Genomic DNA, 71,152 nt, shown 5'->3' with positions numbered 1-71,152 from the left:
TCACAGAGGCTCCCTTTTCCTCTCTGTAGTTCCGCTAACTTCATCTGCACTCAGCCCAGATCCAGGAAGTACCAAGGCCTATCAGGGGCACGGATGAAATCTCCATCTGTCTCTCTCTCTCTCTCTCCTGGCTCCTTCTCACTGGAACTTGGAGGACACAATCTGAGTAACCTGTTGCTTGCCCAGATTGCTCTCACGTCTTCCTTCACACCTGTCAGCTTACAGCCTGAGACTCTGCACAGCCTCCCAAGTCATGACACTGCCGCTGCATCTCCTTCAAAGGCACGTGTGAGCCCCTGTTCCCTATGAAGGAAATGCTGCTTCTCCCTCTTACACTGACTGCCACCACCTCTCCAGTAGCTCTCATGAATGTATGAATTCCCCACAACTCTGTTTTTATGTGCAAAGCACAAATGGCATTTTACTGCTCAGATTCATTTTCCGCAAAGGGATGGGCTGGAAATCAAAGATCCCTCCTTCCCTACAAAAGCTACATTCTGCTCTTTGTGCATTTATTGTCCCTCAGAAGAAAGGCCTCCTCCTCAGGGTCTTCTCACTATTCGGGCCCTTGAAGGCCTGGGTAACTGACGCCTGTGTCAGGGAACTTCCATCCCATGCACCTGTTTTGTCTTCCACAGAGCTGCAGACAAAAACCAAGGTGACAGTGCTCCAGGGAGACATTCTGGATGCCCAGTGCCTGAAGAGAGCCTGCCAGGGCATCTCTGTTGTCATCCACACCGCTGCTGTCATTGATGTCTCAGGTGTCATTCCCAGACAGACCATCTTAGATGTCAATGTGAAAGGTACAGTCCCTGAGGAAAATATGGAGTGGGTGGGAAAATTATAACAACAACAACAACAACAGCAACACACACACACACACACACACACACACACACACACACACACACACACACACACACACTAACCAGGCAGGTGGGACCCCTACTTTGGAACATCAACTGTGCCTGCTCACCTCTTTAATTTTTCATTTATTTTTATTTTACGCCTGCATTCATGACTGTGTCCTGTTGGCATGCTGGGTGCCAGCATCCCTGGACCTTGAGTTACAAATGGTTACAGGCAGCCTTGTGGGTGCTTTGTCGTGTCTCCTGCCCATGGAAGGAACATTGTCAAGGCCTCAAACACAGTCAGGGAGTGAGGACCCCTTCTCCTTCACATCGGTGCAGCTGGATTCCAAGCCCAGAGCCTTCACTTCTATTCCTCACTTTCCCCCTTCCAGGTCAGATCCAGACCTGACAGGTGTTGGCCAGCACAGTGTATGTTAGCTTAGTTCTGTGAGCGTCCACCTGCCCACCCGAAGGAAAGCATCCCCTGCGGAGAGCTCAGCAAAGCCCTTCCTCAGAAGCCAGCGAGGGGATCCAGAGTGACCAAGGACTCGTGTCTTTTCTTATTTCTCATGTCTCTAACACTGGCTTCTCAGCCAGCCCACTGTGGATCTCTTCTGGAGGGGAGTAGGTATTCTCCCCCTTTTTGCTCCTTTTTTCTGTGGGCCTTTCTGCATTATGGCTTTTTAATATAAATTAGGATGAAACAGGTAAGTTCATATGGGATTCCTATTTATAGGTAATAGCCTCACTCTGACCTTCCAGGACCAATCTTTCTATCGCCACTATACCCCCTGCAAAGTCTCTACATAGGTTCCATTTCCGTATTAATTTACTCTCATATATTTCCATCCATCCCCCTGGCCTCCACATCCTCCATCCTCCTCACACATACTTCTTCCTTTCCCATCTACTTCTCCTGCTTCCTTTCAGAAAAGGGCAGGCCTCCCAGAGACATCAACCGAACATGGCATATCAAGTTGCAGTAAGACTAGGTACCTCTCCTCGTATTAAGGCTGGACAATGGCAGCCCAGTGGGGGGACTAGGATACCACAAGCTTCAGAAGCAGCCCCTGCTCTCTCTGTTAGGAGTCCCACAAAAACACCAAGCCATGCAACTGTTACGTACATACAGAGGGCCTGGGTCAGACCCATGCTCCCTGTTGTCCGTCCAGACTCTGTGAGCCCCCAGAGTCTGGGTTAAGTTGAATCAGTGGGTTTCCAGCTCGAGACCCATCCCACCAGAGGGAACCCATTCCTGGTATTGCCTGAAAGACCAGAAATCAAAGGCCAGATGGCCCAGAGACCTAGGATAGAACTAAACACAACTGGTACCAAAAAAAAGTCAATGAAATGATGTCTCATGATATTCTGTTATACTCATGGATTGATGTCTAACCCAATTGCCATCATAGAGGCTTCATCCATTGATGGAAACAGATGCAGAGACCCACAGGCAAACACTAGGTAGCATTCGGAGAACCCTGCTGAAGATGGGGGAGGAAAGACAAAGACAGATACCACCAGAAAACCCATGTGTCCCTTATGTTGACTTTCAATTGGTCACTCAGAGACTTCTTTACAAAAGGGAAAAAGAAAAATATTCATTTAGAACTTCCAGGAACATCTCAAACTATCCTTTCAAGTTTCTAATCCACAGCGCTGACACCACGGAGACCTACAGGAAGGCGCCGAAAGCCTCTGGTGTGCCTTGCTTGTCTCTCACCTAGATGCTTCCCTGTTGCATTTCCAGGAGCCAGAACTGTGAAGCAGCAGGGACAGTGATGAAGGCATTATTTTAGTAAAATGTTGTCACATGAGGAAATACTTCACAGTGATCATTATCCACCACCCATTAGTAAGAAAAGCCCAAATTTAATTGGCAGATATATCTAACTTACGATGATAAAGTTGCTTCTCTGGAAGATCAAGCTGTAGAGAGCCTTCTAGTGTCAATAAATGAGTAGACAAAGGCACTGACAATGACTCCTGGTCCAGGACATCCCTTTCCTCCTCAAGGAAAGATGCCCTTGCCTCTCCTCCAGGGTCTGTAGGTCTGGAATGCATCTATAGGGTTCTGCCATTATAAAAAAAAAAAAAAGGCCAGCAGGAAGCACATATCCTTTCTCAATTCTCCAGCAGGTTCAGTAGGAAATAATGATATGAACGACAAACCCTCATTTTTAAAGCTATATTGCCAAAATACAGAGTAGGACACCTGAGTTCTTCTCCAGAATCAAAAGTAACAGACAGAGAAAGAAAGAAAGAAAGAAAGAGGAAAGAAAGAAAGAAAGAAAGAAAGAAAGAAAGAAAGAAAGAAAGAAAAGAAAAAAAAGAAAGAAAGAAAGAAAGAAAGAAAGAAAGATCTGTTAAAAAAAAAAAAACTAGAAGTCCAGGGCTGGAGAGATGGCTCAGAGGTTAAGAGCACTGGCTGCTCTTCCAGAGAGTACCTGAGTTCAATTCCCAGCAACCACATGGTGACTCACAACCATCTGTAGTGAAATCTGATGCCCTCTTCTGGCCTGCAGGTGGATGACAAAAAGCAGCTAGAAATCTAGAAACCTTGCCTACCAGATAGCAGATGTCACCTCTTTATTTATTAACTTTTTAATGCTAATGTGCCCATGGCATAGTTACGCTGATTCAGAAACAGGGGGAATTGCACCAGGGAGTTGAGAATAAAGTGGAAATGAACAGGAATCATGTGGACTCCTTGGTTTGTTTCATGAGACTGACACAGTGTGTTCTCTGTGCTTAGGTACCCAGAACCTGTTGGAGGCCTGTGTCCAAGCTAGCGTGCCAGCCTTCATCTTCACCAGCTCAATTGATGTTGCAGGACCCAACTCCTACAAGGAGATCATCTTGGATGGCCATGAGGAAGAACACCATGAAAGTACATGGCCTGACCCATACCCATCCAGCAAAAAGATGGCCGAGAAGGCAGTGCTAGCAGCCAATGGGTGCACCCTGAAAAATGGTGGCATGTTGCATACTTGTGCCTTAAGGCCCATGTACATTTATGGGGAAAGAAGCTCATTCCTTTATAACATAATAATTGGGTCCCTGAAAAACAATAGTATTCTGCAAGCTATTGGCAAATTCTCCATAGTCAACCCAGTGTATGTGGACAATGTGGCCTGGGCACACGTTCTGGCAGCCAGGGGCCTACGAGACCCCAAGAAGTCCCCAAGCATCCAAGGGCAGTTCTACTACATCTCAGATGACACCCCTCACCAAAGCTATGATGATTTAAATAGCACCCTGAGCAAGGAGTGGGGCCTCCACCTTCCCACTTGGAGCCTCCCTCTGCCCCTGCTCTACTGGCTTGCCTTCCTTCTGGAAACGGTGAGCTTCCTGCTCCGTCCAGTCTACAGCTATAGGCCTCCCTTTAACCGCCACTTGGTCACAATGAGCAACAGCATGTTCACCTTCTCCTACAAGAAAGCTCAACGCGACCTGGGCTATGAGCCACGTGTCAGCTGGGAGGAAGCCAAGCAGAAAACCTCAGAGTGGATCGGGACAGTCGTGAAGCAGTACAAGGAGACACTGAGCTCAAAGACTCAGTGATGTGAAGACGGCAGGGACATGGTCGTGGGCGTTATCAGAAATCACTGCCAGTTCCTCCAGAAGGGACAGAGGCACAACCCAGGCCCTACTGCCTCCCGTTGACACAGAGGACAACTTGGTGTCTTCCTCAGGTCACCAGAAGCCTTGCCAGGCACTGACCCAGCCACAAGCTTCCTTCCCTAAGCACCTGCCCAGGGACACACAGGTAGCCACACCTCAGTTACTGTGACCAAAGGCTTCAGCAATTACAGTTTCCTGTCACTGAGACCTCAGTATTGGTTTTCTTTTCCCACTCAAATCCTCTATCACATTCTGACTTTGGGGAAATCCCAGTGCTTTATGAAGCACAACAGAAACAGCAATAAATATTGGATGCCTTACCCAGAAACAGTGTCTTTCTCTTGTTAGGTGTTGGTATATTTTCCTTGCCACAGCCAGGCATGGCCCTTCCAGTTCACAAATGGAACACCGAAGTGGAGTTTACTCAGAGAAAATGGGAATCTGAGAGACTAGGCTTAACCATGCATACGTGAATGTTGTGGGATATTCACTAGAGAACACTGTTCAAACATGGCTTTAAGCCAATCAAAGTCTTTATTAGCTGGCTGAGAACTACACTGGCTGTTCAGAATCCCAGTGTAGCACTGAGCCTTTCTCGGGGTGAGTTTTTAAGCACAAGAATTGCGTTCTGGGTTGACACACTTCAGTTAACAATAACAAGTTAGCAAGAAGTAGAACTACAGAAGCTAAAAAGCAAAGTTAGTTCCTCTTGCAGGTTTCCCAGAACTATATGCATTTAGATGGATTAAGCTTTGTTTTAGTTTTGGCAGGTGGTGCTGTCTACATGCTGAGATTTACAGTCAAAATGGTACTTCCACCATGGAGTCCGCTGTGCTAAGGTCTGGGACCCTATTACGCTGGGCATGAACTAGATGACTGACGCAGATTACCTCATTTCACGCTTCCCAGACAGGAAGCGGAAGCTCCCATTTCCATGTCATAGGTGAGGAGTCTTCCTCTCCACCTCCTTGACTGGATGGTAGAAAGTTGTTCACTTCACCAGAGAGACTGAAGTGAAACCATTCATCATTCTGCCACATTGTGCAGCCTGAGCTTGCTTCTTAGCTGGGCAGCCATCCTGAAACGTGGGCTGTTCCTCCTTGTCAGAGCTCCAAGTCTCTCGGTCTCCTTCCTGCCTACCTAGACCTACACACAAGGCTCCCCAGGAACTTAAGGGGTGCCCTGGAAACTGGGGGTTCCTTAACAAATGGGCCTGGAAAGGGAGAGGCAAGAGAGAGAAAACTCTTCAGTCACCACCTCCAATGTCTGCATCCTGGAAGGGTCTAGAACACACCTGGATATATTTGTGACAGGTAGTTTAATCGTTTAAGAAAAAAACTATTTCTATCTTTAAAATTACACAATAAAGGCAGACCTAAGGTCCTGGAAGGTTAAAAGGAACAGATCTGATTCAATCAAACATGTGTTCCCACTCAGCCTAGGATCTGGAAGATATTATCCCTGCCTGCAGATTTGATACCCACGCCTTCATCTTCCATCTCTCCATCTCACTTCTGCATGGCCTCGCCTGACATTTTACATTCTTGTTTCCTTCCATTTCTCTGTTTATCCTTTTCAGTACATCTGAGGAGAGGAAGCCAGTTAGGAAATGTGTAGAAACCTAGATGAGAACACAGCTATTAACCAACAATTAAAAAGACAGTTGTTGGGTCAATGCAATTAGCAGTGAAGCATGCCACCTACTGTGGGTGGAGGTCAGCACTCCTGAACACAAGCCTTGCAATGCAAGTAAAACATGCCAGAGAGCAGGATAGGTGCAGAAAGAATGACAGCAGCCCTGGCCTGTGAGCCCCCTTCGGGAGCACAGGAAAGCACTCACCCACAGGCGTGAGTGTCATGTACAGATGATTGGAGACAACGGAGCTGAGCAGAAGGTGTTCGGGAAAGCTTCAGACACCAGGAGGGACTTGGAATGGAGAACCGGGTGAGTCCTGCAGGGAGGGCAGCCTGAGAGTGATGCGGAGGGTGAGTGTGCAGGGCAGGAGGGAGGGTGGAGAGCCAAGGCAAATAAAGAGGCTGGATGCCATGATCAGGCTTTGCTGGAAGACACAGGGTGTTCTGGGTGCCATACAGAGCTGGGCTAAACAAGGGTGGCCTTTGGGGGCCCATCACAGTGTCCAATGGATGGTCCTGCTTAAAAGGCCATCTGCAGAAGAGTGGCAGGATGCCAGAGGCAACCAGCACTTCATCTTTGATCTCCAAATGCTGGAATGTGAACTTTAGGCAGCCAAAGAGCCCTTCAAGGACAAGGATGAATATGGAATCATCGCCCTTGAGAAAAATGGTAATATATCTGTTCTTTCTTGGTACTTTGTTCCAAGAACATATTTTACCACATTTTAACCTTCTGTGGGTTTGCAATTGGCTGAAGGACCTCTTTTTGTTGTTTTTGGCTTGGTTTTCTTTTTTAAGACAAGGTTTCTCTGTGTAGCCCTGGCCATCCTGAACTCACTTTGTAGACCAGGTTGGCCTCTAGCTCACAGAGATCCACCTACCTCTGCTTTCTGAGTGCTGGAATTAAAGGTATGTGCCACTAAGCCGAGCATTTTTTTTGTTTTGTTGTTGTTGTTGTTGTTGACTTTGTTGTTGTTGGTGGTGGTGGTGGTGGTGGTTTTGGTTTGGCTTTGTTGACTTTTGATTTTTGACTTTTGTTTCCTGCATGGTTTGTCTCTTCAGGCATCCTCCACAGGACTCTAAGAAGTCAAAGGAATATGCAGACTCGAAGCCCAGCTTCTTCTCCAACATTTTTGAAAGGGGCTGTACAGCACGGGGCACGGCCAAGACCCTATGCTGCCCAACACCACTAGGACAGACCCGGGGAAGAGTGACCTCTCAGGGTATCCACACTGGATTTTTTTCCAATAAGTCAATTGGTTAGCAATGTTACATGTACATTCCACAGTGGTAAGGGGGATAAAAATTGATCCAGGTAGAAGAATTGGAGTCTATAAAGGCTGTGTGGGGACATGGATGATCCTGAGGCAGCAAGGAAAACAGTTCTAGACAGAGCAGAGAATTAAGAGGCAGAAGTAAAAGAAATACTTGCAACAGACAGCATAAGAGACACAGCCATTAATATAAAAATTCTAAGAAGAAAAAGGTAACTGTGTAACAAGCAAGATATCAACTCAATAAAATATAAAATTGTATGGGATAACCATTGAGATGTGATATGAATAAATTAATAATATATATATAACTGTAACTTGATAATCACATATGTCAAAGCACACAGGTTTATCCTAACAAACGCAGTGAGAGTTAATTGACTTCATGGGCTTGATCATTTCTTTGAGGTGTTGCAATCTGTTGTTAAGTAATCTGAATTGTATACTGTATTTCTGTGGTATCATTTGTGGTATCTCCTTTGGAATTTTTAAGCACAGCACAATTTGGTGAAACCTCTCCTGAGGACAAATAACTTAGTCCCACGTGCACAATAAAGCTTAAGACATGACTACATCGAAACTTTGAAAAGTACATGTGACATCTACCATAAAGATGGTGTCTCTAGGTTGATTCTAGGTGACATCGCCCATAAAGGACGGATTCTATAATGAATGAGCTCGGAATAAACATCTTGGGGAGGATCTGATGTGGTCCCCAAGTTGTGAGCCACAGCCTCTCCCAGCCTTTCAGGCAGAAAAACAGGCTGTACATCTCTCCCTCTGAAGAGACAAGCTGGTGTGTTTGACATTCCTAGTTCCCCATGTGCCTCTGTGAGCACAGGACCCTCCATGCCTCCCACAGTTGTGAGGTGCCATGTGGGTTTTGGGACTAGTGCTGTTAACTGCTGAGCCCTCTCTGGCCACTAATTTCTCTTTTATACTGTACTGGGATAGTAACTTAGGTAACCCCAAAATCAGAGAGACAAAAGTCATGAAGAACAAAATGTCCACTTTTCGTTCTGCTTCCAGCCGCCTTGTGGCTCCAAGCGGGAAGAACCTTTTGAGCAAAGACAATTTTTAACTACCTGTTATAAACAAGGCTTAAATATTTTATAAACAGTTAATAATGCTTAGAAACTGGAAAAATTACCTTGAGTGAGGTCACCCAAACCCAGAAGACAAATACCGCATGTCCTAACTCGTTTGTGGGACTCAGCACTAGACCGTTTGATTTGTATGTTTAGCTGGGGCCACTAAGGAGTAGAAGGGAGATAGTAAGTGTGCAGGGTGTGGGTCATAGAATATAGGTAGTAGGGAAAGCATATAATGAAGAGGGAAATCAAATGAGAAGCAGAGTTGGAAGATAGAACAGAGAAGAAGCTGGGGAAGGGAGAATTAATACTAAGAATACTTGAAAAGGCCATATGGAAATTTACTATTTAGCTACATATATATGAAAGTTTTACATATGTATATACTCATATAGACATTAAATATATGTATATGTTATATACATATTTGTTTTATGGACACTACATGTATGTGTATAATTATATATATAAAACTTTGATATATATGGCTGCTATACATATATATGTATACATATATACAGAGAGTTTGTTGATCAGCTGAGGATAATGCTGCTCCTCTCAAGAACCACAGATTGCCAAATAAAAAGCCTAATGCCAAGTGTGGAATAACCATCCTTGAGCTGTTGGTCAGGGGCACCTCAAAGACCTCTAAAATTATACAGGCTACTGCCATTGCTCTTGGTTTCCCACTGGAAGTTATGGTAAATTGTTGTTATCGAAGACATCTCACACTTTGGTCACAGGACATAGAAAAACCAAGCTGGCAGGATCCAGAAAGCTTCCTCCCTGCTGGCTAACCTTCATAATACCATAGGTGCCATGAACGCTACAGGGAGGAAGAAAACATCAGCACTCTTATACAGCTGTGAATGCTAGGTGCTTTCCAACCAGCCTGGATAGATGTGCCAGTGTATACAATACTGCCACAAATGTTATGGGAGTAGCCAAGAACTTTTTGGTTGGATAGAAGAACCGCTCCACAGGAGGAAGTGCATGCCTGGTCCTATAAACCTGACTGAAATCCCATGGCTTATAGGTTTATAGGTTTGGGGGGCAGGAACCCTACTACCGTTACTTGGCTAGATGGACATAGTATCAAACTGCTCTCTAAATACATATCATATACATGGGTGAGTGCAGCCCTCAGTGCTCATCAGAGAAGTTTGTTTGTGCAACAGACAACAAAGCAGAAATTCACAGCTGGCTGAAGTGCAGAAAGTAAATGTTTGTGGAGTCCTACCTGTAAGTGGAGCATCTGTATCACAGGCTGTCTTAGGATTTCTATCGCTGCGATGAAACACCATGACCAAAAGCCACTTGGGGGGCCACGCGTAGTGACGCACGCCTATAATCCCTGCACTTGGGAGGCAGAGGCAGGCAGGTCTCTGTGAGTTCCAGCACAGCCTGGTCTACAAAGCGAGTCCAGGACAGCCAGGGCTACATGGAGAAACCCTGTCTCGAAAAAACAAAAACAAAAGCAACTTGAGGAGGAAAGGGTGTCTTTGGCTTGTACCTCCCTATCACTGCTCATCATCAAAGGAAGCCAGGACAGGAGATCTAACAGGGAAGAAACCTGGAACTGATGCAGAGACCATTGCCCCAAGCCTCAGAGAGCACTGTAGAAGAGGTCACAGAAAGATTATAAGAGTCAAAGGTCGGGAAGGAACCAAGCCATACCGTCTTCTGGACATGATAGGACTGTGTGTCCTCAGGAACCCATAGCAACTGCAGTTGTCTCCACAAAACACGTACAAGACTTAGTAAGTTAACATTCCAGCTTGAAAGGGGAAGGACTCAGAGCCTTTACCCTGAGCTGAGGATCAGTTGACAGTTGATGACTGCTAGGAATGGGAGGGTCACTTTTCTTTAGGGGGGTGGTCCCCAGTAGGGTGACCATGCTTCAGTGGGTGGAGGAATACCCATGATTATGTGGGCAGTACCAATTGACTCTGTGGGTTTTTTTCTAAGAACATAAAATTGAACCAGGCTCATCGGCACATGCTTGTAATCCCAGCACTCAGGAGGCAGAGGCAGGAAGATAGCTTTGAGTTCAAGGCCAATCTGGTCTACAAAGTGAATCCAAGACAGCCAAGGTTACACAGAGAAACCTTGTCTCAAAAAACCAAACACCAAAAATAAGTAAATAAGTAAGTAAATAAACAAATTTTAAAAATATTCCTTCTGAGAAAAACTCCTGACTTAAAAAAACACAACAATAAAAACAAAACAAACAAACAAACAAAACCCAGCAGATATTTGAGGTGATGATAAAGTAGGAAAATTTCTCTCTCTGTGTTAGACTTCTTCCTCACTTATAATACTCCATTCTATTTAACACATAGAACATTTTTTTAAATATTCGTTGGAAACTCATAGAACACAAAAGTAAGAATTTAAACGTTCATAGACTCTGTGTCACATTGCCTTTGCTCTACAAAGCTAGTATACTTGAATTTTCCAATGGACTAGGAACTAAAAGGTTTAGATAAAGCCAAACTATCCATGATGTTCTCTAGGGTTAGATGATATGTCCTCCTAAGCGTTTGAAGAGTGTCATATCAGGTCATTTAGCTCAAAACCCAAATACTAGAACTGATATGATAAATAGTAAGTGGGCTATCCTTGTGGCCCCTACAGAAAGTCGGTGCCAGCTAGTCCTGGTCCAACTATGAGCGTACTCTAAACATAACATTTATGTACTATCTTATGTATTAACTTACTAGTCTGTACATCACTTGATTGACTTGATGGAAGCTTAAAACTTGATGCCTACAGCCATGGTCTCACTATGCATTTATCTACACGAAGACCTCCTGGACTCCAAAGACAAGAGACAAATATTTATGCTAGCCTGTTGTGGGTGGCCCTAGGTGACCACAAATGGAGACTGGGTCATACATAACCCCAGGATGAGCAGAGGTCTCATTGTAAGTCAGAAGAAAGTACCATACACTGGCCTGGAAGGAACCTGAGAAACTCATCTGGGAGAGGCACCCAAGGTTTGACCACCATGTACCTTGGACTACCCCACACCCCTGGCATTTGGGGCTTCCCAATAAATAAAAAAGGAAATATCTGGCCCATAATTGACAGTCACAAAGGAAATCCCTATTAAGCCATATACATGACTGACAAAAAAAAAAAAACTCCCCTAGCTCCAATGATGACTCATCATGCTGTAAGTATTACTGTTGCTGTATATTATTTTAAATATGTGGTGGTTGTGTTTTCAGGAGTATTTATTTTCCCACTGGATATCCATGTGGTTCACTATGGTCATGGGTTGATTGTGAAAATGTAGTCATTTTGCTTTATTTGGGGGGCTTGTTTCTACATTTCCCCCCTGTAGATCACCAATGTCAAGTTACTGACTATGAATGAAGATTTGTCTTCTGAAACTGCTTCAGAGCTGAGCAGTCTTGGGTCTTGGGGTCCTACCTGGTGCTATTGATCCACTTCTAAGGCCTAGAAGGCTGGGGAAGTAATTTGTAGAGTAGAGAAAATGACCACCACAACAGATTAAAGGCTAGTAACATTCTTTGGAGTTCAAGATGATCTTAGTTGTGGGAGGCAGGCTTTTAGTGTTGGTCGTAGGCTCAATTTTCTTATCAATTATATTTTATTATGAACTTCTTAATGATCCTACCTCCCTAACAACCCAACTAACCCAAACAATCAGAAAAAGGATATTAAAGAACACTATAATGAAACCTTAAGGATATCAGCTCCAAGGAATGATTCTCCTGGTGTAGTCAGCAGGATTTCATCAGACCAGCAATTCTACCAAAGTTGCTGCTGGAACCTCAAGCCTCAGCTGGAGTCCAAAGCCTTGAAGCTTTCCCTGGAGCAGTTCTCTTTAGGAGCCTCTTGAAGTGCAGGATGAACAGCCAAAAACCAAGTCACAATCAAAAGGTTTTATTATACTGTCCTTTAATATCCTTTTCCAATTGTTTGGGATAGTCGGGGTGTTAGGGAGTTAGGGTCATTTAATAAGTTCATAATAAAATATAATTGATAAAAAAAATTGAGCCTACAGTTCATGGTAATGTTAGTATCCCAGAGATAATAGCATAATGTTTCATAATATAGAATATTCTAATTATATCAGAAGTTTAGGTAAGCAAGAGATCAAGAGACAAAAGCACAAAGCCAAGTTCAGAGGCTAGTTCTTATGTCAACTTGACACAAATTAGAGTCATGTGGGCAAAAGGAATCTGAATTGAGAAATGCCTCCATAGCAGTTAGTTTGTAGGCAAGTCTGGAGGGCATTTTATTGATTGATAATTTATGTGAGAATGCTCGGATCACTGTAGGTAGTTCCACTCTTGGAAGGTGATAATAAGCGGTATAAGAAAGTAGACCAGGCCTGGAGAGATGGCTCAGAGGTTAAGAGCACTGACTGCTCTTCCAGAGGTCCTGAGTTCAATTCCCAGCAAGCACATGGTGACTCATAACTATCTGTAATGTTATCTGTCGTCTTCTTCTGTCATGCAGGCAGAGCACTGTATATATAATAATAAATAAATAAATATTTTTTAAAAAGCCAGCGGTGGTGGTGCACGCCTTTAATCCCAGCACTTGGGAGGCAGAGGCAAGCAGATTGCTGTAAGTTTGAGGCCAGCCTGCTCTACAAAGTTAGTGCAGAACAGCCAAGGCTACACAGAGAAACCTTGTCTCGAAAAACCAAAAAGAAAAAGAAAAAAGAAAGTAGGCCAAACAAGCCATGAGAAGCAAGCCAATAAGCAACTCTCTTCCATGCCCTCCGCATCAGTTCCTGCCTTCGGAGTCGTGTCCTGTTTTAGTTCTTCTCCTGCCTTGACTTCTCTCAGTAATAGACTACCGTGTGGAATTGTAAGCCAAAATTGGTTCTTTCCTCCCCAAGTTGGTTTTGGCCATAATGTTTTATCACAACAATAGAAACCCTAACCAAGACACCAAGAGTGTCCAAACCCATCCAGAGAGAGTTCCTCAGAGTTGTTCTGTTCTGTTCTGTTCAGAAGGTCTTTTGAGTCCTTTTTTTTTTTTTTTAAGATTTGTTTATTATTTATATAGTATTCTGCCTTCATGTACACCTTCAGGCCAGAAGAGGGCACCAGATCTCATTATAGGTGGTTATCAACCACCATATGGTTGCTGGGAATTGAACTCAGGGCCTCTGGAAGAACAGCCAGCGCTCTTAACCTCTAAGCCATCTCCCCAGCCCGCCTATTGAGTCCTTAAAGGAACAAACTTAGTCACTGTAGTAGTCAGAGACTGAAAATGTGCAGTAGAATAAGAACAGTAAGAAACGCTGCCAGATAAGAGGGACAGGCACAGCCATGGGCAGCCAAGCGAGTTCTGTGCAAACTGGCAATGAGAAGAGTCATGTCAGTGCCCCTGGCATTAAAAAACAAATCAACCCCCGCAAAAAAAAAAAAAAAAAAAAAAAAAAAAAAAAAAACCCTACCTCTTCAGAAGAGAAAATGCTAGAAAGAGCCCAGCTTGCTTTCCAGAAGGTGCTCTGAGGCAACAGTGACTAGAACAGGCAGATATAGATATGATGAGTCAGTGTCTGAGGTCTGATCAGTGTAGGAGTTAGGGGAAACGTTTTGAGGTCTGGGTTAAAGGTAGGCCGGACATGTTGAGTCTGTAAGATGAATGACCAACTGTGATGAAGGGTTTGGGGGGGGTTGGGGGGGTGGGCGCTGGTGGTGGTGGAAATATCTGACAGAGAGTTGCATTCTTATGTACTCGGAGTCAGATAAAATTGGTTTTGACCTGAGAATAAAGCATCCTGGAAAGAGCTTATGGCAGTCAAGAAGAGATTTTCATAGAATAAGGGGAAAGTATAAATGCCACGGAGACACTTCCCACCAGGACAGTGTTAAAAGCAGAAGTTCTATGTCATGGGTCCTTAGAGTTGGTTTTCTATGGGTGGCCTCTGGAGTCCCCTTTAAAGGAAAAGTATACACGCTTTGTGGGTTTGGTGCTCTGGTAGAGCTCCCGTGCAGCTCTCTCTGGCCATTTTCTGGAAAGTAGTGTTGACCCTGCACAGGCGAATCTCGTTGGTAGCCCTATAGCATTTGACACCACTGGATTAGTTAGTAGTGCCTAGGAGAGTCCCTTTTAAACTGGCTAAGACCAGTCTCCTGACTGAATGAGGTCAGTGTGGGAACCTTAGTAAGGGGCTGGTAGCACTTGTTTCACAATCTCCTAACTGTTCGGTTTTTTGTTGTTGTTGTTGTTATTCTTTTCTATTGGATGTTAAAGGTCAAGTAGGAGGCCAATAATTAATCTTTTAGAATGTTATTTCAGCCAAAGCTGGTGGTAGGGAGGGGGGGTTACCTTATCAGTTGCCATCTTCAGGCATGGGGAAAGGTCTTATTGACCTTGTGCGCTGTCCTTAAAGCATGAGAGAACTTTTGCCTAGGGACGATTCACTTCTTCACAGGGAGCTCTGGTTTGTCTCCGCCCTCTAGCATCTGCACAGCATCTGTCATCAAAAGGATTGTTCACTGTGGACCTGTGGTGCCTTTAGCAGTCTTCCTCTGGGCTCTGATTGGCCTTCAAGGACAAAGACTAAAGTATTGGCATCCTTTCCTGTCCTTCTGATGTAGGCATCCACACTGTAGAAGGCTAGGAAGGAGTTGGACAATCTCTAGCTGGAGCTGAGAGGGGTCTCGTTGTGACTTCCATGTCACGTAATATAAAGTTACATAAAAATTAGGTGGAAGCTCCTGTTTTAAAATAATCATTTTTGGGGTAGGTCTTGTGGGGCTTTATGCTAATTTTCTTTATTCTTGAGAATTTCGTATTTGTACCCCGGGAAGCATAATCAGATCCATCCTCCACTCCCCTCAATATTCTCCTTCCTCCTCTCAGCCCCCAACCCCCCTCAATGATCCCCAGTCAACTGCACGGCTTTGGGGGGGCGGCATACTGTCCACATGAATGAGTGTGGAACCACCCACGCGCAGGGGCATGAGATATCTACCACTGCTCAAGGACATGCATTCAAAGTTAAATCTCAAGGCTGGTGACCTCTCCCCATTCCAAAATAAGCCCAAAATGTAAAAGGGGGTTTTCATGAGGTCAGTGTCATTCTGAACTTGATGAAGAAGGCAGTCCAACTTCTAGAAGCAGGAAACCAAGAGAGCTGGGCAGCACAGAAACAGCAACCACACTCTCTCGGAGCCTAGAGCCCCCTCCCAACAGTGGTCCCCCAGCCAGCAGGAACACAGCTGGCTATGGACCTCTGCCAGGTCCCACAGCTTGTGGCCTTAGCAAAATCCCACCTGGCTCCACCCCACAAGCTGACAAAAATAAAGACCTGATTATCACAATTAAAAATATTTCAAAGTTATATCGACCTATAGTTAAAGATATAAAATTAGATGTCATAAGACAAAAGCCCCCCCTCACAGACTTATGGGAACCCCTTTCTACAAATTGTTTTAGCTTCATTTTAATTAATCAAAAAAATTTTTTTATTTCCTTTTAAATTTAGGCTGGTCTTTAGTTGTAGGACAGGATGTTCTTTTTAGTTCAGGAGGAACCTTCCTCCAAAAGAAACCCCACCCCCGCTCCCTCACCTGGTCCTGACACGAGAGACACCTAATCGGGGCTGGTTTTAGTGACAGTTTGCTGCTGAGAGACTCACTCAAAGTGTCCTGATTGCGGTGCCTGATATGGGAAGACCCACCCTGAATGTGGGCGGTCCCCTCTGGTAGCAGCCCAGATAAAAAGGTCTGTCCTGGAAGAACATCTAATCTGCCGCCTTGCTGGCTCTTGTGCACATCTGGGTTGATTGGCAGTGCTGCTGCTGCTGCTGCTCACTCCTTTTGCTTTCCAAGCTTGCATCGTGGACTAGGGACCAGCTGGATCCTAGGAACCTTTCTCCCAGCCTTTTCAGCTCCAGCTGGGACTGTTGACACACCCTTACCTCTGGCTGAGTAAGTACAGTTGTCTCCTCACAGTGAGTGACAGCTACTGTGGGATTACCACAACTATTGAGGCATTTAAGCTCAAGGGCCAAGTAACCACCAGTTTCTCAGGGGGAATTTAGCTGTTCTTACTAATCTTTAAATTTGTTAAAGCTGTTTTAACAAATTCTGACATTTATATACCTAGGGATATATATATATATATACATATATATACATATGATAAATAGATAGATGATAGATAGATAGATAGATAGATAGATAGATAGATAGATAGATAGATAGATATCCTTTTGGTTCTGTTCCTGTAGAAATCCCTGGCTAAGACACACCAGCTATCTAGCTATACTGTACTATGACTGTCAGGCATGCTATTTGCAAATGATATTATCCACTAGCAATCACAGCATCTTTGTAACCAGAACTTCTAGATTAGGAACCTGGACTCAGACAGTCATCCTTACATACCAATTAAAAAAACAAGTAATGGCTAAAGGTTGAAGAGGGGGGGAAATTCCTTTCGTATGGCCCTGGGATAGGGGAAGAAAAGCAAACAGAGGTGCTCAGTGACACTCAGGACCACAGGACTGATATGAAGTTACTGGAAACTGAGGAAGACCTGTGCCAGGATCGGTAGGTGAACATGATTAAGAGATGTTTGTAAACTGTAATCCAACTGATTGTTATTTTGGTCCATCTTCTTCAGTGTTTCCCAAGGAAGTTCTTCTTGCTTAAGGGGACAAGCCAGGGTTTCTCTGTGTAGCCTTGGCTGCCCAGGACACGCTTTATAAGACAAGGCTGTCCTCGAACTCACAGAGATCCGCCTGCCTCTGTCTCCTGTGTGCTGGGATTACAGGCGCGCGCCACCACACCTGGTTACAACTCAAGCCTCCACCCTCAGCAGCCTTCTAAAGATAACTACAGAAGAGCTACAGGAATCATCTCTATACCTTTTAGTCACCAAAAGCATAATCAATTAAAGAAAAAGGAGATAGATAGCAAAAAAGGGTAGAAGCAGGAAGGTGTGCTGGGAAGGGCTTTTTTTGTTGGTTTATTCAAGTGGATTGTAAGAGTAGCTACTTGAGCAGAATATTTAGTGGGAGAACGCATTTGGGTTAGCACAGCTGCAGAGGACACTTCTTCCTATGACTCCACCTGGTAAAAACTAACACATGGGCAACCAACCTAGTGGACTAGATAAAAGGTACTCGGGTCACTCACTTGGCACTAAAATATTAAAATATCAGAGATGATAAGGTTACAAACTTGAAGTGTTAGCCAGGCATGCTGGCGCACACCTTTAATCCCAGCATTCAAGTGGTAGATGCAGGTGGCCACTTGTGTGTGTCTGAGGCCCGCTTGGTCTTCAAAGTTAGTCCAAGACAGCCAAGACTACACAGAGAAAGTCTGTCTCAAAAAAGAAAGAAAAACAAAAAAGAAGAGAGAGAGAGAGAGAGACAGAGAGACAGAGAGAGAGAGAGAGAGAGAGAGAGAGAGAGAGAGAGAGAGAGAGAGAGAGAGAGAATCCTTGAAGTGTATAACAGGTATTAATTGGTAAACTGAGTCACTTTTACCTGAGTATTGAGTATTGGTTGGAGGGGGTGGGGGCCAGTGACTCTACATGAGCAATGCTCCCTCTGGGCCCCTCTTAGACCAAAAAGTACTGCTGACATCTTAGTGGAGCCTAAGTAGAGACAAGATGGTTGAAGATAAAAGCCCACAGAAGACATATGTTTTACCAAACCTTTCCTGAAGTCTGTATCTCTTTTACCTACTACTGTGGGAGCAGGAAGTGTATTTGATAAAGAGAGCTTTCTCCTGCCTGATGTGTAAAACAGAAGTCATGCAAGCCACAGGTTAGATTAAATGAGTGGGGTGTGTGTGTGTGTGTGTATGTGTGTGTGTGTGTGTGTGTGTACACACATGTGCACGTGCACATACACACACACACAGGGGCAAGAATATAACATTTGGCTTCTCACATCACTTCAGTAATCATCTCGCAACTCACCAAGGCTATGGTCTAAGAACCAGGATTCAAGCAACTAAAAAAGCTAGGCTAGAGACAGTGCCCATGGAAACATCTTTCAGGCTTCCTTGGGGTCTAGGGTGGAGTGGATGGGGCTGGGGTTAATTGTGGATGCTGCTATATTGGCTAGTGGTCCAGATAGCCCACCAGTTCTATAAGATGTAGCTAACCCTACTACCACACAGGAGAAAGTTACTTATTACACTAGCATGCTGCATGGCAGTCAGTCTAAATGGGCAAGAGGCCTCACCTACTACCCCTTCCAAACTCGAAAATGTTTGTGTATGGATGAACTGGGAGAAAAGGAGGAGCCCCTGAGAGAACAGAAAGAAAGAAATGGGCTTTAATTTAAAAGAGAACTACTACACATCTATACCTCCAGCAATGCTAGAGCAAGCTGCAATATTATTTCATAACCCAATCATAGCAGGTGCCTGAGAGGATGAGAGTAAATCCTTTCCAGAAGCTGTGCTTTGTAACCGGAGGTGCTGGACAGGAAGTGTAGTAGCTGACTCTTGCTTTGGAAGACAATACTCCGATAGTATGAAGCACTGAACGTATTCATAAAGGTTGAATGGAATTCCACTGGTGTGGTAGATTTTTGAATTACATATTTGCTTAACATGAGAAATCTGTGCTAGAAACAAACAAGCAAACAACACTAGGCTATGGATTTTGACACTATCATTTAAATGTTGTGCTTTTTCTCTATGGTAAGTGACTCAAATCTGAGTGGCCATCCTATACACACTGGCTGCTGTCCTACACCCTCACGGGAGGGATGCTGAGGCATTTCAAAAGACAGGACTTACTAGGCCACCCACGCAGTCAGATAGCACTTGGCTAATGGAGTTCAAGCACGCCCATAAGTGAAGCATCCAAAACAGATCCCCAGTAACAAGTTCCCTGTGTTCCCAATTCACAGAAGCTGTAGAGGTTTCTGGAGAGTGGTGTATTGCTCAAGAGCATAGAAACTCCAGACCCCTTCCTTTATGCCTCACTCTGTGACTCTCCTCATCCCCACCTTTAAAGCCAACGAAGTTAAGTAAACATTTCTCTGAGTTCCACAAACTGCTTATGTACCCTGACCACACCTGGTAAGGATTTCTCGAACCCCAGTTTGTGGCCATTTGTTATGAAGCACAGGTAAAATGATCTAGGCTTGCAACAGGCATCTAGGTAAAGGAGAAGAAGTCTTGCAACACAGCCACACCCCTGTGAGCCTGATAGTTTCTTAGTACACACTGAAATAGGTTGCTTAGTGCCATGGTGAGATTGCCCCATGTCTTGTGAACTGTGTTATGAGAGGTTGGTGCGAGAAACTGGGCTTGGGCAAATCACTGAGTCTCTCTTTCTGGCTGTCTCCAGGATCACCCACCACTATCCGGCTCCCCCTGCAATCTGCTTCCTGCGTTGGCCATGCCTGGGTGGAGCTGCCTGGTGACAGGAGCAGGAGGGTTCCTGGGCCGGAAGATCATTAGCATGTTGGTGCAGGAGAAAGAGTTGGAGGAGCTCAGGGTCCTGGATAAAGCCTTCAAACCAGAAACCAGGGAGGAATTCATCAGTAAGTGAACTTGAGGATGTGGTGTGGTGCTGCAGAGCAAACACTGACTGGATTCCGGGAGGGTTCCTCCCTTGTCTAATAAATAGACACTGCAGCCATGACATTTCTCCATGTCCACATTCATCAAGAGGGGACATGCCACACAGCATAAAAGATGCAGTACGGTCTGGGAGAGGCTGAGGTTGCACTGACAAGCTCTCTCTCTCCCTTTGCTGTAGGTTTTTAACATGGACTTGAAGTTTGCTGGGCACTATCCATAAATAGCCTCATTAGGCTGAAGGGCTCCGCACCAGCGCCCTGTCTCTCCTAATTGCTACTGATGTAGTTGTTTGTACCTGCTCTCGTTTGCTCGTGTTTGGGGGTGGGGGATCTTCCATTTAGCATTTTGGGTAGAAGTAAAATAGAAGGTAAAAAGATATGAAACAGAGAGGGGCATGGCGAGGCAGAGATACGGGGTAGGAGCAGAGATAGGCAGACAGAAAGAGACAGAGATTGCAAACGTGAATTTCTGAGCCAATGCATGAGGTCATTCCAAGGCACAGACACAAAGCCAGCATGAGCAGGACTATCCAGACCTCGTCAGGACTGCTCTAATGAATTCCTCACCACTCCTCAATAGAGTTTCTCATCACTAAGAATAAGATTGCAGAAGTCATTGGTGCAGGCTGTTGTTCTTTTGCGAACTCGTTAAACTGGGTCCGACTGAATTTGTAGTACATTTTACCATCTATTCCGCCTCAAAGTTAAAATAACTTTGCAGGGAAAGTAGAAAAGGAGGCTTACTCACCTGGGCAGCAAGGACTTAAAGTTGGAAGAAGAAGAAAAATGACTAGCAATGTCACCTGATTAATGAGGATCAGGGAACAAGACAGAGGGCCCTCACTTAAGCGCCATTATTTTGTCCTGGGCCAACTTTTGGACCCAGTGCCTTCAGTGTTTCCCACTGTCTCTAGGTGACCCGCGCTAGTTCTTTGCCCCCTCTAGGTTTCATGTGTAACTCAGCACTGCATACTCTGTGAAATGATGCCCACCCTCTACTTCTTGTCTTTGACCTCTTCCAATGTCAGTTTCCTTCCCTACCAGCTGCAGTGCTTCTTCCAGAAAGCCAACATTAATACACAGTCAATTCTATTTGTTAGAATCCTGGTGCCTCAGCAACGTTTGCAAACAGTCAAGGCTCAGTCTGGAGAGACATCTGCGCAATGGGTATGGATAGAGTGGAGGTTGCTAGACTCACCCCTTCTGTGCCAGGCTCTGTAGGGCATGCTGCGGTGACAACTCATTGGCTGTGTGTCACATTCCTGGAATGTAACTAGTGTTTCTTCCCTCTATGTCTGTAGAAGAACAGTGCGGAGGTTCACTGGTTTGCCCAAATACCACAACTAAAATAAAACAAACCAGATGGCTCATGGGTGACAGTCTTCTTCACCACAAATCTGGATTCCTCATCTCTTATCACAGCCACACGCCTGAGCCAGTCCGTCTAGAGCAATGGTTCTTAACTTGTGGGTCATGACCCCTTGAGGGTAGAATGGCCCTTTTCTAGGAACCGAATATCAGATATCAGATTCATAATAGTGGCAAAACTACATTTATGAGGCAGCAACGGAAATAATTTTCTGGTTGGGGGTCACCACAGCATGAAGAGCTGTATTAAAGGGTCACAGCATTAGGAAGGTTGAGACCCACTGCAAAGGAAAAGCAGGCAGGAGTGGGTGGATAGGATCCTAATCAGAGGATTCAACTCTCTTGTTAGCCTCTCGGGAGTTTTATGATGAGAGGAGGGGCCTGGATAGGACATGGCTACTAGAAAATTAGGGACAAGCACTCTATTCGTGTTCCTGGAGATGTATCTTCAGCCCTGGACGTCTGCCTCTCTCAGTGTTTGCCTTCACTATCAATTTCAGTTCAGTTGAATGACCTTAATCTGTCTCCGTAAAACGGATTCCAAGCAATGCCGGAGAACGGGCTGATGGCACAGGTGTAGGCGGAGAGCAAGCAAGGAGTCCCTAGTAGCTGTGGCCATAACTGTGTCTGCATGCTTCTTGGGCCTCACTTTCCTCATCCGTGAAGTAGGGCACAGAGGACCAGTCTCCAGGAAGTGTGGGCAGGAAAGGAAGGAAACACAGTGTTGAAGCTGGGCGCGAGTTAAGACGCACGGCAAACGTAGGGTACAGGCACAGACTGTGTGTGGTACACAGCTCATTTTGTGAGTTAAGTGATGAAGGAATAGACAGGGTTATCGGAAGAGTTCAGAAGAACCGGAAGATACTGGCATTGGATCCACCGCCTTGAGATGGGTGGCTATGCAAATGCCGGTAGAAAGCCGCAGTTAGAGCGCTGGCACTTGGGTTTAGTACTGCCTCGTGGGAGATATTCCATCGTGTCCATACTTGGGCCCATCTTCATTTTCCTGCCAGTGTTTCTGATCTCGTTGAGCCGTGTAAGCCAAGCAATTGCTACTGAGTTAACTCTTCCTCTTGTGCTCAGCAGAGATGCAGAAAATGCCAGGCTCTGGCAGGGGGCCACCCAAGATTCGCACTGGCAGCGCGCCTTCCTTCTCTGCTGCCACTGCCAAGAGTGGGTCCCTCATCAAATCCCCAGGGAAGACATTCTGATTGTTTGTCCCACTTCTCTCCGGCCCCCTGCTCGCTCCTGAGTCTCTTTGATGAGCGGATCAACTTCGCATCACACTCTTAAACAAGTTTTATGTCCCAGGCACACTTGACTGCTTCCTAATCAGATTTGTTTTCCTGCGATGGGAAACAATGTTTTTTTCCTCCTTTCTATATATCCAGCTTCCTCTCCAATATTTTCTCACCCTGTGACAAGTGTCGATGACCCAGGTGGCTGGTACCTGTGTACAGGGAACATCCTAGCCCACAGAAAAGCATCTCGATGACTGTCTTGTGTTCCACAGACCTAGAGACAAACACCAAGGTGACAGTCCTGGAGGGAGACATTCTGGATGCCCAGTACCTGAAGAGAGCCTGCCAGGGCATCTCTGTTGTCATCCACACCGCTGCTGTCATCGATGTCTCAGGTGTCATTCCCAGACAGACCATCGTAGATGTCAATCTGAAAGGTAGAGTATCTGGCGAGGAGGAGAAGATGAAAATGGAGAAGCTCTGAGAGAGCTCAGTGCCACGACACAGATAAGGCCTGCCAGGTGGCAAGTAGGTAACCCAGGATGTGAGGTCACATTCATGTCACCGTAGCTTCAAAGAAAGCTCTTCCATTTTCCTCCATGCCGAGGAGACTGAACTCCGACTCTGAGCACTTGACAACCCCCATTCACCCACTGCCTGCCTTGGGCCAGACCTAGACCTTGCCAGTGCCTGCTCTGCAGACTGTTAGTTCTGTTAGCCTTTCAGGGCCTCACGATGCTGTGCCATTACAGGAATGCCCAGCAGGAGGCGCGCAAACTCTTTCCGTTTTCTAGGGAGAGCAACAGATGAGGTCAGTCAGTGCTGCGTTTCTGAATGAAAACTAGAAGGAGTAATTATCCCCTTCTGCTTTATATAACCGGGTAAATGAAGTCATTGAGCTAAGAATTCTTTAACATTATTGCACACTATCAGGAACACAGCTGTATGTCAACATGTCCCAAAACTCCTTTGTTCCCTTGACTCAGACTACTTGTCCTTGTGACAGGTTTGATTATCATAAAAAAATAAAAAATAAAAAACAAAACACCTAAAATGTCTAGGTAACCTGTATATCACCTTACACAACTGTCCTTGAGCTTTAATGATGTTAATTCTTCAACAATTCTTAGTTTAAAAGAACTATTTGTGTTCGTATTCTAAAAATACGATCTGGTTTTATAATTTTTTAAAAGCATGCATGAATCTACACATAGAATTATACTGATTTCATGGGCACATTAGGAATAAATGAACAAGAGATTTTGGTGCATTTTAAAATAACAATTTCTAAAAAAATAAAAAAAGCATCCAGTCACACACATTCATGCTAAATGAATATGTACGTCATATTCACAAGGCTATGGACACAAACACCTAGCAATGCTTACCTTCTGGAAGGTACCTGCTGTCCCCTGGTTATAGCATGGTAGCTGTGGGTCCAGTTAACAAAGATACATTCTAACCTGTAAAGGCTGCACTGTTGGACAAAGAGCTTAGAATAATTCAGAAACTGTGTACGTGGTGAGCCCCTGGCTCACCTTCTGATGCTGACAGTGTGTTCTCTGTGCTTAGGTACCCAGAACCTGTTGGAGGCCTGTGTCCAAGCTAGTGTGCCAGCCTTCATCTTCACCAGCTCAATTGATGTTGCAGGACCCAACTCCTACAAGGAGATCATCTTGGATGGCCATGAGGAAGAACACCATGAAAGTACATGGCCTGACCCATACCCATCCAGCAAAAAGATGGCCGAGAAGGCAGTGCTAGCAGCCAATGGGTGCACCCTGAAAAATGGTGGCATGTTGCATACTTGTGCCTTAAGGCCCATGTACATTTATGGGGAAAGAAGCTCATTCCTTTATAACATAATAATTGGGTCCCTGAAAAACAATGGTATTCTGCAAGCTACTGGCAAATTCTCCGTAGTCAACCCAGTGTATGTGGACAATGTGGCCTGGGCACACGTTCTGGCAGCCAGGGGCCTACAAGACCCCAAGAAGTCCCCAAGCATCCAAGGGCAGTTCTACTACATCTCAGATGACACCCCTCACCAAAGCTATGATGATTTAAATAGCACCCTGAGCAAGGAGTGGGGCCTCCACCTTCCCACTTGGAGCCTCCCTCTGCCCCTGCTCTATTGGCTTGCCTTCCTTCTGGAAACGGTGAGCTTCCTGCTCCATCCAGTCTACAGCTATAGGCCTCCCTTTAACCGCCACTTGGTCACAATGAGCAACAGCACGTTCACCTTCTCCTACAAGAAAGCTCAGCGCGACCTGGGCTATGAGCCACGTGTCAGCTGGGAGGAAGCCCAGCAGAAAACCTCAGAGTGGATCGGGACAGTCGTGAAGCAGTACAAGGAGACACTGAGCTCAAAGACTCAGTGATGTGAAGACGGCAGGGACATGGTTGTGGGCATTATCAGAAATCACTGCCAGTTCCTCTAGAAGGGACAGAGGCACAACCCAGGCCCTACTGCCTCCCGTTGACACAGAGGACAACTTGGTGTCTTCCTCAGGTCACCAGAAGCCTTGCCAGGCACTGACCCAGCCACAAGCTTCCTTCCCTAAGCACCTACCCAGGGACACACTGGCAACTGGGCCTCAGCTCCTGGTGCCTAACTATTCAGCATGTCTCGTACCTTCGCGTTCTGTACATAGGTTTCATCTCTCCACCAAAAGTATTTCTCATCTTTGAAAAATCTTGCTTGTTTTATTAAGTTGAATGAAAGGAAAAACTAACATTTCTTTCCCTTTCTCCCAAGACAGAGTTTCTCTGTGTAGCCTTGGTTGTCCTGGACTGGCTCTGTAGACCAGGCTGGCCTGGAACTCAGAGATCTGCCTGCCTCTGCCTCCCTGAGTGCTGGCATTGCAGGCATGTGCCACCACACCAAGCTCAATAAACATTTCTTAACACCATGCCTGCAGCGTTTTGCTGTTAACAGACAGTTCTATGTCCCTTCTGTGTCCAGACATGGCCATTCTGGGATCAGAAAGGGATCATGGACCCAGGGTGAACTGAAGGAAAGTCAGGAACAGATGGGCTTGCAAGGCAAATCCCAACCCGTTGGCCTTTGGGGTGAACTACATGACTGGACTAGATTCCTCAATGTTGTGTAGTAGGGACCTTGACAGAAGGAATGCTAAAGAGTTACTGTTTCTCCAAGAGAATCCCTGCAGGGTCCAGGAGGTGCTCCCTCTGGGAGAACATTCTTAGAGTGACACAGTTTGTCACAGTGAAATCTATATGTGTCTGTCTGGTGGCTTTTGTCCTACCTTGTCTATAAAATTGTAACACTGGTATGAGAAAGGTAGAGAGGCAAGAAAGGTTTCTCTCCCTGGTCTAGATAGAACCAGCAAGAAACTCACTCCCCTCTACAAGCTACTGCTTCTGACTTTTTTCTTCACAAAACATAGAGAAATAGACGTCAGATTCTAGATGCTGGGGCCAGGTTTTTAACAAGCCTAGTCAGTAGAGAGCGGCTATTCTCCCATGCTTCTCTCATCTCTCACGTACTCTGGTGCCTCATATTTGACCATGTCCCCTGGAAAGGGAGACCTGGTGGCACTCAGAGGAAGGATAGAAGGTTACCAAGAAGAGATTTGATACCCTATGAGCATATACAGGGGGAGGTAATCCCCCTCAGGAACAGTCATAGGGGAGGGGAATAAGGGGAAAATGGGAGGGAGGGAAGAATGGGAGGATACAAGGGGTGGGATAACCATCGAGATGTAACAAGAATAAATTAATAAAAATTTTTGAAAAGAGAGAGAGAGAGAGGCTTGGCCTTGATGCTGGGAGATTCAGAGCAGTGGTTGGGGTAGGGAGGTCCCTCGTTCCCCTTTCAGAGCTTGGTTGTACCAGCTGCCTCTAAAGGGGCAGTGGTAAGGAGAACGGGCACTGGGTTCTGGCCCACCCTTCTTTGGAAGGACGCTGTGCTGTTGGGTTTTGTAACTGGAAAGTTCTCAGTAAGCTGTCTGTCATTAGTTCTTCATTCTTTGCATTTCCTTTCTCTAGTTTTAAAAATGTGAAGAATGCTTGCCTCTCAGAAGCCTGCTTAAGAATGTGGGCCCTGTTAGATTGAACCCAATTTGTAAAGGGTTTTGGGTAAGAAACATGTGCATTTAGGATTTCTGTCATATGGGAACTTCTGTCCACACCTGAGACTGCATTTCAGCCTGATTCCTTGTGGCTATTCTTCTACTGGGTGCCCCCCCCCTCTCTCTCTGGAGATATCAGAACGAAAATTGGATTTCAGGGTTACCGGGGCAAAGGATAAGAAACAGGCCTACAGGAGATAATCTGGCCGGCTGCAGAGAAGAGCCCCACCAGAAATAGCATTGCCTAGTAACTGACCCACAGGGTCCCACCAGAAATAGAGTTGATAAGAGAGGCAGTTTTATGGCCACATTCTTTCCTGCCCACTGGAGATAGGGTTAATAAGAAACCAGACTGTTACAATAAATTGTATCTGTTCAGCCTAGGAAGCCAATAACTGACACAAAGAGACTGAAGTGTAATTCAAAGCTGCAAGCACTATGCTAGACAGAATCTAAACTAATCTAAGAATAAACTAAAATAAACTGCTCTAATCCTCATAACCAAGCACTTGCCAATCTGATCTTCTCAGGTGGCTTCTCTCTTCCAACTTCTTCCATCAACTGTCAATGTTCCACTGCCCACCCCAGCTTCTCCCCTTCTCCAGCAAGGCCCACCTTCCACTTCCTGTCCTTCTGCCCATCTGATTAGCTAAGCAGCATTTTATTGACAGTTGTCACATCCAGTCAAAACATTCCTCCATACCAGACACTTCCCTGGACAAGGTAGTGGACAAAGGGAACAAAGAAAGCTAAGCCATGGGGGGTCTTGGCTCCTTTTTCTGTAGCCTGTCACCTTTGGACTAGACCTCAGTGTGTTACTCAACCAATAGATGCTTGCCAGGCTGGAACTCCCGTGGTTTGGGGTGCCAGGAGGGATAGGAATCTATAGATTTACCCTCAGTTCAAAGTTCAGGGCTCTTTCTGGATACCACTGTGTTGGTAACTGGCAGAGCCTGGCTCGAGTCAAATAAGTAAAGGTCTTCATGCATATTGCATTGGCATCAAGTCCTGGTGGTCTTTTTTGGGGTCTCATTTTCTGAGTACAATATTTGGGGGCTCACCAGGATCCCCCAGGCACCTAGGGCCCCAAACCACAAGACCTAAACCAGGGTAAAATGTTGTCTTCGCCAAGTGTCCTAAGTATTGTGTCTTTGTGTCTGTGTGAGTGCTTGAAGCAGTGTAAGCTCACAGCAGGTGTGGAGCTTTCAGATAACATGGCTCTGTGCAGTCACTAATAGACCCTCAAAGACATTTTAGGATACCACCACCATAGAGGGTCTGGGCGATACCCTAGACCCCTGGGGGGGAGGCGGGATGAAGAACCCTAAGAGTGGAACCCTGGCTTCCAAGAGTGGGATGCTGGGTTCCAATAGGGGGTGATAGTGTGCCCCAAGAGTGTAAGGCTGGGTCCCCAAGACAGTCTAGTTGACTGAGGAAAAGGAAGCAGGTTGCTCCCGCACTTGCCTGGAGGAATTTGTTGTCTGGTTTTGTGTTTGTCTCGCTATCTATGGTAATTGTTCTTATTTGTTTGGGCGAGACTAAGACAGACACTGTGAGACAGACCCCATCTATACCTAGACTCAATTCTGACTCATTTCAAGGACAGCCTGGTTATGGGATAGGATGCTTCTGGTTAGGTTTCTGAAGGGATGTAACAAAGCTTGCGGGACAGTCTGCAGTTCTGAATTTTTATTCTTTTTGTGTGCTGTACTAGTACATTTCTGTTTGTGCAGTCTTTTTGTGTTTCTGTTTGCCCGTAACCATTTCAGTTCTAGAAATGGGCCAGGTCTCAGGCATGGGGGCTTGAGCCTGGTGCCTCCCACTTCCGCCTTGAACATTTGGTTGCTGCTGAATCCTGGGAGGAGTGGCCTCCTCAAACATGGAGGGCCCTTCTGGAATCCCTGTCACAAACATGAGGGCTATCGGATCCTTGCTGGTGTGAGACACCTGAGCTCCCAGCATTTGGAGTGGGGTGAAGCAGGATTGCCAAGGTCTGCCTACTCCCTCTTTGTCTTAAAATGTCCCACCACTTCCGCTGTTCCAGGAGGACACAGGAACTGCAGGGCTTTTGGGCGGCTGCTGTTCAGCCTTGGTGAAAGCTTTTTCCAGCTTGCAGTGTGGTCACAAGCCTGCCCCCCATCCCCGCCCCTGCAAGCATGGTACACTGGTCACCTGATCTGGGACACGACTGGGAAGCCCCAGTTCCTGCCTGCATCACTGGGTCCAACAGGTGACAAGAAAGTTTTCTCTTGAAATTACAGCTAAAGAAAGTAAAGAAGGTTTTGTCTGTCTATCTTAAATGTATTAATGTATGTGGCCACTATATGTTTGATTTAACTTGTTTTATTTAAATGTATAAATGTATTGTGTTCTATACACCTTTTTTATAAATTACTGGCTATTGAAGATGGTTAAAAATCTTTAACATCTATAACAAAAAGGTTAACTTAGACTTGTAATTTAGAGTTGGAGTCAGTAAACAGCAAGTGTCCTAAGCCAACAGGTCTCCAAAGGTACTTTTAAATTAAGGTTTTATGTAATTCTTTTCCTATATTTAAAACTAGACTTGTAAAAGATAAAATTTAAAACAGTGTTAAAGCTGTATCTCCAGGTTATATATCTTAAGAAAGATTTATAATTTGCTTATTGGGTATGATGTTTAAATTTTAATTTTAGACTCTTTCTTAGAATGTGTATATGTGTATATGTGTTTGTAACACAGCTGTTTTTAAATAGCAACCATGTACACCACATAAGCTGTAGCCTGCCATGTAACTCCACCATCTTGAGATAGCCACGTGGTATAAGGCAACAATTTTATGGCCTCTTGGTCCTAATGAGCTCTCTGCTTGTTATAAAGATTGATTCAGATTAACAGGCTGCTATATTGGAGACTTTGGGAACAGGGAATTCTAAAAGATACTTTTAAATTAAGAAATATTAAATTTTAGAAATATCCAATTGTTTATACTGTTAAAATTTGGGTTTTGTCTTCTAACTGTGTGGTTATTATGTTCTACCTTCATTATCAAAAATGTAGAAATTGCTTCCTTGGTAATATGTTTGGCTTTACTTTCTGAATATGCCTATGTTTTTAAATTGTCTGGCATGGCCTTTATTACCACATGGCGGGTTGCCATGTTGATTCAGTGATAAAAAATGGTGGGGCCATAGCCTTTTCATCATCTTAACTAAGGGCAGTCACATGACTATCAGCCATTTTGGTTGTGGGAGACTCAGGCCTCTCTATTAAAGGCTGCCAACAGCATTCAGTTGCCTTGCTTAGCACCAAGGGCAAACTTCGTCCTTTAACCTAGCTTTTGCTGTTTAGTCTTAATAATGAAATATGGCAGAATCTGCAAGATTGCCAGTCCCTCAATGAACTGTACCTATGATTAAAAGTTTTGCTTTAATATTAGTTCAGAAATATATTTAAAGCTATACCAAGAACTGATAGACTTTATGGTCAGCTATATCAGTGAATCAGTTGCCTGATAGTGAATAAAACAATTCCAAGAGAATGATGCCCCATCCCCTGGATGGGGTAGATGGTTTTCGGTTATTCAAATCTTTGTATATTGATATAAAATTAAGGTTATATTTTGATTGCAGCATACTGTGTATCAGTTCTTTTAAGATATTGTGCCTATGTAATTCTCTAAAATACTATGTGCAGATCCAGTCCTTTTAAAAGGTACTATCACAAACTGTTTAGGATAATTAAAGCTCCTCTTCCTTCTCCTCCTCCTCCTCCTCCTCTCCCTCTTCCCTCTCCCTTGACTCTGCAGGGAAATTGTTCTTGGCTTTTTGAAGTTTGTTGTTTTAGAAATTGGATTATACAGGGGGCCAGGAAGAGGAAAGTCCCAATGGCCGGTCAGTCCAGGACAAAGGAGGGAAAGAAGTCAAGCTTCCAGAGAACTTGAGGACCAGGGCATAGCAGACTTGGAGGCCTCACTGGAGACCCTTAACTACCCATTTATTTTGTTCTACTAGCCCAAATTCATTAACATAGGAACAGCAGTTCTCCCCCAGTACAACCCAAGCCTCTGATTAGCTGTCAGCAGGTCAAGAGCTCTCCTGTTTTGTAAGGCAACCCGAGATAGGGATGCTATCTGCTGCTGAAGGAACTGGATGATAGGGAGGCAGATGAGGCACGGCCTGGTCAAGCTTGTCCTGGGGGTCAACAACCAGGTGTTCTGTTTGTGCTAGAGTTGCCCCAGAGGCCCCTGCTGCTCCTGATGAAGTGGGCAGGCTCAATCCTGCAAGCAAGGGAATGTAGTTCTCTCTCTCTCTCTCTCTCTCTCTCTCTCTCTCTCTCTCTCTCTCTCTCTCTCTCCCTCTCTCTCTCTCTCTCTCTCTCTCTCTCTCTCCTCTCTCTCTCTCTCTCTCTCTCTCTCTCTCTCTCTCCCTCTCTCTCTCTCTCTCATTCTTTCTTTATTTTTTTTGTTCCCTCCCAGCTAATTGATAACATTGTTGCAGCAGAAAAGCAGGAGGGCAGTTGTTAACACATTGGCTCAATAACAGCGATGTAATGGGACCACAACGCAGCATGGAATCTCCCCCCACATCCAAGACTGCCCTAGAAGGCAAACAGGGAAGAATAGTTTCAAAAGAAAAGAACATACCCCACTCAGCAAAATGATGTCCGAAAAGGCAGTGCTGGCAGCCAATGGGTGTACCTTAAAAAATGGTGGCACTTAGCATATTTGTGCCTTAAGGACCATCATGCACATTCATGAAAAGATACATCCACTCACTTCTGACACAGTGATTGGGATCCTCAAGCTTAAAGGAATTTTGGGTGTCACTGACAAATTCCTTATACCAACCAGTGCATGTGGGCAATGAGTAACAAATAGCACCTCTTTATTTATTTTTTTTTTTATTGCTCACATGCCCATGGCATAGTTGTACTGATTCAGGAAAATTGAAGGGTTCCCCAGGAAGCTGGAATTAGGATAGAAGTGAACAAGAGTCATGTGGACTCCTTGGTGTTTCCTGACACTGACATTGACAGTGTGCTGTCTGCGAGTAGGTACCCAGAACCTGTTGGAGGCCTGAGTGCCTCATGTGCCAGCCTTCATCTCCTAGCTCAGCTGATGTTGCAGAGCGCAACTCTTAAAAGGAGAGAGTCCTGATTTGCCATGACGAGGACATTGTGAATGCACGTGTTCTGATCCAGACCAATACAGCAAAAGGATGGATGAGAAGGCAGAGCTAGTAGCCAATGGGTGACCCTGAAAGATAGTGGCACCTTGCACATTTGTGCCTTAAGGCCCATGTACATTTATGAGGAGAGATGAACATTCATTTCTTCTGACACAAGATTAGAGTTGTCAAGATTACTGTATTCTGAATGTTACTGGCAAATTCTCCATAATCAACCAAATACATGTGGACAATGTGGCCTGGGCACATATTATGGCAGCCAGAGGCCTAAAGAACCCGAAGACTGACCTCCCATGGACAGTTTTACTACATCTCAGATGACAGCCCTCAGAAAAACTATGAAGATTTAAATTACACCCTGAGCAAGGGTTAGGGCTTCTGCCGCGATTCCAGCCAGAGCGCTGCTCTGCCATGCTGCACAGGTGCTTTTCTCATCTTACTTTCTTAGAAAATAGAAAACACAGTTCACAAGGGAGACTGCTTTGAAAGTCTTTATCTTCCCACAGAATCCTGTAGTCTGTACTGCTTTGTCAAAGGAACAGCAGAGCCTCAATATGAGCTGCGGCTCCCTGACAGCCCTAGATCTCTCCCACAACACACACACACACACACACACACACACACACACACACACACACACACATACACACACAGCAACGCAGCCATGAACATGATCTTCCATTGTAGGTGCCATTTAGGGTTCTTTAAATGCTTATACCTCCCTTCCAACCCACGTACCACAGATAGGAGAGAAAGGAAGTTTATGGGAACAGGAGAAGTAGACATTTTGGACTCAGTTCCTGGAAGTGATTCCGCTGGCACAGTTGGCAAGATTTCAGCAGACCAGCAATTCCACCAAAGTTGCTGCTGGAACCTGGAACAGCAGCAAGAGCCCAGAGCCTCAAAGCCTTCACTGGAGCAGTCTCTCTAGGAGCATCTCAAAATGGAGCAATGGGGGGATCCAAGATGACGGTGAGCAGTGTGGACCGTGTTTGGAGGCTCCAGTGAACAATTCAGGGAATTGCACAGATTTCTGAGCCAGGAACACCAAGGTCCCCACACCACAGCAGTGGAAGTGCTCCACAGTTCGGAGGGACAAGGGTGCGGAGGACCTGTGTGCCCCTGCACACGGGAGGAGCGTGGATTTTCTCGGATTGGAGCGGCAGCGGCAGAGGCAGCAGCAGCAGTGGCACCAGTGGCAGTGGCTGAGGTTTTCAGCTCATAGCCTTCCGGTGGAGGCGATTGGTGTGGTGGCTGGTGGGAGTTGCTGCGGGAGAGGGGACTCTGGGTAGAATTTGGGTCGCATGGTGCCTTGGGACCCAGACTGGACTCGGCAGACAGTTCGGCCCCAGAGTCCCGGGTTCTGGCCCAGCCCAGCAAGCAATTCTGCCCAAGGCACTAACTCAGCGCAGCCACAGCTTTCCTGCTGTGGCGCAGGCTTGGCGGAGAGCTCAGTTCCACCCTAGCCACCATCTCAACTCAGCGGCAGCTCCCCTACGGTGACGCAGTCTGGGTGGAGCGCTCAGTTCCACCACCAGCACTGACTCAGTGCAGCCACAGTTCTCCTGCTGTGACGCAGGCTGGGTGGAGCACTCAGTTCCCCCGGCTCTAAGACTCTGGTTGGACACAGTGTGCAGTTTGAATCCAGAATTCCTGGCTGAGATTGGTGGACAGTTCGGGCCCTGAGTCAATAACTGACCACAGCACGCACTTTGGGCCAAAAGCCCCTAGCTGAGCTTGGTGCGTACTCCCAGTGCAAAAATTCTGGCTGGACCCTGTGTGCATTTTTGGGCCCAGAATCCCTAGCTGAGCTCGGCAGATGGTTCAGGCCCTGATAACCTAGCTGAGTTCGGCCCATGGTTCGGGCCCAGTGTTCCTTGCTGGACTTGGCAGGGGACACAGAAGGCTGTGGATACTTTGGCCTGACCCAATGCTCATTCAGAGACCAAGAACAATTGCAGGACACACAGCACAGGGGAGCTGAAGATCACTGGCTGTGAAAGTCCAAAACAACAGGGCTAACCTCTTAACATCCACACCAGTGAAGCCAGCCTAGGGAAATCTTGAGAAAACAAGTGAATCTATCATCAAACTCTCTCCATCCAACTCTGGAAGCTACCCAACAAAAACAGAGATGGCAAGATGTCTAAAGGACAGCGAAAAAGCACATGCAAAAAAACCCAAAACAACACGGCGTCTCCAGTTTCCAGCTATCCCAAAGAAAACAACCCAGAGAACTCAAATACAATGGAAATACAAGAAAATGACCTCAAATCCTTAGTAATGAGGACAGTAATGGAGGAAACAAATAAAATTCATAATCACATGCAGGAAGACACAGACAAACAGGTGAGAGACATAAAAGAAGCACATAGAGTGGAACTGGAAAAATTGCAGGAAAATGCAAACAACCAGATGAAAGAAATAAATAAAGCGGTTCAAGTTCTGAAGACCTATAAAGAGGCAATGGAAGAAACTCAGGAATATACAAAAAATCAGATGAAAGAAATCAAAAAGTCAGTTCAAGATCTGAAAATGAAAATGGATTCAATGATAAACACACAGACAGAAGAAAAACGAGAACGTGAGACCTCAGAGAAGAAAGCGAGCAACACAGAGGTGAGGTTTTCTAACAGAATCCAAGAGAGATAGAGGAACGAATCTCAGGCCTAGAACATACAATCACAGATCTTGAAGCAACCATTAAAGAAAAAGCCAAATCTGGAAAACTCCTGACACAAAACATCCAAGAGGTTCAGAACACCATGAAAAGAAGAAATTTGAGGATAATAGGCATTGAAGAAAGAGAAGATATCAGACGCCAAGGCCCAGAAACTATTCTCAACAAAATCATAGAAGAAAATTTCCCCAATCGAAAGAAAGAGATGCCTATAAACATACAAGAGGCATACAGAACACCAAATAGAATTCACCAGAAAAGAAAAACTTCCCATCACATAATAATCACAACACAAAACATACAGAAAAAAGAAAAAATATTAAAAGCTGCAAGGGAAAAGGGCCAAATAACATTTAATGGCAAACCTATCAGAATTACACCCGACTTCTCAGCAGAGACCATAAAAGCCAGAAGGGCCTGGACAGAGATCCTGCAAACCCTAAGAGACCACAGATGCCAGGCCAGACTACTTTACCCAGCAAAACTATCAATAACCATTGATGGAGAAAACAAAATATTCCATGACAAAAACAAATTCAAACAGTACCTATCCACAAATCCAGCTTTACAGAAGGTACTAGAAGGAAAACTCCACCCCAAAGGGTCAAGCTACAACCAAAACTACTCAGGAAATAGATAACTATACCATGGCAAAAACACAACTACACAAACGCTCGACTGGAAACAACATCAAAATTAAGACTCTTAACAGTCACTGGTCATTAATATCTCTCAACATCAATGGTCTTAATTCTCCAATAAAAAGACACAGACTAAATGAATGGGTGCATAAACAAGATCCAACATTCTTCTGCATTCAAGAAACACATCTCACCCATAATGAAAGGCATTACCTCAGGGTAAAAGGTTGGAAAAAAATTCCAAGCAAATGGTCACAAGAAGCAAGCAGGCGTAGCCATTTTAGTATCGAACAAAATAGACTTTCAACCAAAATTAATCAAAAGGGATGAGGAAGGACACTTCATACTCATCAAAGGTAAAGTCAACCAAGATGACATCACAATTCTGAACATCTATGCTCCCAATACAAGGGCACCCACATTTGTAAAAGATCTGCTAATGAAGCTTAAACCACACATCGATCCCCACACAGCAATGGTGGGAGACTTCAACACCCCACTCCCACTGAAGGATAAGTCATTGAAACAGAAACTAAGCCAAGAAATAACATCATTTACCAATGCCATGGGTCAAATGTATCTAACAGATATCTATAGAACCTTTCACCCAAACAAGAAAGAATATACCTTCTTCTCTGCACCCCATGGAACCTTCTCCAAAATTGATCACATCGTAGGTCACAAGGCAAGCCTCAACAAATACAAGAGGATTGAAATAATACCTTGTATCCTATCAGATCACCATGCTCTTAGGCTGCAATTCAACAACAACAGAAATAACAAAAAGCATACACGTATGTGGAAACTAAACAACTCTCTGCTAAATGACACCTGGGTCAGGGAAGAAATAAAGAAAGAAATCAAGAAGTTTCTGAAATTCAAAGAAAATGAAGGAACAACATACCCAAATTTGTGGGATACATTGAAAGCAGTGCTAAGAGAAAATTCATAGCACTAAGTGCCTTTAAAAAGAAATTGGAAACATCGCACGTAAGCATCTTAACGACACACCTGGAAGCCCTAAAAAAAAAAGAAGCAGAAATACCCAAGAGGAGTAGACATCTGGAAATAATCAAACTCAGGGCTGAAATTAACAAATTAGAAACTAAGAAAACAGTCCAAAGAATCAACAAAACCAAGAGCTGGTTCTTTGAGAAAATCAACAAAATAGACAGACCGTTAGCCAAACTAACTAAAAGGCAGAGAGACAGTATTGAAATCAACAAAATCAGAAATGAAAAGGGAGACATAACAACAGACACTGAAGAAATACAAAGAGTCATAAGATCCTACTTTGAAGGCATATACGCCACAAAATTTGAAAATCTAAGGGAAATGGACAATTTTCTTGATCAAGTTCACTTGCCAAAGTTGAGTGAAGAACAGATAAACAAGCTAAATAGTCCCATTTCCCCTACAGAAATAGAAGCAATCATCGATAGTCTCCCAACCAAAAAAAGCCCAGGGCCAGACGGTTTCAGTGCAGAATTCTACCAGACCTTCAAGGGCGAGCTAATACCGATACTCTTCAAGCTACTCCAAACGATAGAAATGGATGGAAAATTACCAAATTCATTCTATGAGGCCATCGTCTCATTGATACCTAAACCTCACAAAGACTCAACAAAGAAAGAGAATTTCAGACCAATTTCTCTTATGAACATCGATGCAAAAATACTAAATAAAATACTTGCAAAATGAATACAAGAACACATCAAAGATATCATTCATCATGGCTTTATTCCAAGCATGCAGGGATGGTTTAATATACAGAAATCCATCAATGTAATCCTCCATATAAACAAGCTGAAAATAAAAAACCATATGATCATCTCTTTAGATGCAGAGAAAGCATTTGATAAAATCCAACACCCGTTCCTGTTTAAAGATTTAGAGAGACTGGGGATACAAGGCACTTTCCTCAACATAATAAAGGCTATATACAGCAAGCCAATAGCCAAAATCAAAGTAAATGGTGAGATACTCAAGGAAATTTCTCTAAAATCGGGAACAAGGCAAGGCTGCCCACTTTCTCCATATCTCTTCAGTATAGTACTCGAAGTTCTAGCCAGAGCAATAAGACAACAAAAGGAGATCAAGGGTATCCAAATGGGAAAGGAGGAAGTCAAATTATCCCTATTTGCAGATGATATGATAGTGTACATAAGTGACCCTCAAAATTCCACTAGAGAACTCCTACAGCTGATAAACACCTTCAGCAAATTAGCTGGATACAAAATTAACTCAAAAAAGTCTGTAGCCTTCCTATACACAAATGACAAGCTTGCAGAGGAAGAAATTAGGAAAACCACACCCTTCACATTAGCCACAAGCAATATAAAATATTTAGGAGTTACTAACTAAGCAAATGAAGGACTTGTTTGAAAAAAATTTCAAAACTATGAAGAAAGAGATTGAAGATGACATGAGAAGATGGAATGATCTTCCTTGCTCATGGATCAGGAGAATTAACATAGTAAAAATGGCCATCTCACCAAAAGCAATCTACAGATTCAATGCAATCCCTATCAAAATACTTACACAACTTTTTAAAGACATTAAAAGTTCAATTCTGAACTTCATATGGAAAAACAAAAAACCCAGAATAGCTAAAACAATCTTGTACAATAAATGTGCTCCAGAGGAATCTCCATACCTGATCTCAAACTGTACTATAAAGCAATAGTAATTAAAACAGCATGGTACTGGCACAGCAACAGGCTGGTTGGTCAGTGGAATCGAATCGAAGACCCAGATATGAATCCACACACATATGGTCACTTGATTTTTGACAAAGAAGCCAAATCCATTCAATGGGAAAGGATAGCATCTTCAACAAATGGTGCTGGTGTAATTGGTGGTCTATGTGTAAAAAAATGAAACTGGACCCATATTTGTCACCTTGCACAAAACTCAAATCCAAGTGGATTAAAGACCTCAACATAAAACCAGAGACACTAAGACACTTAGAGGAAAAAGTGGGGAAGAGCCTGGACCATATTGGCACAGGAGACAACTTCCTGAACAGAACACCAACAGCCCAGGCCTTAAGGCCAACAATTAATAAATGGGACCTCATGAGGCTGAGAAGCTTCTGGAAGGCAGGAGACACTGTCAAGAGAACAAAACGACAGCCTACAGACTGGGAAAAGATCTTCACCAACCCTACATCTGACAAAGTTCTAATAATATCCAAAATATATAAAGAACTCAAGAAACTAAACACCACCAAACCTAATAACCCAATTGAGAAATGGGGCTTGGAACTAAACAGAGAATTCTCAACAGAGGAATATCAAATGGTTGAGAAACACTTAAAGAAATGCTCAACCTTCTTAGTCATCAGGGAAATGCAAATCAAAACAACTCTGAGATTCCATCTTACACCCATCAGAATGGCTAAGATGAAAAATTCAAGCAACACCACATTCTGGCAAGGATGTGGAGAGAGAGGAACACTCCTTCATTGCTGGTGGGAATGCAAACTAGTACAGCCACTTTGGAAATATATCTGGTGCTATCTCAGAAAACTGTGAATAGGGCTTCCTCAAGACCCAGCTATTCCACTCCTTGGAATATACCCAGAACATGCTCCAGCACACAAGAAAACTTGCTCAACCATGTTCATAGCAGCCTTATTCATAATAGCCAGATCATGGAAACAGCCTAAGTGCCCCTCAGTAGAAGAATAGGTAAAGAAACTGTGGTACATATACACTATGGAATACTACTCAGCTATTAAAATCAAGGAATTCCTGAAACTTGTGGAAATGGATTCAACTAGAAATGATCATAATGAGTGAGTTAACCCAGAAGCAGAAAGAGTTAAATGGTATATACTCACTTATATCTGCATACTAGCCCAAGGGGCATGTCCCATTTAAGTCTTCACTAACTAGGAAACTGGGACAGAGGGGAGGACATCCTATTGGGACTCTAGATGGGAGAATGGCAAAGTTGAAGGACCCAGAGGATCCTAGAAACCTACAAGAAGAACATTATGATAGGCAGATTTGGGCCCAGGGGTCCTGCTCAACCTATGGCACCAGCCGAGGACAATACAGGCCATAAACTTCAAACCCCTACCCAGATCTAGCCAACGGACAGGACATTCTCCACAGTTGAGTGGAGAGTGGGGTCTGACTTTCACACATACTCTGGTGCCTCATATTTGACCACGTCCCCTGGATGGGGAGACCTGGTGGCACTCAGAGGAAGGATAGCAGGCTACCAAGAAGAGACTTGATACCCTATGAGCATATACAGGGGGAGGTAATCCCCCTCAGTCACAGTCATAGGGGAGGGGAGTAAGGGGAAAATGGGAGGGAGGGAGGAATGGGAGGATACAAGGGAGGGTATAACCATTGAGATGTAATATGAAAAAGTAATGAATAAAATTTTAAAAAAGAATTGTGGCTATTGCAATTCCTTAGGCAAACCTCATTGTTACTTGGATTTTATTAAATTTTTTTTACACATCGATTTCTCTCACAAAAACATGAGAATCACAAGATATCACACTGGGTTAGAGTAAACTAAGATAAAGGAAGCCCTCGTAAACATGAACATTGAACTCTATTTGCAACCAGGAACAAGCAGGCCAGAAACCACAGAGAGCCAAATAAAGTTTGCACATTAACCTTTTATTGAATACAAAAGGCATGTTCTTCCCTTCTGTTCCACCCATAGGTAATGAGAGCCCAGGTTCCAACTCGGTGATACTATGATCATCCTGTTATATGCCCAGCTCACTTGTCGAGCTCTCAACTCAGCCCCAGGGGGGTGACAAGGACCAGATATTTTCCTGTCTCTAACTCTTCTTTTCCCCTTTTGCCTAACATTAAAATAACTCCTTCAAAACAGAAATATCATCTTGTTGATTTTGATAACTACATTAATTACTTCATATACAGAAATGGCCTGTTATATTTATACTTTCAGTATTGAAATGTAACAGAATTTTAATTCAGAACATGGCTGCTCTGGCAAGAGATCACACCCAAAAGCCTTCTAGGTCCGTATGACCCAGCTGGAATACAGATACTCCTTTAAGCCCAGGAGAAAAAGGCAAACAGACCTCTAATTTCAAGGCCAGCCTGCTATAAAGCAAGTTTCAGATAAGAAAAGCTTAGATCCAGGGGAGGTGGTACACACTTGGATACACACACCCAGGAGACAGAGGCTTACAGATCTCTGAGTTCTGTGCAGGCAGTTTGGTTGAGTAAGTGAGTTGAGAGGCAGTGCAATGGAGTTGAGTTCTTGGCAGCTCAGTTTGTGAAATCCAGAGGCAGTTTTTACGAGCAGAGTTTAACAGAGACAGGTTGAAGAGAGAACACGCTAGACACATGTAAAGACAGAATGAGCCAGAGAAGAAGGAGCCAGGAGATTAGAACAGATTGCTAAAGTTAGTTTGAGGCCAAGCCGAGCTATCTAGTGAGAAACTAAAAGAAGCCAGATTGAATCTGTCAGCTTGGAGAGGAGTTTGAGCCAGAACAGCTGAGTTGAACCAGCCAACCAGAGGTCAGAAAGAGCTAGAAAGGGTTAGCTTATTCAGCGGTAAGTCTCAGAGGCTGAAAACATTCTAGGCCTAGATTATATTGTACAGAGGCTAAAAGCTCCAGACGTAGGCCTGTATTTGCAAATGCAGGCAGTAAGCCTAAGAGAAGACACTCCCATATCCATTGGAGGAGATGTTGCAGGAAGATTAAAAAGTATGGTCTTATTGGAGGAGATATGATACTGGAGATGGACTTTGAAGCTTCCAGAGAATTCTGCCACTCCTACTGCACTCTCTCCAACCTGCTCACGGATCAAGAAGGAAGCTTTCAACTGCCTTCAGGATCTCTCCAACCCGTAGAAACAAAATGTAAGTTTAATTAAATGCTTTCTCTTATAAGTTGCTTCGGCTGTGGGCTTTTGTAACAGCAACACAAAATAACGAATATTCTGCCTGGTAGGGAGGTTTCCACTTACTTGGGTGAGCTTCCTGTTCTTTGCTCCCACACTGGATATGTTTATACCATGAGTCAGACAACAGTACACTCTGTTGGCAATGTTTGCCCTAACTGTTCCCAAGGGCACGGAGTCTTGAATACCCTTAACTGTCTTCTCTCTCCATATCACAGGGGGGGAGGAGGGGGAGTCTTTCTGAGCACAGGGTCTTAAAAAGGGACATTTGAGGTAAACATGCCTGAGTCTGAAATTGAAGGAATGGTCTGGCTCTCAGATTCGGCTCTCCATGTTTGTAAACAGTACATGTGAATTTACAACTAGAAGCAGTAACAGAATGTGTGTTCGGAACTGCTTACTCATTTACTGCACAAAGCTCCCCACTTCAACGCCTCCATGTCTTCTCCACAGCCAAGTGCACTGACCTGGCAAATATGTCGAGTGTCATTTACCTCATTTCTATGTTGATGGACATGTCATCTATCACTGCTATGTCAGTGGGGTCTGACTGAATGGTTAGAAAAATAAGGTGCTGCATAAATAGATTTTTATCAAATAGCTGGCGCAAGGAAAGAAGCTGGGGCAAGAGGCAGAAGGCTCTGAATAGAAATATGCATGGCAATTTAAAGTCTTGACTAACATGAGCCAGTTGTGTAAACATGATGAGAATCAAGGAACAGAAGGCCATTGGAGGGAGAGAAAGAGGGAGAGAGGAGCATAGAGAGGGAGGGGGAGGAGACAGGATGCAGTGGTGGAGAGAAACATCCTTCACCAGGACTTGAAAACACATCGTCTGGGGCTGGAGAGAGAGCTCAAAGGTCAAGAGTACTGGCAACTGATCTTCCAAAGGTCCTGAGTTCAACTCCCAGCAACCACACGGTGGCTCACAACCGTCTATAATGAGATCTTGTGTCCTCTTCTGGTATGCAGGTGTACATGCAGACAGAACACTATATACATAATAAATAAATCAGAAGGGAGAGAGAGAGAGAGAGAGAGAGAGAGAGAGAGAGAGAGAGAGAGAGAGAGCATCTACATCAAAGCTACTCCAGGACTAGCCCTTCCTGCAGCACATCTCACTCCCTGTAAAATAGTTCCTCATACACTACCCTTCCCAGGGAATCTCCAGTGCTGGGGAAAGTTAAATACTTGTTGAAGGCACTGCTTATTCTTGGCTGCGGTTGTTCACTAACTAATTGATCAGCCCACAAGTCTCTCTAGACTCCAGTAGACTACCTGAGGACCTTGCATCTAAATTAGGTCCAAAATGAGTATTACATGATCCCACAGAAGGTAAGAATGAGAGGAGACAATGTCCAGAAAGGAAGACTTTTGACTGTCATGTCCAGTATGTTACAGTGGGGTTGGACACCCCTATCCAGATGGCTCTGCTATTTGTAGCACGCATGGTCTACAGCTGGTTCCACTTGTTTGCTGAGCATATCCTCTACAGGTGCTCCAGGTTTTGTTACTTCTAACATCTTGGCATCTATACTGCGGTGTGTGCTTCACTGTGGTAACCCCATGCATCAGTCTCTCTGAGTCTCCCTACAGGGACTCTTTCCTTGTTATACATTACTCTGAGTTCACAGGCTTTCTTTAAAGTTTACGCAAAAGCTTCCATGGACTGAGAATTCTTGCATTCTTTGTGCCTGAAAAGCTAGCATTGCGTAAACGATGCTAAGCTTTACAGAAAATTACAGCAGCCTTTGGACTCTCTTGGGTCAAGTGTTTGAACCCATGAAAACACTTCTCAGCAAACCTATTTGAGTCCTGCAGCTCTCTCTTTGAAAGGGCTTTGAAATAATGTACTCATAGTTTTGCACATGGGAGCCTGGGATCAAGAAACACAGTGTTCCTTTGGAATTTCCTTTCCCAAATTATTTAGCCCACTACTTTTGAGTTGAGAGTTGCTTAAAATGTTTAGGGGATGAGTGAGACTGAGACAAACTCTTTGTCAGAACCTAACACAACTGATTTCTAGCCCAAATGATGCCTTTGTTCACATTTGAAATGGCACAGATCATATCTAAATGGTAGTGTTTACCACCCACATATATTGGCATTCTGGTCTCCTGCTCTCCGACCAATCATGAACTATGATATGCTTACGATGTTCTAGAATTCGCTAACCTGTTCACATTATGGTGAACCGTGAATCAGAGAGCAAAGGTAAAACCAGGGATACACTACTGCCTTTGAAGTCATCAGTTTCCCATTGTCATCGCTGGTACTCATTTTGTGGCATTGATTATTGCTGTTTGCTCTTAGGTTTACTCTGAGAATCGGGAGCCAAACTAAACTGTGGGGCTGGAGAGGTGACTCGGCTGTTATTCTTAAAGAGTGCTCATGTTCCATTCCCACCACACAGGCATCAATTGACATAAAATTCACATGGTCACAAAAACAACAGTCTTGTCTGAAAGGAATTAAGAGAGAGTTGGTTCTGGAGCCATTTTGAGTGACCATGACTGGAAACACAGATTTAGATAACTCCAAATGCCATGTTCCAACATGGAAGTAGTTTTGCGGGGGTTTTTATCATTTTACAGAATGGGAAAGTCATAAATCAAGGCAACTTTAAGATGCATTGGTAGGTACATCAGAAAGGCGGGTACAAAAAGGTGTAGGAAACTATTTTATGAGCTAAAATGTTCTCTGATGACCTCCTTAGCTCTTGGATTAGTAGAAGTTAATGTTTTGCTAAGTGAATAACTTCCAAGAAGCCCAGGCCAGATGGTCTTCACAGAGCATGCTACCAGACTTTCCAAGTAGCATTAATGACATTACTCCTCAAATTATTCCAAAAAAGGAAAACTAAAGGAACAGTGCTAAATTTGTTTCATGAGACCACAGTGACCCCAATACCCAAACTACTTTAAGAACCAGCAAAGAGAGACTTAGAGAACAATTTTCCTTATGAACATAGATGCAAACATTCTCAACAAAATACTTTCAAATGAATCCAAGAGCACATCAAAAAGACCTTTGACTATGGTTGAGTTGGCTTAACCCAAGAGATGCAGGGATGGTTCAACATATGTAAATTCATCAATGTAAACCACTATATAAACCAACTGATAGCCAAAACCCACAAGATCACCTTATTAGATGCAAAAAGGCCTTTAACAAAACACAGCACCCCTTAATGATGAAAGTCCTGAATAGATAAAGACAATTTATAGCAAGGCCATAGCCAACATCAAATTAAATGAAGAGAAATTCAAAGCATTTCTGTTAACATCAGGAACAAGACAAGCTTGAAAAGGAACAAGACATGTTGAAAAGGAACTCCATACCTATTCAATATACTACCTGAAGTCTTAGCTGGAGCAATAAGACAACAGAAAGAGATCAAGGGGTACATGTTGAAAAGGAAGAAAATTTTTTATTACTTTATTCATATTACATCTCGATTGTTAGCCCTTCCCCTGTTTCCTCCCATTCTTCCCTCCCTCCCATTTCTCCCCTTCTCCCCTCCCCTATTTCTGTGACTGAGGGAGACCTCCTCCCCCTATATATGCTCTCAGAATATCAAGTCTCTTCTTGGTAACTAGCTATCCTTCCTCTGAGTGCCACCAGGTCTCCCCATCCGGGGGACATGGTCAGAAAAGGGGCACCAGAGTTTGTGTGAGAGTCAGATCTCACTCTCCACTCAACGGTGGAGAGTATCATGTTTGTCGGCTAGGTCTTGGTAGGGGTTCGAAGCTTACTGCCTATATTCTCCTTGGCTGGTGCCTTAGTTTGAGGAGGACCCCAGAATCCAGATCTGTCTGTCATAAAGTTCTTCTTGTAGGTTTCCAGGACCCTGTGGGTCCTACTATTTTGCTATTCTTCCATGCTACTCTCGCCTAAAGTCTCAATAGGATGTCCTCTCCTCTGACCCACTTTCTTGGTAAGTAAAGATTTTCATGGTACGTATCCCTTGGACTAGTGTTTTGATATAAGTGAGTATATACCGTTTGTCTCTTTTTGCTTCTGGGTGAACTCACTCATTATGATAATTTCTAGATCAATCCATTTGTCCACAAATTTTGGGAATTCCTCGTTTTTAATAGCTGAGTAGTATTCCATCGTGTAAATATACCACAGTTTCTTAGTCCATTCTTCTACTGAGGGACACTTAGGCTGTTTCCATGTTCTGGCTATTATATATAGAGCAGCTATGAACATGGTTGAGCATATGTCCCTGTTATGTGGTAGGGCATTTTCTGGGTATATTCCAAGGAGTGGGATGGCTGGGTCTTGAGGAAGCCCTATTCCCATTTTTCTGAAAAAGCGCCAGATAGCTTTCCAAAGTGGTTGTACTAGTTTGCATTCCCACCAGCAATGAAGGAGTGTGGAGGAATCTCCATTCCTGATCTCAAGCTGTACTACAGAGCAACAGTAATTAAAACAGCATGGTACTGGCAAAGCAATAGACTAGTGGATCAATGGAATTGAATCGAAGACCCAGAGATGAATCCACACACATTTGCTCACTTGATTTTTGACAAAGAAGCCAAATCTATTCAATGGGAAAAGGATAGCATCTTCAACAAATGGTGCTGGTCTAACTGGATGTCTACATGTAGAAAAATGCAATTAGACCCTTATTTGTCACCATGCACAAAACTCAAGTCCAAGTGGATTAAAGACTTCAACTTAAAACCAGAGACATTAATTCAGTTAGAGGAAGAAGTGGGGAAGAGCCTGGGACACACAGGCACAGGAAACAACTTCCTGAACAGTACACCAACAGCCCAGGCCTTAATGTCGACAATTAATAAATGGGACCTCATGAGGCTGAGAAGCTTCTGTAAGGCAGGAGACACTGTCAAGAGAACAAAGCGACAGCCTACAGAATGGGAAAAGATCTTCACCAACCCTTCATCTGACAAAGGTTTAATATCCAAAATATATAAAGAACTCAAGAAATTAAACACCACAAAACCAAACAACCCAATTGCGAAATGAGGCTTGGAACTTAACAGAGAATTCTCAACAGAGGAATATCAAATGGCTGAGAAACACTTAAAGAAATGCTCATCCTCGTTAGTCATCAGAGAAATGCAAATCAAAAGGACACTGAGATTCCATCTTACACCCATCAGAATGGCTAAGATCAAAAACTCAAATGACACGACATGTTGGCGAGGATGTGGAGAGAGAGGAAGAAATCTTTATTTGTAGATAATTTGACAGTCTACTTAAATGATGTAAAAAATTCCAGTAGCAAACTCCAACAGCTGATAAACACTTCCAACAAAGTATCAGTTTAGAAAATTAACTCACAAAAGTCACTAGCCTCCTATACACAAATGACAAGTAGACAGAGAAAGAAATCAGAGAAATAAAAACCTTTACACTAGTATGAAGTCATATAAAATATCTCAGGGTAATTCTAACCAAGCAAGTGAAAGATGTATAACGAAAACCTTTAGCCACTGGAGAAAATATTAGAAGACGGAAAGGCTCCATGCTCATAGGTCACTAGGATAAACATAGCAATAATGGTCATCCTGCCAGAAGCAATCTACAGATTCAAGGCAGTCCTCATAAAAATTCCAGTACAATTCTTCAAAGATTTTCATATGATGCAGGCTTAGATTTTATAAAAGCTTACTTTATTTAGAGTTCTTAAACACTTCCACCTCCCCTCCAGCCTACTGATGAGAGGTAAGAGAGAACAAAGGTTAACGTGGGATGTGGACCCTTTTAGATGTAGTTCCTTAGCGTGATTCCACTCTGCAATGTCAGGATACCACCAGCTAAGTCAAATAGCAAGCACCAAATAGCAACAGGAATCAGCAGTGGCGGCATGATCCAGCAGAAACAACAAGACTCCACTGAATTGGCGTGAGTCAGCAGCCAGACTCAATGTAAATTGTTGCAAAGCATAGCATGTAAAACATGTGCCTCACTGTCTGTGGGCTTCTATTTATATCTTCTCAGAGTCCACACAAGATGGTTTTTGAAGCTTGCAAAAACCATTCCCCTCACACAAGACAGCTTCCAGTAAAACATCACAAGCCCTCTCACCAGACAGCTTACAGCCAAACATCACATGCCTTCTCACAGGTCTGTTTTCTGCTAACAAAGGTCACAAAATCATCTTTAGCAGCGGAAAAACACTCTCACATCCCATTCTTGGGACCAAAACAAAAAATACAATCACATGACACAACTAAGTCTTCAAAGAAACCAGGAATTTCCACTTCAATATGGAAACTCTCTCTCTCTCTCTCTCTCTCTCTCTCTCTCTCTCTCTCTCTCTCTCTCTCTCTCTCTCTCTCTCTCTCTCTCACACACACACACACACACACACACACACACACACACACACACACACACACACACACACACACACACACACACACACACACACACACACACAAACCCTAGGATAGTTAAAACATTCTTGCTGGAGGTATCACTATGTCTGACTTGTGTTTGTACTACAGAGCTATAAGTTTTTTTTTAAGGCAGGCATAGTCAATGGAATCTAATTGAAGACACAGACTTAAATTACATACCTATGGACACCTGAATTTCAATAAAGAGGACAGAAAAGTATCTTGGGCAAATAGTACTGGTCAACCTGGATAGCTACATATATAAGAATGCACTTAGATTCGTACTTCTCACCCTGTATGAAACTCAACTCCTAAAGAATCAATGACCTCAAACACTAAACCAGATACACTGAAGCTGAAAGAAGAAAAAGTGGGAAATAGCCTTGAACTCATCCACACAGGGAAGACATTCAGAACATGACACTGTTAGCATAGGCACCAAGATCAATAGTTAACAAATATGATCTAATGGAACTGAAAGCTTCTACTGGGCAAAGGATACCCAAATTCAGACAAAGCAGCAGTATAGAGAATGGGAAAAGAGTTTTACCAACTATATATCCAAATGAGAGCTAAGATCCAAAATATTTAAAGAACTCAACAAACCAGATAACAAGAAAACAATCCAAATAAAAGTAGTGTACAAATTTTTTAAAAAAGAGAAGAAGAAGAAGAAGAAGAAGAAGAAGAAGAAGAAGAAGAAGAAGAAGAAGAAGAAGAAGAAGAATTCTCAAAAGAGGAAACTCAAATGGCTGAGAAATGTTCACCGTCCGTAGTCATAAGGGAACAGTAAATGAAAGCTACTTTGAGATTTCACCTTACACCAGTCAGAATGGCTAAGATCAATAGGACGAGTAAAAGCTCATGCAGGTGAGGATGTGTAACAAGGGGAACATCTATTGCTGGTGAGAGTGTAAACTTGTACAAACAATATGGAAATCAGTGTGGCTTCCTCCGGAAGATGGAAATAGATGTACCTCAAGATCCAGCTATACCACTCATGGGTATATACTCAAAGGATGCTCCATCCTACCACAGAGACACTTCCTCAGCCGTGTTCACTGATGCTCTATTGATTAGAGCTAGAAATTAGAAACAGCATAGATGTTCACCAACAAATGAAAGGATAATGGAAATGTGGCAAAGTCAATGGGGTGGGGTGGGGGAAGGTGTTGAATGGCATCATGAACTTTGCAGATAAATAGAAAAAAAAAATCCTGAGTAAGGTAACTCAGACTGAAAAAGACACATATGGTATGTAGTCACTTATATGTGTACATTTAGCTGTTAAGTCAATGACCACACTACAGTCAGTAGAACAACAGAGTTTTGGTGTAAAGTAAGGAGTTTGGGGTCAGACAGATCTCTCAAGGAAAGGGGAATGGAACAAATAATTATGCATGAATGAAGGGAAGAGACTGGAATGAGAGGATTAAAGTAAGAAAAGGAGGGAAGAAGGAAAACAAGGAAGGAATATAGAGAAACAGCTAGAATTAAAGGCCACTTGATGGGCAATATGGAACTTAATATAGTAGAAGCTCATGAAAATACATGCATACATGAGGGAGGCCTAAATGAAATCAGCAAGCAGTGGGTGAGACAGAGCCCCAACTGTACATCGCCTGTCACCAAATGAAGCTTCCAGTACCAGGTTGGCCAAAGGGGTCCCATGGGAGCCCTTAAACAAATGAAGCTGTTTCCAAAATGTAGGTTGCTCATGACAAACTGACAGCAAGGCCCCATTGCAGAGGAAACAGCTCCACAACTCAGTGAACATGGAGAAGTCAATCCAGTGTCTACTTGAGCCTTCATTCCTAGCTGCTGGCATCTTTGGTACTAGAATGTACTCTGCATGCTACCAAAAGAGAAATGAAAACACAAAGCCAGCCACAAATGCTCTGATCTATAATGGCGTCCTGCCTGCAACATATGCTACTATAAAATGATGACACAAAGTTTGCAGCAATAACCAGACAGCATCTTATTAGATTTAAGGCCCATTCCATGAGTTGGAACCTCATATCCTGCACTGCTTGAGTGACTTAAGAACCACAAACTAGGTAGTCCTGGGAGCTGAGGTAAAACCAAACATTACTGTTCTGAAAGGGAAAACAAAGCACCAATAAAATGGATCCTAATGATGTTCTGATAATATATATCAGTGCCTGGCTCAGCCATCATCAGAGGAGCTTACTCCTGCAGCAGAAGGGAGAGAGAGAGAGAGAGAGAGAGAGAGAGAGAGAGAGAGAGAGAGAGAGAAGGCCAGACACTGTGCAGAGAGTGAGAGTGAGAGATCTTGAACACTGTCTTAAATGGGATGTCTCCACCAAAGCCCTCCTCATCAGAGCTCAGGGAGCCCTATGGAAGAGGACACAAAAAGAGTGTTAGAGCCAGAGGACATGGAAGGCACCAAGACACAATGCCTTCTTAATCAACGTGATCAACACACATATGAACTCACAGGGACTGAGGCAGCAGGCACAGGGCCTGCACCAATGGGAGTCCTAAAGCTGAAAAAAGAAGTGGATCTATGCTCCCATTCCTAACTCAGAAGCAATCTCCAATTCATACCCACTTGCAGAGGAATATTTCGTTTCCTCCCAGGAAGTCTCACTGGGGAAACAAACTACTCTTACAAGTAAAGTGCATGCCCAGCACTAGCTGACCAACAGAAGACTAACTTGATGGCATCTTTTGAGGTCGTTTGTCTTATAAGATCATGCCCAGGGCTCTTTCATTTATATAGTTTTCTCTCTTTTCAGCATAGAGATTCTTTGTGTGTATGTTGTGGCTTTCATTTTAGTGTTTTGTGTTATTTTTTTAAGATTTATTTATTTATTATTTATATGTATTCTGCCTGCTTGTGTGCCTGCACACCAGAAGAGGGCACCAGATCTCATTATAGATGATTGTGATCCACCGTGTGGTTGCTGGGAATTGAACTCAGGACCTTTGGAAGAACAGTGTTCTTCACCTCTGAGCTGTCTCTCCAGACTCCCCACTTTAGTGGTTTGGTTTGGTTTTGTTTTATGGGATTCCTGGGTGTGAAAGCCAGTAGATCTGTTTCTTGTGCCTTCTCTATGCTTCTTTTCATTCTGTTTGTTGTGGTAGATGGAATAAAAAAAATAAAGGTTCACAGCTATCTTTCAATGGGCTCCTTGTATAATGGTTACCTCTCTTGTACTTAGCTACACTACAGAAATGGACATGTACATAATTGGAGATATTCACCTACCTAGTTCTGTAACCTAAGTATGTACCTAGCCACATCTATACAACTTTAAGGTAATATGCCATAAGAACACTAAGTGTGAACCAGTGCCACATATGAGCTCTTGTGTATGGAGTAAGTGCTGCTGTGCTTGGAGAGAAAGCTTCTGCACAGTGGCTCCTTGTGGGACCTACACTGGGTTCTGTGTGGACATTAACCACCAAAAGGCTATAAACCCCTTCCACTTACCTAGAATTGGTCAGCTACAAAGTGCACACTCAAGAACCTCGTAATAAAGTCACAAAATGGCACAAACTTTTCATCATGTTCTAAGTAAATTCTTGACTTTGTGTTGGGATGCATTCAGACCTATCCTTGGCCACATGGGCCTTTGGGCTGTACATTGGAGAAGCCTTAGAGAGTTTCTACCATAAGGCCATTTGCTCACCTACTGTTGTCAATCTAAACAAACAAAAACAGATCAGAAGCAGCTTTTCCGGTAAATAACGATATGTCTTTCAGATGAGCATATGCATGCACTGCAGCTAATTGTGAGCTGCCCAAAGGAGTTGAGGCAAAGAGAAGACTTTACAAACAGTAGCAAACAGCATTACGTCTAACTCATGGAAGGAATGCCCTTTGGTCAGGTGTCAATTAGCCTTGGTTGTACAGCTAACATAACCTAAACTCATTTGGAAAAAGGAAACCTCTAATGATGTATAACTGTGGGGCATTATCTTCATCCTTAACTGGTTTAGGAGGCCCCAATCTCCTGAGCCATGAGTAATGAAGAGTTAACATTCTTGGAAGTTGATGCATCAAAAATGTAGAAGCCTTGTTTCCCAATTTCATTCCTTACTCTGTGCACCTCTTCCTTCTTAGGATGCTAACAGATGTAAGCTTTGGTCTCTGACGTCTGTAGGAAGCTGAGGGAACTAATCCTATGCAGTGAGAGGTTGTAGAACCCCAGTGTGTGAGAGGCTTCTCAGAAGCACAGGTAAGACAACCCGGAGTTTGTAACTGGCATCTACTGTGAGAGGGACAACTTTGGGACCCAGCCTGACACCGTGTCTCAGTGTCAGAGCTGACCTGAGTTACAAATTACACCTGTGGGTCTCTGCTGCACAACTCATTTTTTTTTTTCTTACTTCTTGGTGGAGACCCATATGCTTGAGGACATTTTTTTCCTACTACATCCTCATAGTAGGAACTCCATGACTCTGTACCCATTGGACCTCTTTTTCTAGCCCTTTCCAGGGTCACCTGACATCACATCTGTTTCCACTGTGATCTGCTTCCTGCATTGACCATGCCTGGCTGGAGCTGCCTGGTGACAGGAGCAGGTGGATTTCTGGGCCGGAGGATCATCCGCATGTTGGGGCAGGAGAAAGAGCTGCAGGAGCTCAGGGTCTACATCAGAACCTTCAAGCCAATTCTCAAAGAGGAATTATCCAGTAAGTGACCTAAAGGCTGGTGAGTACGGACTGGGCATGGAGAAGCCTTTCCCATCTACCCAGTGAAAAGCAAGTGCATCTATAAAGAGGCTCAGCAGGAGTAATCACAGCTGGCACAGCCAAGAGGCTGGAGAGCAGGACAAAGTGGGTTCTGGCCTGACCCAGAACCAGAATATGGTGGGGGTGGGGAGAATGCCTGGGTCTTCAGCTATCTCTCCTATTGAGACACTACAGATCAGGATTCTCTTTTGCCAGAAGTTCTTTAATGTCCTAAAGGGACCAGACTTTGAACTATTGTGCAATATTGTACACTACTGAAAAGGTTATTAACTCAGAGTCCTTCACAGTGTGTCGATGCCTCTTATGAATGTTCCCAATCTGCCTTGTAGCTTATTTTTTGTTAACAACTAGAAAGAGAGTTCAGATCATAGCAGGGAATGATTATAATGTAAAGGTAAATTTATGAAGCTGTAGGAAAAAGGATGGAGGAGGGGAAGGGAGGAGGCTGGAGAGCATACAGAGAGCACAGAAACATAGTGAGGGTCAGTTTGACTTCGCATGTGTCACCAGGAATCCTCCAAGATCATTCCCAGCATCCCTCCCCTCTGTCCTTCATCCTCAGAGGAAGTGATAATACACTTGGCCAGAGAAGTATTTCTTTTTCTTTTTTTTTTTTTTTTTTTTTTTTTTTTTTTTTTTTTTTTTTTTTTTCTTTTATCTCTACCTCACCCCTAAGCCAAGAGCAAGGACTGGTGTGAACGTGATGTTTCCCAGCTGCTCTGTTCTCACATCCTTCTGTGGAGGTGGCTTGTGGAACCGCCCTGCTCCTAGTGGGAGGCTGTTGTGAGTGCCCCCTCTTTCTCCATAGACCCCGGAATTCATTTACGCACAAGTGCTTGGATCCCATCCCTTGGCTTTGTCAGATTGAGTCTGGATCAAACCGCGCATTGGCTATCCTATGGCTTGATTTTGATTGCCTCTCCTTCCTGAGACGAACCTATCCCTGGAGTTGGTCTGATTTGGTCCTGTGAGGAAGGAAGGTGACTGAGGCCTGTCGTAGTTACTTTTCTGTTGCTGGGATAAGACATTGTGACCAATGCAACTTATAGAAGGAAGAGATTACTGAGGAACTGCAGTTTCAGAGGGGTGAGAACCTCGGACCATCATGGAAGCCAACAGCTGGCACGACACGGTGGCAGTAGCTGAGAGCTCCTATCTTGATCCACAAGCACGTGGCCGAGAACAAACTGGGAATGGTGCAAGTCTTCTAAAGCCTCAAAAGCCATCTCCAGTGACACACCTCCTCCAACAAGGCCACACACAGCTCCTAACCTTTCCAACTGGGGACCAAGTATATAAATATATGAATCTACTGAGGTCACTCTCATTCGAACCACAAATCAGTGTCTAAACACTTGAAGACACGTTGGAGCTTTAGAAAGAGTCGTTTTCTGGCCACACTTAGCTGGACTCCATTGTCAGGTTTAAATTTTATGTATTTTGTAAGAATGGTTACCATCAGGGCGGGGTCCAGGCTCCTGAAGAAGGGGCGGCCATGGCAGCTGCAAGGGAGCATGCGCAGGGCTTTGAGTAAGTGGAGCTGGGACTTAGCTGCCCAAGGGCGAGCTCAGGCAGACAGGGGCAGCAAGCCCACGCACATGTGGTCCCTGGCACCTCCAAGCCTCCGCTGGACGCACGCGGGGCGGGGCGGGGGGGGGCCGGGTTGAGGGGGAAGGGGAGGGTCAGGTTTTGGTTATCACCATGTCACTCAGTTTTGGTTATTTAAAGTTTGTGCCTGCTTAGCAACAATGTTCTCGTTTCTAAAGAGATTAATATGCAGATCTGGCAGAAGAAGGAAATTAAGCCCACCACATTTGACTATTCGTCTGTCCCTCAGTAGACGGATGTGGAGGAGTGGACTTCCTAGGATGAAGATGCACCCACAAGTGTAAAGGCTGAAGGAGGGAGTGGGATTGTGGCAACGCAACAGAATTCTTTGGAACAACTGGAACCTTTTCCAAGCACATGACACCAACTACATAGAAAAGTCAGAAAACGGTCATTAAGAAGAGAGAACCGTTGGATTTGGTATCCCGGATAGGAGTACAGGTTTTTCCAGTAGGTTGGCGGCTACACGCGATATGCCTTTTACTCTTCAGTCTTCAGAATTAGGTGACTTAGATAGCTGGCAAGAAAATACCAACGCATGGGAAGAGGAAGAAGTTGCAGCTTGGCAAACAGAAGAAGTCCTGAGTCAGCAGAAAATAACAGAGTGTGAAGAGAGCAGCAGCAGGACTACAGAGGAAGAAAACAGAGAAGGAACCACGCCCCGGCGCCAGGGGGAGGAGTCTGGGTCCGCGCCTCCCAGTGGGAGGAGTCTGGGCCCGCAGCCTGCGCGACCAGCATCAAAAGGATTTAGGGGATAAAGGGATGGCTCAGTGGTTAGGAGTACTGAATGGGTTTCCACAGGACTGGGGTTCAGTTCTCAACACCCACAAGACAGCCAATAACTGTCTGTAACTCTAATTCCAGGGGACCTGACATTCTTACACAGACATGCATGCAAAACACCAATGAACATAACATTTAAAATTTTTTTGATAATTTTTAAACAATCAAAAGGATTTAATTTTGAGTTTGGGAAACATAGAAAAGATTAAAGTATTTGGTAAAAATTACAAAGCAACACAAATAAATACAAACACAAAGCATAGGCGATTTCTTAATCTAGATTGCTCACCTGTACCAGAGAGGTTACAGGGAGGTATGACAGTTCTCCAGTAAACTCAGCTATATAAAACCACTGTATGTTTTACTTTTTCCCCTCAGTACTGAGGATTGAACACAAAGCCTTTTTGTTTATTGGAAAAACTCCTCAAGTGATCAAAGGCCTGAATATAGGACCAATGTTCCCTGATATCTATTCAGTGTCCACAAAATCCAATACTGTTTGATCTCATGGGCATCTGTCCGAGAAGTTTTAGGAGTCTCTTCTACCACCAAGACCAGCAGGGTAACCATCCATGGGAGTCAAGAAGGCAATTTAGTTCAACATAACTAGGGAACAGGTGCAGGTTCAAGTTTCTGGAGTCTCACCCAAGTGGGTTAATTGTGATGTGTCTGAGCACAGCACAATTTGGTGAGAACTTCCCTGGTGATAATTACCTCAATCCCATGTGCACAGTAACACTCACATGAATCTCCTCGAGGAACACAGTAAACTACATAAATATCAGACATGAACTTCACATCGAAACACTTTGTAAAGTACATGTGATTCCTTCCATAAAGATGTGTTCTACAGATTTAAAAAAGAAAAAAAAAACAACCTTATGATTGAGTCTGAGGAAGGGTCCAGTGTAATGGATATGAACATGTTTTTGTTTTGATCCCAAGTGTGGGATGTGAAACAGACTTGTGAGAGATCAGGTGATGTTTATCCACTGGCTGAGGAACTGCCTCTTGTGGTTGCATGGTCTCTGACAACTGATAAACATCCTAGAACAGAATACACACACACACACACACACACACACAAAACAAGAGGTGGAGCCTGTTCATCACTTAGAGATGCTCCTAGAGAGAACCATTCCAGCAAACTTGCCGAGGCTCTGGGTTCTAGCTGCTGCTCTGGGTTCCAGCTGCTGCTCTGGGCTCCAGTGACTGCAGTCTATTGGAATCCTGCCAACTACACCAGTGGAATCGCTCCAAGGAATTGAGTTTTAAAACATCTACCTCTCCTATTCCTATTAACTTCTTTTCTCTCCTGTCTAGGGTAGGAGGGTTGGAATGGAGGTATAAGCATTAAAGAACCCCAAATAAAGTAGGTTTGAGAAAGTACAAAGCTACAGTCCAGCAGATCTCCAGCCACACAGACTGTACAAAGCTCACCAGGCTAGAACGCTGCACATCCACTTCCAGCCTTCTGAGTAGATAACTGGCTATGAGTTCCTTCCCTTAATGGTGCAACTCTGTGTGCCTAGACTCCGGGTGCTGCTTATCTGTGGGCAAAAGGACCTCTGTGCTCCTACAAGAAGTCCCGCACCTTTCTGAAATTCTTGTGCAGCTTTCTCAAACCATTCACAAGCAGTTCACCAAGTTTCCATCATTCTGGGTCTTACCTCTCTTTCCTATAATGGAAACACATTCATTCTTTTTTTTTTTTTTAACACAGATTACACTTTATTCTTAAAAGCCAAAATGAATTTCAATACAGAAAATGAAGACAGCATTTTGCAACTTTATCACTCAAAGGAGACTCTCTACTTGAGGAAATCAGTGTGCTGCATTTGGAGAGATGAAATGTTACAGCTTGTATACCAAAATTAAAAAATGAAATTAAATTAAAAAATGAAATGGTTACCAAGGTAATGCACGTCAGGGGATCAAAGGTGAAGGGTCACGCATTATTAAAAAGAAATCCAAAAGGGCGGCTGCATCATGATCTCTCTCGTTAGTGTTCCAGCGGTGCCTCTCTTTGGGTAAACTTGAACATTTCGGCAGACACTCAAGCAGCTTTTTCGGTAAAAAGATTTTTACATGACTACTATTGCTGTTCCTATGATCATCTTCTATAGGTGGCACGGTGTTGAGAACACATTAGGTGCTAGTTCCTCATAATACACTTCGGGAAACGCTCTTCCGGCTTGTTTTCGGCAGCCATTTCATCATCCTCCTCCTCCTCCTCCTCCTCCTCCTCCTCGCTACTCGCTACTGGGACCCGGAGCGCGCGCCTCATACCGCTGCCGCCGCCGGCCCAGCCCAACACATTCATTCTTAAGGAAAACAAACAAACACTACCTTCTCTCCTCTTCTCACCATTTTCTTGTCCAATAATCCTTATACATCCTAATGAAACATGTCACACTTCCTCCCCATACTTATTATTTTCCTTTGTTTCATGCCAAAATATGTAAACCTTACATTTCTGTGTAACTAATGTGTTACGGTTTTTTTTTTTAAATCTTCCTTAGAAATAACCTAGACACCCTGTCTCAAAGCAAGCAAGCGAAAAGAAATGACACAAAGAACCTGTCTTAGTTAGCGTTACTATTGCTGTGATGAAACACCATGGCCAAAAACTACCTGGGGAGGAAAGGGTTATTTGTCTTCAGCTTCTGCATCACTGTTCATCACTGAAGAAAAGCATGACAGGAACTCAAACAGGGCAGGAACCTGGAGGCAGGAGCTGATGCAGAGACTATGAAGAGGCACTGCTTGCTGACTTGCTCCCATGGCTTGCTCAGCATAGTTTCTTACAGAATACAGGTCTAATTGCCCAGTGGTGGCATCAACCACAGCGGAAGGTGTCCTCCCACATGGATCACCAATGGTAAACTGTTCTACAGGCATGTCTGCAGCTTCTCTTATGGAGGCATTATCTCAGTTGAGGCCTCCTCCTCTCAGTAAGAGAGCATCCTTCCCGTGTTCTTTCTGTGTTCGAGACATCTTAATGATGGAAACTCCTAATCCTCTGTCCATGAGATCTTTAAACAAAGGTAACTTTATCTTCTCATTCCATAGAGAAGGAGACAGCACAGATGCTAAGTGACTTCCCCAAGGCCCCGAAGCTAAAACAAGGCAAAGTAAGTTTGGGATCCAGAAGGTCTGTCCTTTTAAAGGCTGGTGTGCGGGAGCTCCTCTCTGGATCTCCTTGTGCTGCTGGTCTCAGCATGACATTGGTTCCATGACGTGACACTGCAGAACAATTGCCAAGCCCACAGTGTCTTGGACAAAGTGAGAGCTGTGCCTCTACCACAAAGCACTCCACATGTCCCCTTCTGGTATCTCAGGACCCCCCCCCCCAAAGAACCGAGGTTTGAGTCAACTGCACTCTATATCTGGGCTGTACCTGCCATGTCACAGTCACACCTTTAACACAGTCTGCATAGAGTCAGCTCAAAGGTGAGCAGAACGAAGAGCAGATAAAAAGAGCCCCACATCTTGGTACCTGTCTCCCTCCCAGAAGGCTTTTCCTTATTGTGGTGGTTTGAATAGGAATGGGGCTTACTAGATTCACATGTTTAAATTCTTAACAACAACAACAAAAAAAAACGTGGCACTACTAGGAGGTGTGGCCTTGTTAGAGGAAGTGTGTCACTGTGGGAAAGGGCTTTGTGGTCTCATATGCTCAAGCTAGGCCCAGTGCAAAAGGCAGTCTCCACCTGCTGCCTAACGATCAAGATATAGAACTTCCGGCTCCTCCTGCACCGTGTCTGCCTGCACGCTGCCTTGCTTCCTTCCTTGATGATAATGGACTGACCCTCTGAAACCGTAAGCCAGCCCCAGTTAAATGTTTTCCATTATGAGAGTTGCCATGGCCATCATGTCTCGTCACAGTGATGAAACCCTAACTAAGACACTCATGTTCCTCTTCTTCAAGACCTCCTCAGGCTTGCTTCACAGGAGAGAGGGGCCTGGAGGAGATGAATCCACCAGAGGTTTTCATCTGTCCCGAGAAGGATTTCCCCAGCTCTGGATTTCTACTTGTACCTCTATCAAACTATTCTTTGGCCTCATTGTAAAGTCAGTCGACCTGACTGTCTCAGAAGAGTTGACAATCAACCAGCCTTGTGCTTGGGGTGCGTGGAGAAGTGACCATGGCTTGGACTGAGACCAAGGGACAGTAGAGCCTTCACTAGGCAGATGTGTGTCCTTTTTTTTTTTTTTTTTTTTTAACATTTTATTTTTTTTCAACTTTTTTTTTTATTAATTTATTCTTGTTACATCTCAATGTTTATCCCATCCCTTGTATCCTCCCATTCCCCCCCCCCATTTTCTCATTATTCCCCTCCCCTATGACTGTTCCTGAGGGGGATTACGTCCCCCTATATATTCTCATAGGGTATCAAGTCTCTTCTTGGCTACTTGCTGTCCTTCCTCTGAGTGCCACCAGGTCTCCCCCTCCAGGGGACATGGTCAAATGTGAGGCACCAGAGTACGTGAGAAAGTCGTATCACACTCTCCACTCAACTGTGGAGAATATTCTGACCATCGTGTTGTATGAAAGGCAGATGTGTGTCCTTAAACATGTCCCTGGAGCTTTCTGTGTTTCCCCAACCTATGCCAGGGACACTGGAATCCCTGGTGTCATGATATAGCTGAAAGGGGAAAGGACAGACTGAGAAAGTCATGTGCAATGTGTGAAGCTCAAGCCAGTGTGGGGTACTGGGACAGGCTGCACGCGGCACACTGTTCATTTTGTGAGCTAATTTGGGTGACGTTGTGATTGTTGCTATCATCCTATAGATTTCAGAGAAACCTGAAGATACTAGTGTATCCATTGCCCCTTGGCTACAAGGCTGTGACATGCTCCCTTGGAAGCTGCCTCGTTTACAATGTATCTATCTGAGAAGAAACGCTCATCTGAACCCATCCCTGGAACTCACTCTTCACTCTCTAATGGAGGATGCCTTTTCCTCTCTGTAGTTCCGCTAACTTCATCTGCACTCAGCCCAGATCCAGGAAGTACCAAGACCTAACAGGGGCACAGATGAAATCTCCATCTGTCTCTCCCCGCCCCTTCTCCTGGCTCCTCCTCACTGAAACTTGGAGGACACGATCTGAGTCCAGATTGCTCTCTCGTCTTCCTTCACATCTGTCAGCTTTACAGCCTGAGACGCTGTACAGCCTCCCAAGTCATGACACTGCCGCTACGTCTCCTTCAAAGGCACCTGTGAGAGCCCGTTCCCTATGAAGGAAATAGTGGTTCTCCCTTTTACACTGACTGCCACCCTCTCTCCAGTCGCTCTCATGAACGTATGAATTCCCCACAACTCTGTTTTTATGTGCAAAGCACAAATGGCATCTTACTGCTCAGATTTATTTTCTGCAAAGGCATGGGCTGGAAATTGAAGCTCCCTCCTTCCCTACAAAAGCTACATTCTGCTCTTTGTGCATTTATTGTCCCTTCAGAAGAAAGGCCTCCTCCCCAGTGTCTTCTCACTATTCGGGCCCTTGAAGGCCTGGGTAACTGACGCCTGTGTCAGGGAACTTCCATCCCATGCACCTGTTTTGTCTTCCACAGAGCTGCAGACAAAAACCAAGGTGACAGTGCTCCAGGGAGACATTCTGGATGCCCAGTGCCTGAGGAGAGCCTGCCAGGGTATCTCTGCTGTCATCCACACCGCTGCTGTCATTGATGTCTCAGGTGTCATTCCCAGACAGACCATCGTAGATGTCAATGTGAAAGGTACAGTACCTGAGGAAAATATCGAATGTGTGGGAAAATGATAACAACAAAATAGGTTGGGGAGGGAATCTCCTACTTTGTAACATCTGGAGGAAATGTTGGCACAGGTGGGGAAATTAGCATTGCTAAATAGCATGAGGACAGGATGAGGGACCATGCCAATCATGAAATACCCCTGCGCTCCTGGTAGGTCAGATCTATCTGCTTGGCAGCCAAGCTGGCAGAACTCAGGGCTATTGTCCTCAGTGTTTAGAAGAAGAGGCCAAGTTGAGGGGGGGGGGGAACAGTAGCTCCATGTGTAGTCTGTAAGAGAGAGAAGATATAGGGCCACACCCATAGCACTGGACTCCATCCCCAAATGTTTGATGTCCATCTACCCACTGCCACTGTGGACCAAAGGCCTGACCTTTTCCTCTGTAGAGAGCCTTCAAAGTTGCTCCACAGGGTTCTACCAAGAAGGAAGAGTGAGCACTTATTTTCTTAATAGCAGTGGTTTTCCAATTTCCACAACACCCTCTCCTCAGATCAACAGCAGTCTGCTCCTGAAGATGGTCCCAGCCAGCGCATAGACCCTCTCTTCCTTAGAGCTCCATCCTTACATGATTAGTGGCTCTGATCGCAGATTTCCCATCTACTTGACCATATAACACAATCACTCTGACTGCCCCCCCAAGGTCAGTCTTCTTAGCACCATTGTACTCCAGGGTCCTGCCTGGCGTGTATCCATATGACCTCCAAATTTAGTGACTGGAGTTCCTTTTCTAAGTCAACTAATTATTTGGGGATGGCCACTACTAACTCCAGATGGCAGCCTTTAGTTCTGCATAGCTGCCTCCATCAGACCCTCACTCTATGTTGGTGCTGCATGAATAACTTGATTCTCACCTCTCTGTTAACTCTTATTGCCTGAGGGAAAAGCGCCATCCTTTAATGTGTACTCCTGAGTGTATACCAGACCCCCAGATGCGGTGGTGAACATCTGTAATCCTAGCACTCAGAAGGCTGAGTCAGGGCAGTCACGCCTTCCAGCCCAGTCTAGACTATAGCATAAGACTCTATCGGGAAAATAAATTTAAATACAATAAAAATACGTATTTCCTATACACTATACCCAAGTGTGCATGCTGTAAAATCTGAACAACTTCTGAGAAGTTGATATCTTGAATTCTTGGATTAAGACCTGACCTTTCTTTAATGAAGTGAAATACATGACTGTCAGTTAACTGTTTGCTTTCCTTTGGGTGGTAGCGGCGGAGGGTAGGGTGGGCGGAGGGTGTCTTTCTAAGAAAGATTTTGTTGTTTCTGACGATCAATATTTGAGCATACAGCAAAGGCTTAATCACTCAGTAACATCCCCAAACTAATTTATTGTTGTCAGTTTTTAGAAAATGTAAAGGAAACCTTTTCCAAAACATCTAGGGAAGTACTCTCCAAAGTAAAAAAAAAAAAAAATACTGGTTAGTTTTGGTCCACTGGACACATACTCATATCCTGGGAAGAGGGAAGCTCCACTGAGGAACCTATTCCATCAGATTGCCCTGTGGGTTTTTCTGTGGGTTATTTTCTTGATTAATGATTGATATGGGAGGCCCCGCCCACCATGGGTGCTGTCAACAAAGAGCAGGTGTTCTTGAGTCATATAAGTAAGCAAGCTGAGCAGCCTATGGGAAGCAAGGTGGCAAGCAGCAAGTTACCTCTTTTAATTTTGGTTTGTTCTGTGGCCATAGAACAGTATATTTGAGTCACCATCAGGTAAGAATGAATTTAGATCTATAGTAACCCCTTCTGCTGGAGTTGGGTGGAGATGAATGAATTTCACTCCATTGCCACAGTGGGTCCTTTGGCTGATTTCCCAACAGTGATGGTGAGCTTCCTATGAGCAGGTACTCAGCTCCTGTTGGATGCTTGTGTGGAAGCCAGTGTGCCAGTCTTTGTCTACAGCAGCTCAATATCTGTGGCTGGACCAAACTCCTACAAGGAGGTCATCCGGAATGCCAGTGAGGAAGAGCATCTAGAAAGTACATGGCCTGACCCATACTCGTACAGCAAAAAGATGGCCGAGAAGGCAGTGCTGGCAGCCAACGGGTGCACTCTGAAAAACGGTGGCACTTTGCATACTTGTGCCTTAAGACTCCCATTCATCTATGGGGAAGAATGCCAATCCACTTCATTCGCAATAAAAGCAACACTCAAGAACAATGGCATACATAAAAAACTTGCCACATTCTCGGTGGTCAGCCCAGTGTATGTGGACAATGCAGCCTGGGCACACATTCTGGCAGCCAGGGGCCTACAAGACCCCAAGAAGTCCCCAAGCATCCAAGGGCAGTTCTACTACATCTCAGATGACACCCCTCACCAAAGCTATGATGATTTCTTTTGCACCCTGAGCAAGGAATGGGGCATCCGCCTTTCCACTTGGAGCCTCCCTCTGCCCCTGCTCTACTGGCTTGCCTTCCTTCTGGAAATGGTGAGCTTCCTGCTGCGACCAGTCTACAGCTATAGGCCTCCCTTTAACCGCCACTTGGTCACATTATTAAATAGTGTGTTCACCTTCTCCTACAAGAAAGCTCAGCGCGACCTGGGCTATGAGCCACGTGTCAGCTGGGAGGAAGCCAAGCAGAAAACCTCAGAGTGGATCGGGACAGTCGTGAAGCAATACAAGGAGACACTGAGCTCAAAGACTCAGTGATGTGAAGACGGCAGGGACATGTCATAGGTGTTATCGGATCCTCCAGAAAGGGACTTGGAAACAACCCAGCGATGACACTTCCCTTTGACACTCTGGCCAACTTGTCTTCAGTTCACCGGTCATTGGCTGGCCCAGCCATGAACTTTCTGCCCTAAGCACTCACCCAGTGCCACATGGGCTCAAGTGCCTCAGCTCAGTTGTTGGCACTGAACTGCCTGGAGCCTTTTGTAACTCAGAAATTCATCAGTGCTTCTTCCATTTCCCCTCTCAAAGTCACAGAACATTTCTCTCCCATTGCTTTATGAGGCTCAAAGGAAAAACCAATAAAATGTTTTAATGCGTAATCTGGAAAAGTTGTGGGTTTGGTCACTCTATTCTCCACCTATCCTTTTTATATCATGTTAAGACCATACTCAGCGCAGTAGAACCTGACTCCTACCTAGTTGGCCCCAAGCATGGACTGGAGCTCTGATCTAGAGTGGCTCGGTTCGGCATCTTGCTCATTGTCTTAAGAGATTAAAGCCTTCCTCCTCCCACAGAGTGGTGGAGCTCTCACTAGGTGTTGGGGTGGGGGCTATAGCACAGTCCTTGAGCATAGTCTGTCCCTCTAGAGTGATTCTTTACTATCTTGGTCTCTCTCCTTCTTACCAACTGTGAACAAGACTCAGTAGAGGGAGAACAAGCCTGAAGAGGTACCGAGGGGGCCATGGGCACTCTAACAAATGGCCCTGGGTATCAAAGATGATCCTGCCCAAATGTATCTCATACTGAACCATGGTGTGGAAATCTACAAACCCCACCTCTAAATTTAACTGTCCACCTTTTCTCTTCCATTTCCCTATCTCTTATGCCCGTCACCTTTCCCTTTATTCTTCTATCACCATAGCCTCTTTCTTTCCCTTCTCCTCCCCTCTCCCATCCCTCTCAGTTTCTCTGAGCAGAGGAAGTCAGTCAAGACTAGTTTGAGGTCTTACAAGATAACTGAGTAAGTGGCTGATCTCAGAACCCAGAGCAGAAAGAAGCAAGTGCTGTCTGCTCAACCAGACAGCATCAAACTGAAAGGGGTGTAGGGGATACATTCTAGAAGAAAGAGCACTGTCTCATGTGACCCCTGGGTGTTGACATGCCTGTCTTTTGGTATCACAGACAGCACCAAAGTCTCACTCAGCATCAAAACTTCTTGTTTCTCACCCCACGTTAATTAATGTTTATAAGAAGTTGTTGTTTTGTTTTGTTTTTGTTGTTGTTGTTGTTTGTTTTTTGAGACAAGGTCTCTCTGTGTTAGCTTTGGCTGTCCTGGAGTCACTTTATACACCAAGCTGGCCTCGAACTCACAGCAATCCGCCTGACTCTGCCTCCCGAGTGCTGGGATTACAGGCATGCATCTTATAGAGTGAATGCTGCTTGGACAAAGTGCAGCTTATTGAACAATGTTCTGCAGTGTAAAAGGAAAGGTTACCTGTTTCTGGGAATAAAAGTGAACTCCAGGTGGGTGTGGTGGCGCACACCTTTAATCCCAGCACTTGGGAGGCAGAGGCAGGTGAATCACTGTGAGTTCTAGGCCAGCCAGGTCTACAAGGTGAGGCTAGGACAGTCAAGGCTACCAGAGAAACCCTGTCTCAAAAAAAAAAAAATTCTAACCACAAGTTGTCCCGCGTTTGTATTTTGAGTCCGGCACCTATAAATTCTTTGAGCTTGACAGTTGGTAAGCTATGGCTTCATCATTCACTCCATAAAAGAAAGAGAAAGTCCTCAGGCATCAGGCCTAGCCTGCGATGATACAGGTAGCAGCTCATCACTGGGCATGCAGGTTGTGGGTCGCTGATGATTGGAGCACGCACAGCCCAGGCACCTTGCACAGAATGGGTGTCTATCAGCCCTGGGGAAACGGAACACCTTCCACAAACCTGTTCCATTAGCTCAGAAGGAAATGATGCTGGTAGGGAAGGAGAAAGGATCGTCAATCTTGATTTTTTTATCCTACGGAGATCCCTCATTAAAGCCACTGGGCCATTTTCTCCGGGGAAAGCAGTCTTCCAAGGTCTAACAAAGGTTAGTGGAGAGAAAGGAGAGTAAACTGGTTCTCGTATGTGGCTTGATAAGCATAAGGTCTTACAATGCTTTAGATTACTAAGATCCCCTCTCCGAGTCAACCTGCACACAGAGTTGCTGGTAGCAGTTAGAACTCCTACACCCAAGACTTATGTACTACGTGCAAACCACCACAAGGGGGCAGTAAAGGTACAGAAAGAACGACAGCAGCCCCAGCCTGTGAGTCCCCCCTTGGGGGTGAAAGCGCTCACCCACAGGCGTGAGTGTCATGTTCAGATGATTGGAGACAACGGAGCTGAGCAGAAGGTGTTCGGCAAAGCTTCAGACACCAGGAGGGACTTGGAATGAAGAACCATGTGAGTCCTGCAGGGAGGGCAGCCTGAGAGCCGTGCGGACGGTGAGTGTGCAGGGCGGGAGGGAAGGCGGAGAGCCAAGGAGAGTAAAGAGGCTGGAAAGGACTGAAGACTGTTTGCTGAGAGACATGGGGTGTGTAGGGTGCCAGGCAGAGCTGGGCACTAGTCAAGCGTGGCCCCCTGGATGGTCCTGCCTAAGAGGCCATCTGCAGGTGGGTGGCAGGATACCAAGGGCAATCAATATTTGACCTTAGATCCCCAACTGCTGTAGCGTGAGCTTTGGGCAGCAGACTGAGAACAGCTCAAGGAAGAGGGTGAATAGGGCTACTGCTCCTTGAGTAAGTGTGAAATCCTGTTTCTCAGCAAGGTGTGGGAGGTTATGGTGACACGTCTACTTTTCCCTGATGTGGGTCCTAAGCATACACTCCATCAAAATCTGATTCTTCAGAAAGCCTGGTAAAGAAAAGAGATCTGATGGAATAGAAGTACCCAAATTGCCTGGCAGCAGTGAGGAGGCACACCTTTAAACCCAGCCCTTGGGAGGCAGAGACAGATGGATTTTTAAGAGCAGCCTGGTCTACAGAGGGAGCTCCGGGACACAGGACAGCCAGGGCTACACAGTCAAACCTCATCAGGAGGTGGGGATGGGAGAAGCAATATACAAACTAAGAAAATGTATTTGATACTGAACCTGGGGCTTCTAGTCTCAGTTTTCCATCTCTGATCCAGACTTATGGTCTAGGAAAGAGAGAGAGAGAAACGTGACACCCCGTAAGAGCTCTAGACAGGAAGGTGCCATGTCCTGGGAAAGGTCAAACACTAGAGAGGTGAAGGGAGGTCCGTATTTTCGCTGGATTCGGGAAATTAATAATGTCAGCTCTATCCAGTGAGCACGAGTCAGGAGACAGAGCCGAGGCCCTGCTCAATGTCCTGTGGAAAGAAGTGAATATTTGGCTTCATCTTCCTGGACAGCCTCCTGGGGCAGATGGGTTAGAAGAAAGGAGGGGACACCCCCAAGAATCTAGCAACAACATGGAGCCCTGATGCATGGGATTGTAGAAAAATGGAATTCATGTCTAATGAGGCAAGCCTGGGCCTGAATGGACAGGACACTGGGGTGGAGTCCGCGTCCTCACTGCAGACCCATGGGCGCAGTTGCCCCAGACACAAATCCGATGTCATCCGCAGCCTTCTCTGTGCTAATTAGCTTTAACCATGGTCTTGATACAACCTAGAATCATCTGGAAGAAGAGTCTTAATGGGAAATTATGGAGTCCAGGTTGGCCCCTGCGCACGCCTGTTCTTAGTCAAGGCAGGAAGACGTGAGATGGGAGAAAGCTCAGCAACAGAAATGAAGCTAGAAACTAAATATTCAGTGCCATCCCCTCAAACTCCAGCCCCTGCGTGCTCCGTCTTCCCCCTGGAAGCCTAGCTTTGCCCTGATCCTCAGCATTCCTTGCCCCATTCGCCTTTAAGGGTTTACTGCCTGGACAGTCATTCATGACACCCTTATCCATCCCTAGATCCCTCAGTTGGATGGTTCATCAATATGTTGAAACCTGACAATTCCTACACATCCTATGTGTGTATCCATATGGCCGTGCCAGGATACAGTATTCCTTCTGTTTAGGAGGTGTCATGTGCCAGCTAGAACTTCTCTTTTCACAGCCTTCCTATCTTGTGCATAGCTAATTACATCGCCCTTATTACATCATATATTCTACTTCCTCTTCTGTATAGCCATGTGCTAAGGGTAAACTCATCATATATACAAGGAGTATGTGTGTGTGTGTCTTAAATCATATGTGTGCCACCAGTGCTTGACACAAGAGGGCCCACAAGAAGGAAGAGAAGAGAAGAGAAAGGAAAGGAAGGGAAAAAATGGACAGAAACAATAAGATAGAACAAAAAGCAAGGGAAGGGAATGGGTGAAGGAAGGAGCAGGAAATCAGGGAGGCGGAATGTTTTAGATGACAAAGGAAAGTACGACTTCAACAAAAGTGACTCCAGCATTTCAGTGAACCTGAACACATCATCGTTGTGGGAATCAGAGCAAGAAGACTGCACTGGGGGACATGGTATGAAGTACTCATTCCCATTACCTGTAAGGGAAGGTCGGAGGGAGAGGGGACGGAGGGGTGAAGAGACAGGAAGGGAAGTGGACAGATCTGAGAAGAAAACAGAGAAGACTTCCAAGAAGGTAAATGACAACTACAAAGACTATAAGAGGGATGGAAATTTGATAAAGTTCCAAAATAAAGTAATTCCATGGCATTGCTCTAACAGGTGACAAATCATCTGGGGTTGTGGTGGCGTATGCTTTTAACCCCAGTGCCAGGGAGGCAGAGGCAGGTGAATCGATGTGAGTTCAAAGCCAGACTGGTATACAAAGTGAGTCCAGGACAGCCAGGGCTACTCAGAGAGAGAGAGGGAGGGAGGGGGGCAACTTTAAAACTCTTCAACTCAGCAGCACCTTCTGGGTCTGTCTCTATAGTCCTGGCAGTCCAGAAACTTGCTATGTAGACCAGGCTGGACTTGAACTCACAGAGCTCCACCAGCCTACGAGAGTGCTGGGATTAAAGACGTGTGCCAAGACCCTTGCAAGCTCTTTTCCTTTTTAACAACAAAGATGTCACATAAATGTGATGAGCCTGAAACAGAGAAAGTTCTCTGAAGCCTGAAGGGGGAGCAGGAATGAACGCAAAGAGAATGTTCACTGTCCCCAAAGTCAGGGGATTCTGGGTCACTGTGCTCAAAGGTCAGAGACCCTGGGCTGCTAGAGGCTGTCATGAACCTGCTCTGAAATCTTAAAGCTCCCCCTCAATGACAAGCACAGTGGCTCCTCGTCTGTTGATACAGGGACCTGCACCAGTGAACTCGACCCTGCCAGCATGGTTGCTGTGGCCTGCAGGTGCCTGAGAGGCTCTGGCATCTTGGCATGGACACTGGTCAGGAATGCGGAATTCTTGGAAGTCTCTAAAGCGTTTACTCCTGTACTGGCTCGAATCTGGAAATCATTGTATTTTTAGGAAAACACTCTTGTGAGCCATGGATTGTTGTGCACTGCCCTGTGCTTGCTTGGCTTAAGGGTCCCCAACTTAATTTTACATTTAGTGGCCAACGTGTGCCACCAATGTTGACTGTGGTCATCGTCTCCAGCCTGATGCAACGGGCTCTTTCATGTCCCTACTTATCAGTGAGGACACTGAGGATTTGGAGGTGAAGAAACTGGCCTAAGCCTACCCAAACCACTAGTAGCAGAGTTGGCTGGACCCCAATTTCTTCATTCATCTGCTAAAGAGAAGGCGAACATGGCTGTGGATAAGAAGGAGAGAGTGTAGACCTGTGAGTGTAGGGCTAGGAACACGAAGATTTTGGAGGCAGAATGCAGCCAGAAGCTGGAGGTTACTTTATATTTTCTGCCTTTTTACCAACATTAGAACATGCTCTAGGCACACCTGGCCTCCACCAGGATGGCTGCTGCCTGAACACGTCCCATTTCATTATGCAACTGCCCTGTATATCATCAGCCCTCTGCTTTGAGCTCCCTTTCCCTGAGGGAGTCTTCAGGCTCTAAGGAGAGCTAAAGCCTCCCTCTGCCAGACACCAGTCAAAGGACAGCATGGCTACTCATTAACTTGTCTGTCACCTTCTCAGTAGACGGACCCTGGGAAGCTACCTCAGGAGCTCTGCGTTGACAACCCATATGCAGCTATTTCTTAAGTCTATCCCAGAATAAGGTTGGAGGGGAGGAAAGAGAACTAGGGGACCCTGGACCAAGGTGAACAGCGTGTTGGGAAATGCGTCAGAGCTACCTGGTGTGGCTCTCCACAGTGGAGTCTGACCCCACCTGGAATGCTGACTCTGCCTGGAAGGCACCAGGCAACTGAAAGATGGCTTATATATTCTGCCTTCTCCAAACATGTGCAACTCGGCTTTCTGGTCACAGTTCTGAACATGTAGATTGGTTTGTTACTTCAGCTCCAGCCCCACTGGCATATGAGCCTGTTTGTAAAGGGCCGTCATACTGCTCCAAGGACTTGGAGGGCCTAGGGCAGGGAGGAGCTCAGCAGAGCCAGCCTACCAACAGGGGTGCAGCCTCCTCCCTGACTGTTCAGGCCAGCAGAGCCTCCTGCCACACCAACATTGAGCTCTGGTGTTTCCCAAGTAAGAATAAAGACCTTTGACAGTCACTAGACAGGAAAGCCAATAATGGCGGTGTCTACTTAGAAAGACCAAAGGAGCCGGGCGTGGTGCACGCCTTTAATCCCAACACTGAGGAGGCAGAGGCAGGTGGATTGCTGTGAGTTTGAGGCCAACCTGGTCTAAGAAGTGAGTCCAGGATAGCCAAGGCCTCACAGAGAAACCCTGTTTCAGAAAAAATAACAACAAAAGAAAGATAGAAAGAAAGGCAGACAGACAGACAGACCAAATGATCAAGACACCTGCTCCTTGCTGGCAAAAATCTCCCCTGATCATCCCCAAAAGCTGATACCCAGCGTTAGATAATAAAGTCACAAACACCTGCCCACCATTAAAAACATGTCTAGTCTCAACTAGTCAAACATGTGAATGCCAAGGTGTGCAGACAAGGTACCCTGGACCATGCAGAGGCTGCCCCATCAACATTGGCCAACTCTAAACTGATCCCAGGAAACAACAAACCAACCTCCTGGGTTTGTCTGCTTTGCAGTCGTCCAACTGTTATACTTGAGACTGACCTCCAATTCGTGATCCTCTTGTAGCAGTAATCTCCTGAGTGTTGGGATTACAAGTGTATGCCACCATACCTAGCTGGTCCTGCTGCCCTTCGGCAAGCGGCTTCCCCTTGGGTTGGGGCTATTGCTCAGTTGGTGCAGTGCTTGCTTAGCCTCCATGATGCACAGTCACCAGCACTGTGTAAAGCCAGGTGTGATGGCACAGCACTACCACTGTGCCATAGGACTACTCGCTCTAATCCCAGCACTTGGGAGCTAGAGGCCAGAAAGATTCGAAGTTCAAGACCATCTGTCACTAGCATCGCCTATGCTAAAGGTCTGGGTTTGGTTTCATTTTCTTGAGATGATTGTGGGGCCAGTAGCTGCTCTGGCTAATGCTTCAGGCTGGGTGGAGCTTGGTGACAAACACAGCTCTCTTTGCCCCTGCCTGCCCCATAGCCCTGCTGAACAGTAAAGGGACTCTCTGGGTCATCCAAACAAGAAAGCCACTGTGGATGTTAAAAGGATAAGGTGATGAATTCTCATAATTCTATTTCTGCCTTCAAGGTCTCTTCCCTAGGAATTGCTGAGTTGGTGTTCTCATGTGGTTATGCCCAGACTAGAAAAGACATTTTAGCAAAAGTTCAGCTTAGTCTACTGATCAATTACTAGTAATCACTAATACACATTATTGAGAACCAAGGCAAAGGAAATTTTGCTATGAGGTTCGGGGGCACATATCACAGTCTCTTCCTTTCTCAATAACTGTGTTTTCCTGAGCCTTCCCTCAGACACCTCCCACCACCATCCCCACACTGTGAGCGTGAACAGAGCTCTTTGGGAATGGAGACCAGAGCTGAACAGGATGGAAGCACTGCCAGCAGTCCAAAGGCATCCTAGCCTCAGTGCACGGCACTGAGTCACTGCTAAGCGTGGGCCAACGATTTAGAGCTCAGCCATTAGTCAGTTCCAGGATGACCTGGGATCTGCCTCATG

At 44.8% G+C, this 71,152-nt stretch overlaps 3 protein-coding genes, 1 non-coding gene and 1 pseudogene across 5 annotated transcripts in view; 4 read left to right on the top strand and 1 right to left on the bottom strand.

Moving 5' to 3' along the window:
• Nucleotides 1-4,452, top strand: part of LOC127206259 (3 beta-hydroxysteroid dehydrogenase/Delta 5-->4-isomerase type 1-like) — a 5,625-nt gene extending 1,173 nt beyond the window's left edge. The window contains exons 2-3 of the mRNA XM_051165534.1: nucleotides 639-803; nucleotides 3,607-4,452. Coding sequence (XP_051021491.1) covers nucleotides 639-803; nucleotides 3,607-4,415 — 974 coding nt within the window. The 3' untranslated portion in view covers nucleotides 4,416-4,452. The remainder of the gene's footprint in view (nucleotides 1-638; nucleotides 804-3,606) is intronic.
• Nucleotides 4,453-7,142: 2,690 nt separating this feature from the next.
• On the bottom strand, nucleotides 7,143-7,346 carry LOC127206790 (small nucleolar RNA SNORA73 family). Its single transcript, XR_007832881.1, has one exon. It is a non-coding gene; the product is annotated as a small nucleolar RNA SNORA73 family (small nucleolar RNA).
• Nucleotides 7,347-19,795: 12,449 nt separating this feature from the next.
• Nucleotides 19,796-25,052, top strand: LOC127206258 (3 beta-hydroxysteroid dehydrogenase/Delta 5-->4-isomerase type 1-like). The gene is made up of 3 exons (XM_051165533.1): nucleotides 19,796-19,990; nucleotides 22,911-23,075; nucleotides 24,211-25,052. The coding sequence occupies exons 1-3, from the start codon at nucleotides 19,846-19,848 to the stop codon at nucleotides 25,017-25,019; spliced, it is 1,119 nt and encodes a 372-aa protein (XP_051021490.1). The 5' UTR covers nucleotides 19,796-19,845; the 3' UTR covers nucleotides 25,020-25,052.
• A 6,657-nt stretch (nucleotides 25,053-31,709) lies between these two features.
• LOC127206130 (3 beta-hydroxysteroid dehydrogenase/Delta 5-->4-isomerase type 4-like) lies at nucleotides 31,710-32,349 on the top strand (annotated as a pseudogene).
• Nucleotides 32,350-40,599: 8,250 nt separating this feature from the next.
• LOC127206257 (NADPH-dependent 3-keto-steroid reductase Hsd3b4-like) lies at nucleotides 40,600-63,070 on the top strand. Of its 2 annotated transcripts, none has more exons than XM_051165531.1 (4): nucleotides 40,600-41,088; nucleotides 51,965-52,171; nucleotides 60,198-60,362; nucleotides 62,246-63,070. In XM_051165531.1, exons 2-4 carry the CDS (start codon nucleotides 52,027-52,029, stop codon nucleotides 63,052-63,054), a joined length of 1,119 nt encoding a protein of 372 aa, XP_051021488.1. In that variant the 5' UTR covers nucleotides 40,600-41,088; nucleotides 51,965-52,026; the 3' UTR covers nucleotides 63,055-63,070. The 2 variants fall into 2 exon arrangements, with proteins under 2 accessions (XP_051021488.1, XP_051021489.1); XM_051165532.1 differs by lacking the exon at nucleotides 40,600-41,088 and adding an exon at nucleotides 51,598-51,714.
• Nucleotides 63,071-71,152: the final 8,082 nt, after the last annotated feature.

The sequence above is a fragment of the Acomys russatus genome, chromosome 23, assembly GCF_903995435.1.
Source record: "Acomys russatus chromosome 23, mAcoRus1.1, whole genome shotgun sequence".
NCBI classification, from domain to species: domain Eukaryota; kingdom Metazoa; phylum Chordata; class Mammalia; order Rodentia; family Muridae; genus Acomys; species Acomys russatus.
This window is presented reverse-complemented; position numbering and strand designations above follow the sequence as displayed.

Bases quoted from the DNA above. Each gene is read 5' to 3' on its own strand.
- LOC127206258 (XM_051165533.1), top strand. From the start codon at position 19,846: ATGCCTGGGTGGAGCTGCCTGGTGACAGGAGCAGGAGGGTTCCTGGGC. The intron at 19,991-22,910 runs GTAAGTGAACTT...TGTGTTCCACAG, and splicing joins AACCAGGGAGGAATTCATCA to ACCTAGAGACAAACACCAAG. The intron at 23,076-24,210 runs GTAGAGTATCTG...CTCTGTGCTTAG, and splicing joins CGTAGATGTCAATCTGAAAG to GTACCCAGAACCTGTTGGAG.
- LOC127206257 (XM_051165531.1), top strand. From the start codon at position 52,027: ATGCCTGGCTGGAGCTGCCTGGTGACAGGAGCAGGTGGATTTCTGGGC. The intron at 52,172-60,197 runs GTAAGTGACCTA...TGTCTTCCACAG, and splicing joins TCTCAAAGAGGAATTATCCA to AGCTGCAGACAAAAACCAAG. The intron at 60,363-62,245 runs GTACAGTACCTG...TCCTATGAGCAG, and splicing joins CGTAGATGTCAATGTGAAAG to GTACTCAGCTCCTGTTGGAT.